The following is a 72089-nucleotide window of genomic DNA, read 5'->3' as shown; positions in this document are numbered from 1 at the left end:
TAGTCAGGAAAACACGTTATTACATCACAGCACTTGTCATAAGAATATCATAAAATGCCCATAGTAGGAACATTAGAAAACATATGGCAAGTTAGAAAAACATATTATCAAGCATGTCCATAAAAGGAACATTTGCATACACATATATAAAAACATCAAACGCAGGTAGGTAATATATGAATCAAACAAAAGTCTGTAGAAAGAACTTTGGATTGCAACTATATTGGTCCTTTAAACAGTACCTGGTTGGATGAAGGCACCTCCAGTGCCTAGAAGGTGAACAATGGGGCCCCCGGCGCTCCTATGTGCAAAACGGGGGCCTCCCTTATACTCTGGAGTCAGAGGAGGGCGACATGCACCTCCTCTCTTTTATAGACAGGCCCCTCCGGGCACCGTGATTACTGGGGGCCCCCCAGGGCCTCAACCGGCCCTCACGAGGGGGGCCAAAGCCACAAAAACAACTTAGGGCAGGAGGGGAGCACCACGCACCCCCTCCGGTTTAATGACAGGCCCCTCCCGGGACTCGCGATCTCTGGGAGCCCCCCCCCCTTGGTGGAAGGGCCAGTGGAGGCCCGTTTTACCTAACAGCAGAAAAGGAGCGTCCTGCTCCTGACGCAGAGGCCAGGGGGAAGGGGGCACTCCCGGCGCCTTCCCCTGGTCCTGCTGTGAAGCCACAAGAACATCAGACCCCTCCTGGGGCCCGAGCAGACACTCGCCTGCACCCGAAGCGGTGCGCGAGTGTTCTTCCAGCTTCCCGGGCCGCTGCGGTGATCTTATTTAAAGGGGCACAATGCAGCAAGGAGCCTACGAGCTCCCAAGGCTCCATAATTGCGCTGTAATCAGCGCTATGGCAGCCGCAACCACGGAGAAGCACCCCTCGTGAAGAAATGGATGCAGGCGTCAGGTGCCACAGCACCCTGCCCCTGGGGAGCCGAATCTTAAGACAAGGTCCTCAGGTGGAGGGCCCAGCTACAGGCCAGCACAAGGGAAAGGCAGCAAGTGGCAAGTCCTTCACAGTGACCAGGCAGGTCACAGGTCAGCACAGCAGCAGCAGTCCATGGCGGTTCCTGGTGAGTCCTTTCAGCCTTTGGTGTCCAGTTCCAAGATGATTCCAAGTCTCCAAATTGTGGGGAAAATTCCCCTGTACTTATAGTCAGTTCTTACAGTGTTTTACAATGGTAGGGAGAGGAGGTTCCAGCCAGTAACAACTGGTTCTGGGAATGCCCCCTCTCTCCTTTCAGCACAGGCTCCAAACATCAGTGGGGGGTTAACGACCCTATTGTGTGAGGCCAGGACACAGTCTTTAAAAATGCAGGTGTGCCCCGCCTCTCCCTTCTCTCAGCCCAGACTATTCAGTATGCAGATGCACCTCTGTGACACCTCCACCCTCCCTGTGTACAGGCTGTCTGAAAAGTATGCACAAAGCCCCAACTGTCACTCTGCCCAGACGTGGATTGGAGTCAAGCTGCAAAACACCAGAGTCATAAGCACAGATAAATGCGCACTTTCTAGAAGTGGCATTTCTGTGATAGTAATAACAAATACACCCACACCAGTGAGCAGCATTTATTATCACCATCACAACCATACCAAACACGCCTACGCTACCCCTCATAAATCAAACAATACCCCTTACACATAAGGCAGGGCATTTCTAATGCAATCCTATGAGACGGCAGCACTCACAGCAGTGAGACACCAGTTAGGCTGTTTGTCACTACCATGACAGACCACGCAACTTGGCACATGTCCTGCCTTTCTACATACATGGCACCCTGCCCATAGGGCTAGCTAGGGCGCACCTTATGGGTGACTTACATGTAGTAAAAGGGGAGTTCTGGGCCTGGCAAGTAAGTTTAGATGCAAGGTCCCTGTGGCAGAAAACTGCGCACATGATACAGGTTTGAAAGTCTACTTCAGTGGGTGGCGCAAGCAGAGCTGCAGGCCCACTAGTAGTATTTAATTTACAGGCCCTGGGTATAGAGATACCACTGTAAAAGGGACTTATAGGTAAATTAAATATGCCAATTAGGTATAAGCCAATCATACCAACTTTAGATGGGAGAGCACCTGCACTTTAGCACTGGTCAGCAGTGATAAAGTGCTCAGAGTCCTAGAGCCAACAGCGAGAGGTCAGAAAAACCAGGAGGAAGGAGGCAAAAAGACTGGGGATGACCCTGCGTAAGGCAAAAAGTCCAACACATATGTACACAAAAAGGGACACAGCCCAGTCTGCAATGTTCGTAGGCCAAATGGACACAGGCCAAAGTCCAAGGCCACACAGGTCATCTGCATCAACACGGAGAGAACACTACAGGGGCATCAGTTGGTAAATAGGCAGGCACCTCAGCCAGGAGATGGAACAAGACCACTGGTTCTGGAAGGGGCAACATCCCCTGTGCTTGGTCCTGGGGAGTGCAAGGCCACAGTCTCTTGAGTGGGTGACTTGCCCACTTGCTCTGGAGGGGGCAACATGCCCTGTGCTTGGTCCTGGGGAGTGCAAGGCCACAGTCTCTTGAGTGGGTGACTTGCCCACTTGCTCTGGAGGGGACAACATGCCCTGTGCTTGGTCCTGGGGAGTACAAGGCCACTGTCTCTTGAGTGGGTGACATGATCATTGATTTCTGATGGAGGCCAGGTGCCCTGTGCTCTTGATTATGGGGAGTCTTGGCTATGTGGGTATCTTACCCACTGGTTCTGGAGGGGGCCTCGTGCCCTGTGCTCTTGACCCTGGGGTGTCTTGTCTATGTGGGTGCCCTACCCACTGGTTCTGGAGGGGGCCTCATGTGCTGCGGTCTTGATCCTGGGGTGTCTTGGCTATGTGGGTGTCTTACCCACTGGTTCTGGAGGGGGCGTCATACCCTGTGCTCTTGATCCTGGGGTGTCTTGGCTATGTGGGTGTTTTACCCACTGGTTTTGGGGGGGCCTCGTGCCCTGTGCTCTTGATCCTGGGGAGTGCAAGGTCACAGACTCTCAGGTGGGTGTCATACCCACTGGATTTGCAGGGGGCAGGCCGCACAGCAGCCCATGGAGGCAGGATTACCTACCGTCCACAGGCGGTGATGGCTGCTCAGTGGTGGAGGTGGTGCTGCTAGTGGGGGGAGGCTCCTGCCCATCCCCTACAGCCTCAGGTGGCTGCCCAATGGTGGAGGTGTTGCTGCTAGTGGGGGGAGGATCCTGCCCATTCCCTGCAGCTTTGGACGGCTGCCAACTAGAGGTGGTGGTGCTGCTGTAACCTCAGACAGCTGCACAACCATCGTTGGAGGTGGGGGCTCTGTCACAGTTCCTGCCCCAGGGCCCTTGCTCTTCCTACCTGCTGGTACAGGCTTCTTGCTCTTCCTGGCAGATGGGGAAGGCTCCTTTACCTTCTTAGCAGCTGCTGGGGCAGGCTCCTTGCTCTTTCTGGCAGCTCGGACAGGCTCATTTACCTTCTTAGCAGCTGCTAGGGCAGGATTCTTGCTCTTTCTGGCAGCTGGGACAGGCTTCTTTACCTTCTCAGCAGCTGCTGGGGCCAGCTCGTTGCTCTTTCTGGCAGCTGGAGCAGGCTCCTTTCCCTTGAGGCTGTCTGGTGCAGGCTCCTTCACCTCCAAGACATGTGGCCTGGATCCTTTTCCACCATAAGTGGGTGTGGTGATGACTGGGCCGTGGACTTGGTGGCTGAGGTGCTTGACTGGGTTGTTCCCACCCTAGCCATACGTACAGGATGGGGAAGGGGGAGGTAAGAGGTCAGTGGTGGATAGGAACAGTTTTTTAGGGACATTGTGGTGGGAAGAGGGAGAAGGAATGAGAGTGGAGGAAGAGGGAGTAGCTGTTGGAGGTGTCTGTCTGCTGATTTTGGGTGTAGGTGCATGTGCTGGATGCTGTTGTGAGGTGGATAGCTGTTGGGTGTCTGAGTGATTGTGTTTGTGTATCTTAGGAGGGGGACAGACACAGTGGGAGAGGGCACAGAGGATGTGTGCATTGTTGTTGTGGAGGTGTCTGCTACTGAGGTGTATGTTCTGCTTGGTGTGGTGATGATGCTGGTAGTGGATGATGCTGTAGTGCATGCAGGTGTGAGTATAGACAGAACTGGGAGGGAGGTGGAGGAGGAGGAGGGGGAGACTGTGGAAATAGTGAATGTTGGTATGTCTGCATCTGGTTAGTGTTTGTGTGAGTGCCTATGGGATGAAGTGTGGTGCTTGTGTTTGCCTGTACCACTCTTGTGTGTTGTCTTGTGTGAATGCTCGTCTGCCTGTGTGCTTGGGATGGGTTGGGCCTGAGGCGCCTGGGGCAAAGGAGATGCCCACCCTCCTGGGTGAGCGGGCACAGGCAACTCGCTGAGGGGCTGCTGGGAAGGCGGTGCTGGTACAGGGGATGGCGACTGTACCTGTAGCTGGGGTGGTCACTGAAGTGTCCGCCACCACCAGGGTGCTTCCATCAGAGGAGGTATCTGTGTCAGAACTGTACCCTCCAGTCTCCGCCATGGTGCTCCTATTGCCCTCTGTCCCACTGGTGCCCTCAGCGTTGGTGGACTCTGCCTCCTGGGTCCTGTGGGATGCAGCTCCCTGCATCACTGGTGCCTCTGCTCCTTGGGCAGATGATGCTAATACAGATAAGGACAGGGTGACAAAACAAAAATGGGGGGGAAGAGACAAAGGACACACTTGGACAATGGCTGCACCAACACCACCGTTGGCGTACACAGCAACCTCACACAGAGGGAACAGGCATTCGCAAAATGCCATAGCACTAACAGAGAAATAGTTATCAGCCAAGCCATGGGGAGGGGCACACACCACCAAATGCAGCACACCTGGGACCCACCAAGCCCTGACCAGTAGTGGATGCCTACGAGCTAGGTAGCAAGATTTTCTCTTCTGAACCCTAGCAACCAGGGGACCTATGCTGCAATGTCAGCCCTGGCATAGGAGCAACCACTGACACACATGCCCCACCCAGATACCACCCTACCATGCGTAAGTTGTAATGATGGGCACTGTACTCACCCACTTGTGGCTGCTGTGATGCCCTCAAGCGCCCATCCAGCTCAGGATAGGCCACCGCCAGTATGCAGGCCATCAGGTGGGTCAGGGTTCGACTGCACCCCTTCCTCGTTAGGAGGCCATCCCCAGCTGGGCCTCCGTCGTCTTCTGCGTCCAGCGTCTCAGGTCCTCCCACCATTTCCAACAGTGGGTGCTCTGCCTGCCATAGACCCTTAGGGTCCGCACACCCTTGCCGATGACACGCCATATACCCTTCTTTTGATGGGCACTGCCCTGCAGAGAAAATACACACAGGAAAATAGAATTAGTCAAACAGTCCTGCCTGTTGAACTTATGGCCCACCATACCCCTTCACATCACAATTTATACACGCATTTTATACCCCCTTACACAAGGCCTTCACACACATCACTCCATGCATTCATGCCACATGCATCGTGCCCACAGTGTACTCACCAGTTGGTCTGGAGGCCCATACAGCAGTCCGTACTGGGGTAGGACCCATCCACCAGTCTCTCCAACTCCACCAAAGGGAAGACTGGGGCCCTTTCCCCAGTCACACGGGCCAAGTTAGGTTTCAGACACAGGTCACAGCAGCACATGCTGTGTAGGTCCTCTCCTGTTGAAGATCAGGTAGCAAGTGAGGGATGAGACAGAAAATGGCGGTCACGTCCGCGTCGGTGCATATCATCACCGCCGGCGTAGATCACCATTGGCCACTGTAACCCATAGGGCCCAATGTTAACCAATGAGGAGTTCCACAGCGGTTCCCGACCGCCTCCTACAACGGCGCACAACACGAGCGGGATTACCTCACTTCCACCTGTCCCTCCACACAGGACAGGCAGACGCCATTTCGGGGAGGGGGAAGGCCCGAGATAATAGCTGCGTCACTGGTGAAATTAGGGCATACTGTACAAATCACACTTAACCATTACAAGATAACAGCATGTAAAGTTCTATTGTAGCCCCATTGTTAAGTTTGTGACCAGCTCCTCACTCTTTTGCCCCATAGATTACTACTACTGTGGATGAATAGGAGATGGAGACATACACCCGTGTGCAGACCCCTGGTGGACTTGGCAACAATGGAAGACAGGCACATTATCCTCACCTATAGACATGACAGGGCCACAATCACAGAGCTGTGTGGCCAATTGGAACCTGACATGATATCTGCTATGCGTCACCCCACTGGGATCCCCTCTCTTGTGCAAGTGCTATCAGCACACCATTTTAGAAATAGCTCCATGCACGTTAGTTTAACACACTAGGCCGCTACGCACTTTAACCTAGATATATTTTATTCGGCTTTGCATTGTTATTTTTACAATAACCAGTTTTACGGTTTTGCTTTATTTTCATCTATCTAACTGTTTTTGCTTAGTTCAGCACTGTTCTCAAACAAGACATTCTTGATCACTCTGTGCTTCATTCAAGGCCACAGTTTGGTACATTGCCGGTGAACGTGGTAGAAGTTTAGTCTCCAACATTCATAGAAAATACACATCCTTACACAGGGACATTTTCTTAGAACATCAGCTGTGTTATTATAAAAACACTTCCTAGTCCCATTACACGTTAAGAGGGAGATTCCAGCCAAGGAACCACGACTGTATGCTGATTGCTGAATGCTTCGCTACAGATGCTAACACAGACCACAGGCCTTTGCTCAGGTATGAGGATTGATGTCCTCCTGGGGGAACGTGAAAGGCAGAATTAGAGCTTAACACGCTGTGCTCAGATTAAGACTTAGAAAGGAAATAGTCCATTGGTTATAGTGACAATATGATAGTGTTATTCTTATGCTTCACTCTTCTTGTCACCATTTTAATACTGTCATGTTGTATCGTCCTGGTTATTGCAGCTCACGCTTTGCTATCTAAGATGCAGTCATTTTATTAAACCAATCATTGAAACATATACTGCTCCTGTCTGTCATTTATATATGAGACTGAATTGTGAATGAGAGAACCGGATGTGACCTGAGTCATCACGACTTCCCTGAGAAGCCTAATATGTCATGCGCTCGGCTGCCCAATCATCCCTATCCTCTGGTAGAGATGAGGCACTGCTAGTTAGCCAGAGAAAAACCCGGATTTAGAGCAACAGGGGTCACCCACAGTGGGTCAGACTCAGTATTCCACACCGTGGATGATCTTGCTGCTCAAAATCCAGTAGTCTCATTAGAATAATGAGATCCTACACGACATGGCGCCACCAACATTTGGTCAGGCTCTAATTTTCGGGTCCTCCCGAGCATCTCTGTCTCATTATATATAATGACACCTCAATGCCGTATGCGGAGACGTCCGTGGTGCTGAGGATTTCCACCACAGCTGTGCAGGTGATACCACTACAGCTGGAGGTTGTTCAAGCTTGAACTTTAAAAGGAAAACCCCATTTTGGTGTGCCTTCTCTGAACTCATAGTGTTACTATCATGCCAACAGGTACAAATAGCGGTTAATATGAGACAACCTCTAACAGCACATTTACTAGTGAATTGCCTAACGGCCCAGGGGGGTCCAGTCACATTCGTGGTGGACGCCCATGCTGCTTATAGAACAGAACTTTTTTACTCCTGGGTCACATTTCCAGCAGTTGATGGGAACACAAATACATTTCACCAATATACACCCACGAATGCGCCTGGACAATACAGAGCATACACATATTTAGAGATACCTCTATCTTATCAAGAACATAATAATTGGCTTAATGGCACCCTACCCCACACAATATTACCAGTAACGTTAGGTCCACTAAGTAATGATGGTCCTACCTAGCCTTTACTGGCCACCTATACACCACATCCTGCGGTTGCAAATTTAGCAGTAGCTGAGGTTCCTCGCTTATATATTGAATTAATAGTGATATATAGGCGATTAGTACAATTTGTGATGCAAACACTAAATACAAACCCAGCATGTGCTTCTCCAGCACATCCACATGCAGCAATGCCAGGTATTAATCCTGCAACTGTACATTCGATTATGGGTAAGGTACCTGGCAAAAGAGAAGAAACTCCGAAAATTAATACACTGGAGGCAGTATTTCCCCATACGGGACCTCAGGATAAACATAGAATATTAACAATGTGCTTGCCTTTTGGGATGGTCCCCACAGTAGAAAACTGTAATAATTGGGGCACGGTATTTGTTGCGCTCTATACAACCGCACACACTACACGACACTTGCCAACTTACCGGAAGTGTTGAAACAAATTCAAGATGAATACAGGGCTGCCCCGGCCCTACATTTGGGGATGCAATTGATGGGCAATTTTGCCACAGTATCCTCAATCATTTTAAGTAACCTTAAAGGGGAAGCGGTCGCACTTGCAGTGCACATGCAGCTTCGTGAGGTTCCACAACAGGATCAGGAATGTGAGCTGCCTAAAATAATAGTAGAGACGTATTCAAGAATTGGTCGAGATAGCTTAGGGGCCAGACCACAAAAACCAAAATTTCAGGGTAAATCGAGTAAAGATTCCCCAAAGCAGGCACCTGAGGGTGATAAGAAACGCTGGGATAAAAAGCAACAAACTCCTAAAAAAGAGAGGGGAGAATCTCCGCGTATGAAGACCCCACAAAATAAGTATAATCTCAGAAATAGAGATAATATAAAAACGTCTGATAGATATCAATATACTGATACACGTCAATCTCGTTCCTTTCAGGACTCATCGGAATAAAGAAATGAGAGAGGTGGGCGATCAGTGCGAAGAACAGAGTACGTGAAACCGAGACAGGAATCACAACGCTCTTCGGAGGTTTCTGTTAAAAAGGAAGAGAAACCCGCCCAACAAAAACAACAATTTAAAAAGAAAAAGGTGGCAGCAGTTGCAGTCCGACATGCCACACAGGAAGAGGGTCCTCTTGATGAACAAGAATTGGGCTCTAGCCTTGCTAGACAGTGCTGCAGAGGTCACAATAGTTCACCAGAATCTTCTAGAGCATCTGGAGGTGAAAGCAACTTATGACTTTATACAAGACGAAACTGCGGACATGCGTGTCTCCACACCTGATAGGGTGTACAAAGTAACATTACAGTTAGAAGGAGACATTGAACGCACAATAGATGCAATCTTTTGGGATCACATAGTAAAAGTATAAGATTGGCCACCTGACTTTGTCCGTACCTGCCCATATGGAGAAGTCATTAAGCCTTCTTTCTCGCCCCTTGTTCCAGAGGAACTCGCAGAATCCTATTCCATTGAATGGGCTTTGGCACAAGCACCTGCATTATACAGAAATCACATGGGATGGGATAAAGAATCCCCCTACCATGTAATTCCAATTAAAAGTGAACCTCAGCCACAACCTCAGTATCCTATAAAACATGAAGCAAAAGCACCAGTGAGAGAAATACTCACGCAATTAGAGTACCAGGGTGTGATTGAACCCTGTGTCTCGCCAATGAACAACCCATTATTCCCCTTAGCTAAACCAGACCATTCATACTGAATAGTCTTAGACTACAGACATTTAAACAGTCATACACGTACCTATGCTATCCAAAACTTGCATAGCATAGCACTAATGAGCAACATAGTGCGTAAAAAATACAAAACAACACTAGACATTTCCAATGGGTTTTTGTGCCAGAATATAGCGCCTGAAAGTAGAGACTTAACAAGTTTCAGCGCACTAGGCTCCCAGAAAAAATTCTGTTGTTTACCTCCGGGGTATAAGAACAGCCCAGGACTGTTCGCGGCTTGTGTCACTGCTATTTTGCACGAGATTGACCCTGAAGCATTGTCCTATGTAGATAATATCTATCTCACGGATGATGAATTACTACAACATTTAAGACGGGTAGCCCGCATTGTTGTAGGGTTTGCTGAATTTGGATACAAATTTATCTTCAAATAAACAAAAATAGCCTTCCTCAGCGTCCTGTTCCTAGGATATGAGATGTCAAGTGAAGGGAAGAGCCGAGCACCACAATTTTTAGAGAAATGCGCAGTTACAACCACCAAATACAATTAAAAAACTCCAATCACTATTGAGTTTCCAAAATTTTGGCAGAACCTACATTCCAGATTATGCTACACGCAAAAAACCTTTATATGACTTAATACGTACTGATTTTTCAAGTAAATTCTGGACAATTGAACATACACGTATACTTTGAGAGTTGCAGACAGATATGCTTGCAGCACAACACCTACATACGAGGGACAACAAAACACATTTGATCATCAGAGTAATAGCTAGGGCCATCAGTTTCACCTATGTGACGTTTAATGAAGGTGAGACAGTCCCGATTGCATTCAAATCGCACTTGTACTCAGCAGCAGAACAACGCTTCGCTCCCACAGAGCAAATTCTCACTGCTGTACAGATGGCTGTCATTAAAGAAAGACCTCTTGCCCAAGGAAAACACATTATTGTTGTTTCTCCAATCCCAGCCCTAGAGGCTGTTACAAAAGCTAGCGTTCCAAATGTAAAAACATTACATCCACGTTGGATACAATGGGCTACGTCTCTGACAGCCACTGATGTAGATTACATTTTTGACCCAAAGTTACAAACTCAGGAATTTTTACAATATGAAATAGAATATCCAGTTCCAGCAAATACTTTCCCTATTGAGCAATATCATAGAGTTATGTACACCGATGGCTCTGCACAACCTGCAATTGGAACTAAACATCAATATTCTGCTGCTTGCGCAGTCGTGAGTGGCTATATGGAGGGCGATAAATTTTGTCCTCTACATACCTTTACACAAACCCTAGGGGATTTTACAGCACGATTGGCTGAGCTAAAAGCTCTCCTGATGGCACTGGAACACACGGATCCTGCACAGCCTACGCCGATTGTTTATGATTCATATTATTGTGTCCAATCCTTTAATGAATACCTGCATTATTGGCGCCAGAATGGGTTCAGAGATTCCAAAGGCAACACCATTAAACACAGACTACTGTGGGGGGAAAGTAGCTGACCTGAAAGAGACGCTACCGAATGTCCTTGTTGCCCACACACTTGGACACCAGCACGTTGGAATACATGTTGCTGGAAAATACACTGGTTGATGAAGCCACAAAGTCAGCAGTGGCAGTAGCCACTGTAGCTGCAGTGACTCGCTCGAGTTCCAAACCGGACGCAGACATTTGGGCTGCCGTGACAGCTACGGCTGATGGTATGCCCTATCCTATAGGATTTCTAAACAAATATCACTATCGTATGGGAAGTATGCTGAAGTTCAGATACCAGGTGTAGGTATACGAGATATCCCCAACAAAGACAGAAGGTCACAATTGATTAAAGCAGCTTATGAAGGGGTGCCATCTGCCTATGCTGGTGTAGCGGCTACAATTTCGATCTTGCAGGCCCATTATTGGTGGCCAGGTCTCTATAAGGAGACTAAGCAGTATGTCCTTTGTTGTGACATCTGTTAACAAATCAAAGTTTCCACTGCCAAGCGCCCGCCGCAGACACCCCTCTTAATTTCAAACAAACCATTACAATGTGTGTACTTGGACCACTGTGGTCCCTTAACACCTGATAGTGCATACAAATATATTTTAGTCGCTGTTGATTCATGCTCCATATTTGTATGGGTGTGGCCACAATGCTCGGCTGACGCTTGGACTCTTATTAAAGATTTGCGAGTCGTTATTGGTACATTTGCAGTTGCCGCTTTCCATTTGGACCAGTGCTCTGCTTTCGCCTCAAGGGCATTCAGGGACTCCATGGCTTCGTTGGGGGTCCAACTCCAGTACTCGTCTCCATTTCATCCCGAGGGAAATAGTGTTGTGGAGCGATTAAACTGCTATTTAAAGCAATCCATAACAGCCAAAGTCTTAGGTACGGGTCACGGAACGCTGAAGTTCAGATACCAGACGTAAGTGTACGAGACATCCCCCCAAAAAACAGAAGATCACAATTAATTAAAGCAGCGCATGAAGGGGTGGCATCTGCCCATGCTGGTGTGGCGGCTACAATTTCGACTTGCAGGCCCTTTATTGGAGGCCAGGTCTCTATAAGGAGACTAAGCAGTATGTCCTTTGTTGTGACATCTGTTAATAAATCAAAGTTTCGGGTCGTAGTTGGCTTAACCACCTGTATGGAGTCCAGAGAGCACTAAATAATCTGCCTAGATGGTCCCTGTGCGGTCGTACTTCATATGAGTGCCTGTTCGGAACTCGAATGTATGTTCCGGATCTTGATGGTCCTTGGTGTGGAGGCAGCAGAAACACCTTTTGACATAAATGAACGTGTCACTGTCTTACAGGAATTGCAACGGTTCTGTGATGATAATTCTTCCAAAAGTGCCGCCTCCACAGGAATTAAGGATGTTACTGTAACATATATATAATAATACGAGGCATTGTTTCTGGTGATTGGGATGTGAAAACAGTTGAATCTATGATGACTGAATTGCAATTTTATATTGTCTTTGAAAACAAAGATGTTTACCAATTTAAAGAAAATTATGGTGATATGTTTTGTTATAATTATTATGGGCACCATTTCATACATAGAGCGAGCAGTCCCAAAACTGTTTTTAATTAAACGCAATGGGAACATTGCCCGATTCCGCCTCAAGGAAGTTCCAAAACATATTCTAAAACGTTTGCATATTTTTCTGGGCATAATCAAAAGAATGCTGAGTCATATTATTTTAAAGAACCACCTACTAAGGATATAAATATGTTTCTGACCAATACGAAATGTATGTATTCGGAATCCTTTGTTTCCCAGTTATTGGAAGACGGCTATGAATATTGGTTCAAATCAATTGATCTGAAAAGTGTGTGGGGAACAAAAAATTGGCAAATTAAGGGAAAGGAAACATTGTTTAGAGCAAGCTTTATTCTTGTACAAATGATCTTTTTAAACGAAACGGTACAGCAGACGAGTTATTTAGGCTTAGCTCAAATTAGGGAATTAAATATGCCCAGTATACCTGACCCCGCAAAGTTTTATAAATGGCAAAAATATACAAATGCAACATAAAATGAGCTTGATGAGTGGGTCCAGAATGGTACATTTAATGCTTCAGTGACACATCCTGGCGGGTGTTTATTGTGGCCAATAGATACCAATGAGTGTCACCAACGTTTTATTAACTCCTCAGGGGATTTTAGGACGAGTAGGCCAGACCCTCGCTATATATCACCAGAGCACCCGTTCCCACCAGCCTCTTCCTGGCGGTGTAAACCGCCAAGAACAGGCTGGCGGGAAGGGGGTCGGAATCCCCATGGCGGCGCTGCTTGCAGTGCCGCCATGGAGGATTCCCTGGGGCAGGGGAAAACCGGCGGGAAACCGCCGGTTCCCCTTTTCTGACCGCGGCTTTACCGCCGCGGTCAGAATTGCCCCGGAAGCACCGCCAGCCTGTTGGCGGTGCTTCCTCTGCCCTCTGCCCTGGCGGTTTCAAACCGCCAGGGTCAGAATGATGGCCATAGTGTGGTAAAATGATGCTAATAGTGGCTAAAATCATCCTCACTAGATGCAGTTAGAGAACACCTCAGTCTACTGTCTAACTCCACTGACTTACAAGATTACTTGTCAGGCCCCAGAACACCACGTAGGAAGTGTTTCTTATATGCAGTATACAATGAAATTTGGAAACTTTCCCAACAAGATGCTGCTGCCCAGTTAAGGCAAATAGATCAGGAAAATCTAAAAAAGGCATTCGCTGTTGTGGATAATGGGATTAACACTTTGTCCGACCGGATATACATCATAAATAATATTGTCTCTTCTGCTATAGACATTATACAATCAGATATGTCTTCTATACACCATGGACAGAGTCAGATCAGGTCCATTATGCAGCTGGGTTGGACATTTCAAATATTGAAGGCGGGTCACGTCCCATGGCAGTACTTCTGTGCAAGGGAGATATTTTCTTCTTTTAATTTAACGCGACAACAACAACTAATGGCTAAAAAGGAATGGAGTTATGTCATGCTTAACATCGAGAAGTTAGAAAAGTTGCCTTTTACCGTGGCCGAAATACCATCGGCTGAGTGGTTAACACATGGGGTTATTCATCTGCCTATTTCCACACTACAATTCACCTCCTGTTTAAAACACATTCCGGTAGGCAGATATGAAAAACTGGGAGATAGCTACATCCATGAGGTGTGGGAGCTTCCCTTCTCGAACAAATGCTTCAATGACATGAAAGCTGTCTTTCTTAGCGGTAATGAATGCGAGACTTCAGTCAGCCATTCGATGATTTGTAAACAGCTGTCCTTTCATGGGGCGTGTAACGCCTCAGCTGCAAACTTGGCTTGTTACCTGAAGGGAGTCCCAGCCCCCTTTATTAGACCTACGTTCCAGGTGCTTTCAAATGGCAGCTACGTCCTTCTCAACAGTGAAGGCTGTTGTGGCATGCAGGCCGGAATAGTTTACGTTGTTTCGGTCTCTAAGGCTGTTACAGGCTGCGCGAATGTACTGTTTCCCCCCACTAAATTTAGTGAGGTAGCTGATATTTGGCCTTACATTGCTACTTTAAACGTGAATTTTGACAAGTTAAGCAGACTCAAGGCTTTATTGTTTCAAAAGCATGTGGCCTTTACATCTGTGTGTGAGACCTGCGCACTTCAAGTGGCAAGGTCATCAGCAGAAATACAGTCCCTGTTAAATACGAACTTTCCGAGACACACTGGAGAACTCGTGGGACGAATATTTAATGCATCCAGTACAACTGGAATTGCATATTTTTTCAAAGCTGTTGGTTCTGGTTTCGTTCACACCTTCTCCTCCATATTTGGTTTGATACCTTCAGCGATCCACTCAATTTTCAGTAGTATTTTGGGGGGATTTCCGATAACTTTGGCTTTATTAGCTGGCATCCTGCTGTTGTTGTTTATGCACAATGGCTGTCCCACCACAAAGAGGAGAAATGACGGTGCTCCAATCAGTGCAACTGTGTGGTGAGCGAATGATGCAGTACTTTGGAGCAACACTGCTGGAGCAATTGGAGTGTGACTGGTCTTTGTGATTCAGACTGGTTTTGTATTGTGTGCAGCCCGTGGTCCGGTGCCTCTGGTGCTCTTTCGAACATGCACTGGAAGTCTGTCTTTCACAGCAGCACTTGCCTGCAGTAGATGCTGATCTGTTGATGTTCTTGCTGAGGGTTCATTACCAGGCATGCGCATTGAGGTTGCATTTTCTGCGTGAAGCTAATTATGAGTTGCCCTTCCTGAAGGAAGTTGTCGATAACTCATCAATGGGCACTCCACGGGATGCCGTCTTGGTTGACACTGGGGCTATGGAACACACTTGCTCCTTGATCCTTTTTTAGCGAGGACTTTCCGGCTTTGACATCTGCTGAAGTGGAGGATCTCCTGTTCTCCATGACTCGGACCTAGTTTGAAACTTTTCTGAATTGACATGTCTTTTGAATTAGGTTATAAATCACATGCTCATGTTTTAAATTGCCACGTAGAATGCTTGTGTGTCCTTTTAACTTGTCCAAATTGACCTGGTTCTTATATATATCTTAGGTTGAGCTTTTAGCAATGAGATTTTAGTTTTGGCTTTGAACCACTTTCAACCGACAAGGGGAGGGTGTTGTGTAACAATTTTAGAAATAGTTCCATGCACGTTAGTTTAACACACTAGGCCACTGTACACTTTAACCTAGGTATATTTTATTTGGCTTCGCCTTGTTATTTTTACAATAATCAGTTTTACAGTCTTGCTTTATTTTCATCTATCTAACTGTTTTTGCTTAGTTTAGCACTGTGTTCTCAAACAAGACATTCTTGATCATTCTGTGCTTCATTCAAGGCTACAGTTTGGTACATTGCCGGTGAACGTGGTAGAAGTTTAGTCTCCAACATTCGTAGAAAATACACATCCTTACGCAGGGAATTTCTTTTAGAACATCAGCTGTGTTATTATGAAAACACTTCCTAGTCTTATTACATGTTAAAAGGGAGATTCCAGCCAAGGAACCACGACTGTATGCTGATTGCTGAATGCTTCGCTACAGATGCTAACGCAGACCACAGGCATTTGCTCATGTATGAGGGTTGATGTCCTCCCGGGGGAACCTGAAAGGCAGAATTAGAGTTTAACACGCTGTACTCAGATTATGACTGAGAAAGGAAATAGTCCATCGGTTATAGTGACAATATGATAGCGTTATTCTTATGCTTCACTCTTCTCGTCACCATTTTAATACTGTCATGTTGTGTCGTCCTGGTTATTGCAGCTCACGCTTTGCTATCTAAGATACAGTCGTTTTATTAAACAAATCATTGAAACATATACTGCTTCTGTCTGTCATTTATAAATGAAACTGAATTGTGAATGAGAGAAACGGATGCGACCTGAGAGACCACGACTTCACTGAGAAGCCTAATATGTCATGTGCTCAGCTGCCCAATCATCCCTATCCTCTGGTAGAGATGAGGCACTGCTAGTTAGCCGGAGCAAAACCCCAATTTAGAGCAACAGGTGTCACCCACAGTGGGTCAGACTCAGTCTCCCACACCGTGGACGATCTTGCTGCTCAAAATCCAGTAGTCTCATAAGAATAATGAGAGCCTATGTGAGACTCCATTTCCTGGCAACTGTTTTTTTCCAAGTGACAGTGGGCTTGGCAGCAGGAATGTCACAGCCAATGTTCCCAATAGTGCTAACAAGAGTGTTGTCTGCCCTGATTAAACACATGTGCAGCTGCTTTGTATTTCAACAGGTTGAAGACTTGGCCACAGTGAAGGCAGAGTTCTATGCAATGGGACATATCCCCAACATAATTGGGGCGATTGATGGAACACATATTGCATTTGTCCCCCCGTCAGAATGAACAAGTATTCAGAAATCATAAGAGTTTCCACTCTATGAATGTACAGATGGTGTGCTTGGCGGACCAGTAAATTTCCCACATCAGTGCTAAGTATCCTGGGTTGGTGCATGAAGCCTTGGTCCTGAGGAATAGCAGCATCCCAAATGTGATGGGCCAACTACAGAGGCACAGGGTGTGGCTAATAGGTGAGCCCTGGTTCCCACCCAGTAGATTTTGGTGTATGGTTATGGTGTGGGCCATATGTGATAGTGTGTGGCTAAATGTTGTTCCTCAAAATTTGCAGGTGACTCTGGTTACCCAAACCTATCATGGCTGCTGACCCCTGTGAGAAATGCCAGGACAAGGACAGAAGAACGTTATAATGAGGCACATGGATGAACCAGAAGGATAACAGAAAGGACCTTTGGCCTCCTGAAGGCCAGGTTCCGGTGCCTCCATCTAACAGGTGGAACCCTGTGCTACACACCCAAGAAGGTCTGCCAGATAGTAGTGGCATGCTGAATGTTGCACAACCTTGCCCTGAGACGCCATGTACCTTTTCAGGTGGAGGCTGGAGATGACCGTGTGGCAGCAGTGGACCCTGTCGACAGTGAGGATGAGGAGGCAGAGGATGAGGATGAGGACAACAGAACATCAGCGATCAGACAGTACATCCAATGACACACAGGTAACACAGTGTTACTTCACATTTCTATTGAATTTGTTTGAATTTCTGTGGCACTGGCATGCTGTTATTTCACACTTCTACGCCCACTTACTGTACCCTTTGGCAATTCATTTTGCAGATGTCGGTGACCTCACATATGCTCTTGGTGTCATCACTGCAGCCAGATACAGGTCATTAATCTATGCTCATTTTCTGTACAGTTGAATTGCAATGTTTGTACCTGTTTCAATGAATACATACTTCAGAAATTTGACATACTCCAAACTTATTTTTTTTGCAAGGGTGTTTATTGAAGTGCTAAAATATAGAAGGGCAAGTGCAATGGGATGGGGTGATGATAGAGGAAAGTCCAGAGTATTGTTTCAGTCTGTTTGTAGCACAGGTGCATTGTCCAAGGGGACATAGGAAGGGGAGCAATGGCAGTTCAAGGTGGACAGGGTGACTGAGTGGGACACAAGGGTGACAATCAGGAGGGTCTCATTTACTGGTGGGGATCTTGGCAAGTGTCTCTGGCTTCTGTCTGGATCACAGGGAACGTTTGTGAGCTGGTTCTCCTCCTGCAGGTGGAGGGGTGCTGGTGGCCTGTGAGTCCTACGGTGTGGCAGCGGAGGTGGAAGGCTCTTCAGATGTCTGGCTAGTGGCAGGGGCCCGCTGTTGTGTGACTGCCTCCCTCATAATATTGGCCATGTCTGCCAGCACCCCTGCTATGGATATCAGGGTGTTGTTGATAGCCTGCAAGTCCTCCCTGATCCCCTTGTACTGTCCCTCCTGCAGCCACCTGTTCTCCTGCACATTGTCCAGGATCTGGCCCATCATATCCTGGGAATGTTGATATGCTCCCAGGATCTCTACAAGTGCCTCCTGGAGAGTCGGTTCCCTGGGCCTGTCCTCCCACTGCTGCACAGCAGTCCTCCCAGTTTCCCTGTTGGCCTGTACCTCTGCCCCCCTGAACCTTGTGCCCAATGCCACTGACCCCAGGTCCCAGATTGTCATGGGTTTGAGGTGTGCCCTGGGGTCCCTGTAAAGGTGGACACACTGCTGAATGACGTGTCCTGGGGAGAGAGGTATAGGTACGCTGGGTGGGTGCTGTGGTGGTGTTTCCTGATGGGGAGGTTCTGTTGTGGTGTGTGACTGGGCCTGGGTAACCGGCTGTCCAGAGGTCCCTGATGGGCCAGGTAGGTCATCTAGATCCTGAAGACCACAGTTGCTGTCATCACTGTGGGCCAATTCTGTTGGGGGAATGGATATTGCTGGCACCTCCTCTCTGCTGACATTGGCTTGGGTACCTGTTGGGATGTAATTGATGTGTTATTGTTTCTGTGGATGACATATTGTGCATCCGTGACTTGCCCACTTTGGTTGTATTTGCCCTGGCAGCTTTCACTTGTGTACATTGGTGTATGGTGGGATACCTAATTCTCTATAGAGTGAATTCTTTAGTGATGAGTGTTCATGCAGGTCTGTGAGGGATGTCCATGCATTGGTAAAGCATGCAGGGCTTGGCATTGGGATGAGGGAGATGTGATGGTGGGGTGAGAGGGTAGTGGTGGAGTGATGGGAGTGAGGGTGGGGTTTGTGGCAGCATGCAGGTAGGGGGTGATAGTAGTAAAGAGTTGACTTACCAGAGTCCAGTCCTTCTACTACGGCCATGCCCTCAGGATGCAGGATTGTCAAGACTTGCTCCTCCCATGTTGTAAGTTGTGGGGGAGGAGGTGGGATTCCACCGCCAGTCCTCTGTACAGAGAGTTTGTGTCTTTCTGCAATGGGATGTACCTTCCCCTGTAGGTCGTTCCACCTCTCCCTGAAGTCATCCCTAGTTCTTTGGTGCTGTCCCACGGCATGGACCCTGTCCACGATTCTCCGCCATAGCTCCATCTTCCTAGCTATCGATATCTGCTCCACCTGTGCTCCAAATAGCTGTGGCTCTACCCTGATGATTTTCTCCACCATGACCCTTAGCTCTTCCTCTGTGAAGCAGGGGTGTCTTTTTGGTGCCATGGGTGTTGTGTGTAGGTGAGGGTCTGTTGGGTAATGTGTTGGGGTGCGTGATGTGTAGTGCGTGAGTGGTGTATAGGTGTGAGTAGTGTGTGGCTCTCGTTGTGTCTGTGGGCTTGTTGTCTCTCTGGTAGCAATTGTTTGTAATGGTAAAGAGTTGTGGGTAATGTGGGTGTGTGTTTTATAGTGGTGTGAGTGGTTGTTGTGTGTGCATGGGTGTCAGGTGTGTGTTGTTTGAATTGTCCAATGTGGTGTTTTTTTGTTTGTGGGTGTCTATTTTGAGCACAGCGGTATGTACCACCAATGGTTTACCGCCATTGAATGTCCACCGTGCTGATTCGTGGGTCATATTGTGATGGGCTTTGTTCTGTTGGCGTAACGGTGTGGGTTTTGATACCGCCAGTTTATCACTGACCTTTGGGCTGGCGGATTTGTGTATGTGGCTGAATACCTACGGATTGGTGTATGTGTGTCATGATGTGGCAAACGGATGTCCCCCGCCGCCGCGGTAAGTTGGCGGCAGTCAGCGTGGCGGTAAGTGGATTTACCACCAATGTAATAATGAGGGCCTCACTTATTTGAAAATTCATATCTTGACTTGTTTATGTTGGATTTTTTTCATTTTGGTCTTGTTTGATTTAGATATATATCATCTATTTGTCTAAACTGGTGTGGTATCCATTTTGTAGTGTTTTCATTATGTTACTGTGTGTTGGTACAAATACTTTACACACTGCCTTTGAGATAAGTCTGACTGCTTGTGCCAAGCTACCACGGGGTGAACAGGGGTTATCTTGAGTGTGTATCTCCATTGCCCTGACTAGAGTGAGGGTCCCTGCTTGGATCGAGTGCAAACTGACTGCAAACCAGAGACCCCATTTCTAACAATGAGGCTGTTCTGTTGGGAGTGATTAATCTTGAGGCACTTTGCAGATGAGTTTGCTGGCTTCTGAGGAGGAAGGTGCCAGGCTGACAGCTTGTGTTCTCTCTGTTAATGGTGAGAAAATCCAGGGAGAGCATGTCCTTGGATGTCAATCTCGTACAGGCATCTGATCAGAATGGGGTGCAAGACCATGTCAAGTGTTGTAGAAAGGTCAAGGAGAATGAGGACTGCTCTGTCTCCTGTCAAGACCATGCAGTTGTAGTCTGTAGTAGCAATGAGTTCTGTTTCAGTTGGGCCTAAATCTGGACTCCGTTGCATTGAGGAGCTGGTAGTTGATGAGGTGGTTTGTGAAATGTTGACGATTAGATTCTCAAAGATCTTTGAGTATGAGAGTAAGGAGATGTAGTTGGAAATCATGGCTGGGACAATGAATGGTTTCTAGAGTGAAAGCATGGCAGTGGTATGTTTCCAGGTGTCTTGGAATATGGATGATAGATGGAGGCACTGAGGATTGCTGTTACACAGCAGGAGATGCTATATGAGGTGCCAAAAACAAGCAAGGTCCAAACAATAAAAATAACTTGAAAAGCAGAGGGGCTCTAGACATAAACAATCTATTTGAAGAATCAACCCCACACTGGAGGGGCCAAAATAAAAACAGTACTCCAAACATAAATAGAGGTCTAAACTGCTGCAGGGACCGTATATGGTAGAAGGCCAAACAACAGGACTTACATGAGGGCAGACGACAGTGAGGAAGAGCTCAATAGATACTGGAGCCTGAAAAGCATAATATGCCTAATTGGCAGGAATACTTGATAAGCAGATGGACCAGCCAAGAAGGGTTTAAAGTTTAAAAGCGATTTAATGTAGGAGTGCCCCCAAAAAGTGAGCATAATGGATCCTGCTAGAATTTATTAACATATGTGTTTGTCTCAGAGGTTTGATTAATACTTTTCATCCCAGATTGGTAAATATTGACTAAAACACCTGCTCTGTCCATGGGGTGAACTACAGGAGCACCCAAGCATACACAGTGAATCATGCAAATACTTGTTTTATGTTCGATTTAGGTACTGTAAGACAGAGTAAACCATTGCATTGGTGTCTTCCTATTGACCTGTTACCATCATTCAGTTTGCACATATTTCTCTTTAAAATGTATAAGCGCTGAAATAAATCATGGTAACGGTGGCTATGTGTGCCTATAACATGTATTGCCACTAAGCCTAAAAAATGCTTCATCTCAGCAATGCAGCATGTTTAGATTCCTGAGCTTTGTTTAGAACATTCATGCATTTAGGCTCCACTGTGCCTTTGACAGTTAAAATGATTCAATTAGATTAATCAGACTAATGAACTGAATAAGACATGCAGTGTAACTGTCAGTGTAGAGTGGAACTTCGCTGTTTCAGATTGGCTGCTTGTGTACCAATGCTTTGGCCAAGGCAGTATCTTTGTCTCGCAATAGTTTACTGATAAGTGTCTGTGACTCACTGAAAATATTCTGTACTTATTAGTAATTTACAGTGGAACCTAATGGTGAAAAATTAGCAGCTACAATATATAACAATATGTTGAAGAAAACAGGAGCTGACTGGCAAGAGAGGAAGGAGAGGCCAGCTACCAAGCCTCCATTTGGAGGTCAGAATTTGTCTTTAAGAATGGAACAGGAGCCTCGGAATCATCTTCTTTATGAGGTCAGATGTCCCATCTTTAAATACAGAACCAAACAAGTTCCTAAATATTTCTACATCAAAACACACTCTAAATACAATGGCAATTTTATTGTGTGATTCCTTAAAAATTAATTACACAATGTGTGCAAATCTGAAATGTCATGTTATAAAGTGCATTATTGCTTTAAATCATTATAGTAAACATAAATCATAAAGTATTGACAACAATTAAAATCAATGACAATAGCGTTTATTAAAATATGGCACAGGGTGATGCTGGGCTTAGGTGCTCCCAGGTTACAGTGAGAGACAATTTTGGGTTACGTTCTCCAACTTGTAGCCAGTTAAACTCGAAGGGGATACATTTTATAAAGTGCAGACGGCAATTAAAATCTTTAGTACAGAAGTACAGGGCACTTTGTTAAAATGCACTCATTTTCGTGAAGTGTTGGGCAGTGGGCTACGGGGGCTGTTGGCTATTCTTACCCTTTAACGGATAGCAGAAGTCGGATATAAATGTCCTGAACCTGGCCATATCAGTCACTGATTTCAAAGTGTTTAAAAGCGAAATAGCCTCTTTGGTCAAGCGGTTGCCCTGTTGAAGGAAGATAGGCCTCAGTAAGGTTTGGGGGGGGTGTTATGAAGCAGGGCAGCAAATTAGTATGTGTGCCAGCGATTCACTTCTGTAATTGACAGTCTGCAGTGTGTGATGATTTGGAGGGATCGCCAGGTTGGATTCAATTCTCTAACAGGGAGTTGCACTCGTCTTGCTTATAGACTTTGGTTTAGAGCACATTTTCCCACTGTCTGGTGGCGATGAAGTTTGGCTGATTTTTGCAATTAAGGCATAGTTAGGAAGACGTGCAGGTTCTTAGCTCGGAGGGCTTCCATGTCCAATTCTCATGAACATTGGTATAATTGTTTTCTTGTTACTGACCAAATGCTTGTGTAATTGATAGTGTTTATTTCCCAGTTCTCTATGGCAAGTTGCAGGCTTTTCTTAGCAGCTGTGAGATTTGTGGACCAGTGGTTGTTGTCCCTTGTGATGATTGTTTTTATAATGGCCTTGACTGTGTTGATGGGAGCGACTGTTGTCTGAAAGAAGTGTTTTGTCAGAGCAGCCATGTTTTCAAGTTTTTGCTGAGAGGAGAGGTTAAACAGTTTCTTGTAGGTTGTGCATTGGATCTTTTCTATTTCAGTCGCCAACATATCTGAGAATGCCTGCTGTGCATAATTAACAACAAGCAGCCTTTGAGCCCGAGCCACTTCCATATAGCAGTGGTTGTTGGGCTGTCAAGGGTGGTGTTTAGTTTGGAAAGAGAGTATGTGACCATCCTCGTCTTAATCTTCATTTTTGTATGAGCAATGATGGTTTACCAGTTTCACACAACCAGGCTCCCAGATAGTTATAATGTTGTCAGCATTCTATCCTCTGTGTCCACAACCACCATCTTGTGGACCTTTTTTGGATATTGACCAAAGATCACTATTTTTGTTGTGCTAGCTTTGGCCACAAGCTCGTTCCTAAGGTTGTAAATGTTCAGGGTGTTGAGGGATTTTTGCAGGCCGACTTTGATGCGGTCTAGCAGTACTAAGTCATCCGCATATTGCATGAGTTGGATGCTCTTATCACTGATTCTTGGAGTGAGTAAGGTTGCACCTGATAGGGCGTGACCCAAGTCAGCTGTGTGGAGGTTGAATAAAAGCAGAGCCAACACACATCCCTGTTTTAATCATCGATCTGTGTCGATTTAGGCAGTGGCTGTCCCCCTGTGAGTTTCCCAGGTTCTGGTGTAAAGGGACAAGATGGCTTGTAGTAGTTTAGGGCAGATGTTCCACCTCTCTAGCTTCTGCCAAAGGATGGTCTGGATGACTCAGTCAAAGACTGAGTCATTGGAATAGTCAATGTAACAAGTGAACACAGGCAGGATGTATGAGTTACCACTTATTGGGGAAGGTTCTAAAGGGTGACAATGTTGTTCACTGTTATCCCTTCTGCACAAAACCCTTTTCGGTAAAAGGGTAACAGGCTCTCTGAGGAGGCCCATCGTGCTTGCAGCTGTAGTAGTATGCTGATGTAGCATTTACCCTCAATGTCCAACAGTGCTATTAGCCGATAGTTTCTTGGGTCGCTGCTTGAATTCTTCTTGAAGATAGGTTGAAGAAAAGATTCCCTCCGTGAATTTGGGACAACTTCAAGAAGCCTACTTCCAGCATAAAACACCACCAATATTGAGGCCCAAATCAGTGTATCATCTCTAAATAGTGGCCGAGGGAGTCCTTTGGAGCCAGGGGTGCTATCCTTTCTGATCTCATTTGGGACATTGTGGATCAAAGAAGTGTTCCCTTGATGGCAGATTCATCTCTGCATTGGTTTCTTCTACTTTCTTCCTGAGAACTAATTTACTTCGGGACAGTTTGTCCTGGTGCTTGAAGTAAAGGGATTTGACATGTGCAATCTATTCCCCTGTTTGGACAGAATTCCCTCTACTGCAGTCCCCATGGCCTAGGGTGTTAAGATATTGTCAGAATTGTTGTTGTTTCTTAGCGGCAAATAGGTTGAAGATTTTGATCCACTTGGCCTCCTGTACTTTCCTTCTGTTCTCCCACATCAGATGTTTGTGTTTCATGGCTGCTGCCCTTAGCTGCCCTTTTTAGTGGTTAATATTTGTTTTCCTGTGTGGCTCTTTATTTTGCCCTTAAGCACTGTGTACAATTTTTTTATCTGTGTTACTGGGCTTAGCGTGTGGGTTCCATTTTATTTTGCTGCAGTCAGAGGTTTCCCTCATAGTAGTGCTCACAGGTCAGATGTCAGCCCACTCCAGCCCATAATATTTTCTGGCTTTTGGAGAGCAGGTGGCCATCCTGCCCAGTTTGCTTTCCATCTTTCAAACTTCGCAATGGAGATAGCTGACCATTTAATCCTTCGCAGGAGTTTATAATGCTTTTTGCTGGTAGGGCTTCCTAGCGTGGTCTGTGGCTATTTCTGGCTGATGTGTCCCGGCCGACCAACAAGGCATTGTGGTCGCTCTCATTTTGTTGGATCACCTTGTGGCTGATGAAGAGTGACAGGTCAGTTAGCCCAGTTTTTTTAGAGTGACAGAACTGTAGGCATTGAAGAGATGCTGATTATTAGTATGGGCAGGTGGCCAACTGGGCCTGAGAGGGCTTTTAAGATGCCTACCCTGAGCATTCCCAAGGTGCAATTTAGATCCAAGTATGTCAAGTTTATTGAATGTTTGATGTAGTTGGAGATCTCTCTTGAGGGCCTCCCAAACAACTGTGTTTTTTTCACAGGCTTTTAGAATTCAACTTAGCTGGATAGCAGCATTAGTGCTAATGTCGATGTCTGCTTTGTCAAGAAGTGTGGAGTGCAGTCTCACACCGAAGGATCTTGGTGATTCTGGCAGGTTCAATGACACACTGTTAATGGTGTTGATTTAACTTGCCATGCCCTGATCAGTTGTGGTCACTGTGCTAGGAGTATCTCATGTTCTTTTGGGCCAGGCTTGCAGCAATCCAATCCCATTAATCTGAGTTCAGTGTATGAAGGAGTATGCTGCACTGGGAAGTGGTTACTTACCGAGCCACTTCCTGGCGATCTAGCCTGCACTGAATGTTGAGATTCTCATAACCACCTGTGGTCTTATGCCTTTTTGTCCCCTTTAGAATACTCTTCTTAGGGCTGATTTTGGGCTAGGTCTGTAGGATGTGCCAGTATTTTTCTTTATTCATTGTCCACACTTGGGTCCCCTGTTCTGCAAACTGGTCTTTTCAATAAGCACCTTTATGAATGTGTTGGGATTGCGCCATATTAAAATGGTTGAATCTCTCCTTATATCTGGGGTGATAACGTCAAACGGTATTGGGTTATGTCCTTGCTGGGGATTGGTGTCAGTGATGGAATGTGCTCAAGGAGTTTTAGAATGTTTGTTCTATTGAGGATGTCCATATTGCCTCTAGATGTGTACTTTTTAAGAAAGGCTACTACTTGCGACACTTAGACTCGGCATTGGGGAAGCATCCCATTGGGCCCCTGTTTGAGGTGATCAGAATGAAGAGACACTTGGAAGTTCCCCAACATGACTTCTTGGAGGCCCAGAGGTTTGAGGTTGTAAGAATGTTTCTGATCTTCTTTGAGCTGTGTCCCTTACATGGGGTTGGTGCCAATTCCATCTTCTTGTTGCAATTCATCCCTGCACAGGGACGCTCAGGTGTTCACCTGGCCTCCATGTGATGGCTTTTATTGTGATGATTCATATTTGTTCTGAGTCCTGATTTTGGGTGGACCTTACCTGGCATATGTCTTGGATGGCATGACTGGGTGTCCTGCCCTTGTGTGGCATGAAGCCTAAATGGCCTGAGGGGTGCAGATGTTCCCCCAGGGGATCCCAAGACAGGGTGGCTGCTAACGTGACCCTGGACAACCTGTGACTAGGTCAGCTGAGTTGATGTCATCGGAGCTAAAGTTATGTCTTCTTCCCCTGGATCAGAGTGCCAGCTGTTCTGATCCTGAACAGCCGATGAGTAGGTCGGCTGGTTTGTTGGAGTAAAGGCCATAATTGCTTCCTTTGGTGGAGCCAGGTGTCACGGTGGGCAGGAGCAGGTCCCTTTTGTTTCCCACGACTGGCTGGCTTCCACGGCATGCCTTAGAGCTGACTGTGTGTACTGTAGGGGGTAGGACCCCCCACAAGGTTTGTACCCTTGCACGCCCTACTCATTCTGGCCTGTGCCAGTGCTTGGTTAACGGGGCTACTTCCTGGGCACTTTTGTGTCCTTGCCTTTGCCTTTATCACTGCCTTCTGTGTCCTCTTTCTGGGCATTACTGCAGGGCCCTTATGCGTGACGCTCTAGAAGGATAGTTCCCACAAGGTGGGGTAGAATGCCCTGGTAGCCCTGGTTTCCTTGGCTTTTCTTTGGGGGGGGGGGTGTTTCACTCTCCTCCCTGTTATTCTCCTCTCACTCTGCACCACCACCAAGACTCAGCACAACCCACTTGCAATAAATCACCGAACCCTTAACCACTGAAGTGCAGCCTCCTCAATGTCTCCTCCCTCCATAAAAACGGCACCGAAATCTGGGACCTCCTCAACAGCATCACCCCGGATGTCGCATTCCTCACCGAGACCTGGACCAAGAACACCTCAGGCCCAGACATCACCATTGCCATCCCCCAGGGGTACAAGAGTGCCCGGAAAGATCGCTCCAGCGCCCTTGGGGGGAATCAACATCATCCACAGGTCCAACCTCCGCTTGAACACACACTCTGAAGACTCCAAAGAAGCATCTAACCTGATGGAACACCTCCACTTCAAGCTACACACCAGTCCGACATCCACCCTCAGGGGAACCTTCATCTACTACCCTCCCGGACCCCGCACACCCTTCGCTGACTCCATCACGGACTTTATCTCCGCACAAGCCATTGCATCCACCAACTACACCTAGTTGGGAGACCTCAACTTCCACCCCAAGAAAACACAAGACCCCAACACCGCTTCCCTCCTAGGCAACCTCCACAACATAGGTCTTTAACAGATCGTGACAGAGCCAACACACTCGGCAGGACACACCCTTGAACCCCATCTTCACTACAGGAACCGCAGCTACATTCAGCCACACCCCAGAACTCCCATGGACAGATCACCAATGCATCTACGTCACCTTCAACTCATCCACTATCACCAAACTCCAACTCCAGCCATCACATAGAAACTGGACAAGAATAATCAACAATCAGGTCACCGCCGCCCTCTCCATCGCTGCACCCACCATCGCACGCAATGAGGATCCAAACACCGAAGCACGCTCCTTCCACAAGTGGATCACTGACTGCGCCAACACCATAGCCCCCCTCAAAAAGAACAACACCACCCACACAAAGAGAGCCAGATGGTTCACCCTCAAACTCTGGGAATCAAGACGCACCTGTCACTGCCTGGAGAAAATCTGGAGAAACACTAAATCGTCAGAAGCCCACTGCAACTTCAAAGCCGCCACCACTGCACACCGCCAACTCATCAGAAACACCAGAAAGAAGGCTATCTAACACAGTAGCTCCTCACAGCCTCACAGCAGCAAGAAACTCTTCAACATCATCAAGGAGTTTGCCCAACCCAACAGTGAGACAATGGACATCCCACCCTCACAGGACCTATACGAGATACTCAACACCTACTTCCACCTCAAAATCAACACCATCTACAACAGTTTCAATAAGGACAACCCACATGCCGAACCACCCCATCCAACAACCGGCACCAACAAACCCACAATCTACACCTGGACCCCCCTCTCCCCCGAAGATACATTGAAAATCATGAAGTCCATCCACTTTGGGGCCCCCACGGACCCATGCCCCCATCACGTCTTCAACAGAGCTGCAGACACCATCGCCCTCAAGCTCTGCCTCACCATCAACTGCACACTAGCTGTCGCCACCTTCCCCGATGACTGGAAACACACCAAGATCAACCCCCTCTCTAAAAAACCATCGGCTGACCCCACCGACCTCAAAAACTTCAGGTCCACCTCCCTAATTCCATTTCCTGTGAAAGTCATAGAAAAAGCAGTCAACAGCCAACTCACCACGTTTTTAGAAAGCCACTACATCCTCGACATCTCTCAATCTGGATTCAGCTCAAACTACAGTAGTGAACATCCCACCTGTCTGCAACAGATGACATATGCTCTCTACTGGACAAGGGAGAGATGGCAGCACTCATCCTACTTGACCTCTCAGGAGCGTTCAACACAGTCTCCCATCACACCCTGATAAGAAGACTCCACGAAGCTGGTGTTAGAAACAAGTGCTCAACTGGATCCAATTCTTCCTCTCTGGCAGAACGCAATGAGTGAGACTCACCTCCTTCCTTCGCAGAACCCACACCCACAACCTGCGGAGTGCCCCAAGGATCCTTCCTCAGCCCCACACTGTTCAACATTTACATGGCCCCACTAGCCACCATTGTCAGAAGCTACGGATCAAACATTATCTCATATGACGACTCTGAGGCTTTGCATTGCGTCACAGGATTGCAATATGGGATTACAGCAACAGAATCCAAATGTGGTTGTTGTTTCCACTCTAAATACTACAGCCTGACAAACACAAGAGCTCCAGCAGGACTTGAGGTCATGTAACTCCCTTATGCAAATCTCAAGGGTTTTCAAACCACAAAACATCCAGAAAATTAAAGCTCCAAAGACATTGGAACAGGATCTCCGTAGTCCTATAACTTCTGGCAATCTACTTTCAGTAAAGCCAAACTTTCTTTGCTGAGCATGATAACTAACCACACCGAAGGCCACACATCGTAAAGGTTCCTGACACTCAGTGTTCATATTTTTTGAGGTTTTCAAACATCTTGGTATCAGGAATTCCTTACTATTTCACAGCAAAATACCATAAATAAGACCACCTATTTTCATTTTAAGTATTGGCACACCACAGGACAACAAGCAACCATACACTGGATATGAGCTGATAAAACACACTGCTAAGACCATTGCTTGCCTTGATGAAGCAACATTAAAATAGTTTAAGTCACAAAGCGTGTGGCTTTACCTTATTGCTTTAGTATTTCTAAATACTGAACAGCTCAAAGTAAGCACAAAACAAATTTAAAAGATCTTTATGTACAACAAGCTTTTGGTCCAAGAATCTACTTTACTTGACAAAAAAAATGAATTCAATCGACTGAGACTGCCACTCGTATTTCATAAAGACTATGGCCCTCATTATATCATTGGCGGTAAATCCCACTTACCGTCATGCTGACGGCTGCCAACTTACCGCCGGCACGGCGGCTATCTGTTCACCATATTATGACACACACACACCAATCAGTCAGTGTTCAGCCACATACACAAATCCGCAACACCAAATGTCAGTGTAAAAGTGGCGGTATCAAAACCCACACCGTTATGCCAACAGAACAACGCCCGCCACAATATGACCCACAAATCACCACGGCGGACATTCAATGGTGGTAAACCATTGGCGGTACATACCGCTGCGCTCACAATGGACACCCACATACAAAACAACACCACATTGGACATTTCAAACAACACACACCTGACACCCATACACACACCACACCCAAACCACTATAAAACACACACCCACATTACCCACAACCCTGTACGATTACAAACCATTGCCAGCAGAGAGACACCAAGACCACTGACACAACTAGAGCCACACACTATTCACACCTATACACCACTCACGCACTCCACATCACACACTCCAACACATTACCCAGCACAACCTCACCAACACACCTCGCACAACACCCATGGCACCACAGAGACACCCCCGTTTCACAGGGCCCTGCCACTAGCCAGACATCTAAATAGCCTTCCACCTCTGTTGCCACTAGTGGCCAGGAGGCCCCGCCACAGGACTCACAGGCCGCCAGCACCCCTCCCCCTGCAGAAGGTGAACCATCCTGCAAACGTTCCCTGAAATCCAGACAGAAGCCAGAGACAATTGCCAAGACCCCCACCAGGAAATGAGACACTCCTCGTTGTCACCCTTGTGCCCCACTCAGTCACCCTGTCCGCCTTGAACTGCCATTGCTCCCCTTCCTTTGTCCCCTTGGACATTGCACCTGTGCTGCAAACAGACTGGAACAATAACCTGGACTTTCCTCCATCATCACCCCATCCCAATGCACTTGCCCCTCTATATATTTGCACTTCAATAAACATCCTTTGAAAAAAATCCATTTGGAGTATGTCATGTATATCAAATATGTATTCATTGATACAGGTACATACATTGCAAGTCAACTGTACAGAGAATGAGCATTGACTAATGACCTGTAGCTGGCTGTAGTGATCACACCAGGGGTATTTGTCAAATCACCAACATCTGCAAAATGAATTGCCAGAGGGAATAGTATGTGTGCATAGAAGTGGAAAATATCAGCATGCCATTGCAAGACAAATTACAACCAAAGTAATTGAAATGTGAAGTAACACTGTCCTACGTGTGTGTCATTGGAAGTATTGTCGGATCACGTATGTTCCGTTGACCTCATCCTCATCCCCTGCCTCCTCATCCTCACTGTCCACAGGGTCTACTGCTGCCACACGGGCATCTCCAGCCTCCTCCTCCTGCAGGAATAGGACATGGCGTCTGAGGGCCAGGTTGTGCAACATGCAGAATGCCACCACTATCTAGCAGACCTTCTTTGGTGAGTAGCACAGCGAACCACCTGTTACATGGAGGTACTGGAACCTGTCCTTCAGGTTCACCCATGTGCCTCATTACAACATTCTTATGCCCTTGTCCTGGCATTCCTCATAGGGGTCAGCAGCCATGATAGGTTTGGGTAACCAGAGTCACATGCAAATATTGAGGGACAACATTTAGCCACACACTATCCTATATGGCCCACACATACCCATACACCACGATATACTGGGTGGGAACCATGGCTCACCTATTAGCCACACCCTGTGCCTCTGTAGTTGGCCCATCACATTCGGATGCTGCTGTTCCTCAAATTATGTTGGGGATATGTCCCATTGCATAAAATTCGGCCTTCACAGTGGCCAAATCCTCAACCTGGGGGAAAACAATGTAGCTTCTCATGTGATTATCAGGGCAGACAAGACTCTTGTCAGAACGTTTGAGAACATCGGCTGTGACATTCCTGCTGCCAAGCCCACTGTCACTTGAAAAGAACCAGTTAGCAGGAAATGGAGGAGTAAAGATAGCACTTGCACAAGAGGGGGGATCCCGCGTGAGGTGACGGGTAACAGATATCAGGTCATGTTCCAAATGGGCACACAGCTCTGTCATTGTGGCCCTGTAAGTCTATAGGTGAGGATAATGTGCCTATCGTCCAGTGTTGCCAAGTCCACCAGGGGTCTGTACATTGGGGTATTTCTCCATTTCCTATTCATCCGCAGCAGTAGCAATCTAAGGGACAAAAGAGTGAGGAGCTGGTCACAAACTGAACAATGGAGCTACAACAGTAGTTTGCATCCGGTAAATATATAATGGGTCAATGTGATTTGTCCAGTATGTGCTAATTTCTCTTGTGATGCAGCATTATTCCAGGGTCTGCCCCTCCTGAAACGGCATCTGCCTGTCCTGTGTGGAGAGACAGGTGGAAGTGAGGTAATTCGGCTGACGCTGAGCACCGTTGCGGAGGTGATTGGGAACCGCTGTGCAACTCCTCATTGGTTAACATTGGGCCCTATGGGGTACAGTGGTCAATGGTGATCTACGCCGGCGGTGATGGTATGCAGCACAGCGGACGTAACCGCCATTTTCTATCATATTCCTCACTTGATACCTGACCTTTCATAAGAGAGGACCTACACTGCATGTGCTGCTGTGACCTGTGTCTGGAACCTACCATGGCCCTTGTGACTGGGGAACGGGCCCCAGCCTTCACTTCTGAGTCCTACCCCAGTACAGACTGCTGTATGGGCCTCCAGACCAACATGTGAGTACACTGTGGGCACGATGCACGTGACATGAATGCATGGAGTTGTGTGTATGAAGGCCTTGTGTAAGAGGGGTGGGTGGATGTCCTCTTGGCGGCATACAGGTTGTGTGTTAGGCCATGTGTGTGGAAAAGGTGATGGAAACCGGTATGGTGGGCCATATGTGTAACAGGCAGGACTGTTTGTCTAATGGTATTTTCCTCTGTGTATTGGATTTGCAGGTCAGCACCCATCAAAGAAAGGGTGTATAGTGTGCCATCGTCAAGGACGTGCAGACCCTGGGGGTCTATGGCAGGTGGAGCACCCACTGTTGCAAACGGTGGGAGGTTCTGAGACACTGGGCACGGAAGATGGCAGATGCTTAACAGGGGATGGCTTCCCAACGAGGAAGGAATGCCCGTCGAACCCTGACCCCCCTGATGGCCCACATGCTGGCGGTGGCATATCCAGGGCTGGATAAGCGCTTAAGGGCATCACAGCAGCCACAAGGGGGTGAGTACACTGGTCATCATTGAAGGAAACGGCTGAAGGGGTGGTATCTGGGTGGTGGCTGTGTGTCAGTGGGTGCCCCTAGGCCAGGGCTGACATTGCAGCGTAGGTCCCCTGGTGGCTATGGTTCTGAAGGGATAATCCTGCTACCTAGCTTGTAGGCATCCAGTACTGGTAAGGGCTGCGAGGGTCCCAGGTGTGCTGCATTTGGCAGTGTGTGCCCCTCCACATGCTTTGGTGGCTAGCAATATGACTGGTAGTGCAATGCACATTGCAGAGGGCTGTTCCCTGTGGGTGAGTGTGCTGTGTACGCATACGGTGATGTTGGTGCAGCCATTGTCCCAGTGTATCCTTTGTCTCTCCCCCCCCTTTTTTGTTTTGTCATCCTGTCCTTATGTGCACTCGCATCATCTAGCGGAAGAGCAGAGGTACCGGCGATGGAGGGAGCTGCATCCCACAGGACCCAGGAGGCAGAGCCCGCGCGGGAAGCACCACAGCAGAGACTGGAGGGGGCAGTTCAGACTCAGATACCTCCTCCGATGGAAAATCCCTGGTGGTGGTGGACACTTCTGTGACAATCCCAGCTACAGGTACAGCCGCCACCCCGTATCAGCACCGCCCTCCCAGCAGCCCCTCATCAAGTTGCCCGTGCCCACTCAACAAGGAGGGTGGGCATCTCCTTCGCCCCAGGCACCTCAGGCCCTGCCCCAGTGAGCCCTGCTGCCCTGCGTGAGGAGGCTATTGACCTCCTGAGATCCATCTCTGTAGGGCAGTCAACCATTGTGAATGCCATCCAGGGGCTGGCAGCCCAGATGCAACAATCTAATGCATTCCTGGAGGGCATTCACACTGGAGTGGCGGCCCAACAGAGATCCATTCAGGCTCTAGCCTCCTCTCTGATGGCAGCCATTGTCCCTGTTTCTACCGCACCCCCCTCCAACTTCCCCTGCCCATCCCCTTTCTCCTCAACTCCAACCTATCCCAGGCACCCATACAGATGAGCATGCACACAAGAGAACACCCAAGAGTGTCACAGGCAAACACAAGCACCACACTTCATCCCACACGCACTCACACAAACACCATCCAGTTGCAGACACAACATCCACTCCACCACCTCCCTACAGCCACGTCCACACTAACACCTGCATGCACTACATTATCATCCACTACCACCATCATCATCACACCAAGCAGAACACACACCTCACTGGCAGACACCTCCACACATCAATGCACTCCTCTCCCACTGTGTCTGTCCCCCCAAAGTACACAAACGCAAGCACTCAAACACCGAGCAGCCAATCACCTCACAGCAGCATACAGCCCATGTACTTGCACCCAAATCCAGCAGACAGACACCTCCAACAATCACTCCCTCATCCTCCACTCCTATTACTTCTCCCTCTTCCTGCCCCAATGTCCCTAAAAAGCTTTTCCTATCCACCACTGACCTGTTCCCTACACCCCGTCCTGCACATATGACCCGGGTATCACTAACCCAGCCAAGCACCTCATCCACACAGTCCACAGGCCCAGTCCTAACCACACCCACTCGTGGTGGAAATGGATCCAGGCCACATGTACTGAAGAGGAAGGAGCCTGCACCAGCCAGCCTAAAGGAGAAGGAGCTTGCACCAGCAAGCAAGAAGGGCAAGAAGCCTGCACTTGCCACCCGAAAGGCCAAGGAGCCTCCACCTGCCACCCGAAAGGCCTAGGAAGGGCAAGGAGCCTGCACCAGCAGGCAAGAAGGGCAAGGAGCCTGGACCAGCAGCTGTGACGGAGCCCCCACCACCAACCATGGTTGTGCATCCATCAGAGGGTGCCAGGGATGTACAGGAGCCTCCTCCCACCAGCAGCATCACCACTGTTCATCCGTGTGATGGTGCAGGGGATGTGCAGGAGCCTCCCCCCACCAGCAGCACCACCACTGTTCATCCTTCCGAAGGTGCAGGGGATGTGTAGGAGCCTCCCCCCACCAGCAGCACCACCACTGTGCAGCCGTACCGCCAGTGGACGCTAAGTAATTCTGCCTCCATGGGCCGATGTGCGGCCTGCCCCCTCCAGAACCAGTGGGCAAGACACCCACTCGAGAGAGTGTGGCCTTGCACTCCCCAGGACTAAGCACAGGGCATGTTGCCCCTTCCAGAACCAGTGAGGAAGACACCAACTCGAGAGAGTGTGGCCCATCACTCCCCAGACAAAACACAGGGCATGTTGACCCCTCCAGAACCAGTGGCCAAGACACCCACTCCAGAGACTGTGGCCCATCACTTCCCAGGACAAAGCATTGGGCATGTTGCTTCCTTCAGAACCAGTGGGCAAGACACCCATTCCAGAGACTGTGGCCTTGCACTCCCCAAGACAAGCACAGGGCATGTTGCCCCCTCCAGAACCAGTGGGGAAGAAACCCACTTGAGAGACTGTGGCCTTGCACTCCCAAGGACAAAGCACAGGGCATGTTGCCCCCTCCAGAACCAGTGGGGAAGACACCCACTCGAGATACTGTGGCCCTGCACTCACAAGGACAAAACACGGGGCATGTGCCCCCTCCAGAACCAGTGGGCAAGACACCCACTCGAGAGACTATGGCCTTGCACTCCCCAGGACCAAGCACAGGGCATGATGCCCCCTCCAGAATCAGTGGTCTTGTTTCATCTCCCGGCTGAGGTCCCCCCATTCCCCTGAGGTGCCTGCCTATTTACCAGCTGATGCGTCTGCAGTGTTCTCTCCGTGCTGAAGCAGGAGACAAGTGGGGCCTTGGACTTTGGCCTGGGGCCATGTGGCCCAAGCAAATTGAGGACTGGGCTGTGTTCCTTTCGCTGTAAATTTGTATATATCTGTTATATTGTCTAACTTATTATTTCTACTGTGGTGTTCTCATTACACATACTTTGGGTAAATAATTTTGTCCTTGCATTATTCAGCCGATTTATGGGGATAAATTGTTTTTCTTGTGCATATGGTTGTGTATGTCGGGTGTATGTGGTGCATATGTGTGTCACTGTCGTTTTCTTCTCCCCTCTCCCTTGAGTGCTAGGTGGCTGTACTCACCATTGTCATCTTCGCCGGCGTTGGTGTTTTGTGGTGGAGCAGTACATAGAATATCATCAGAAAGACATGCAGTTCGGGCTCCAAGACGGCGTGGTTGTTCCCTGTGTCTCCAAAGATGAGTCCTTTCACTTCAGAGCTCTGTTTCCACCAGGCTTTTGATGTCATTGGTACCTCCCCGGAAAAGGTGGCAGTTTGCATGGTCATAATATGGAGGGCGGAACATTGACTTCCGCCAGGCTGTAGGCGGCTACCGCCGTAGTGCCTGTGGTTTCTGTCCTGGCGGTCGGTGTGGTACACTGGCTGTCTTTCAGAGAACTTTTCTCTATGGTCATAATTTGGCAGTAGTTACCGCCAGTCTGTTGGCGGTATCACCGCCACTTTATCACCGACCGCCAGGGTCATAGTGATGGCCTATATCAACACAGGGGCAGAGCAGTCACATGACATATATATTCTCTTTGCCTTCTGGGGTTGCAGGGCATCTTACATCCAGAAGCCAGCAGAAATACATTTTTATTTCTGTTATAGTCTTCAAATTGCAGGCCGAGTCAGAAATCCTGAATCACATGAATCATTCAACCAATATTTTCTTCTAACTTTCACAAAATTAGTAGACACACCTACAACACTAGAAGTACTATACCCTGTGAGCCATCAAAGGTTCTGCACAGTAAAAGAAAACAGTGCGGTTCAATGCGCATTCAAATATAAGTCACAGCATGGCATTGTAAGCATCTGCACTGTGAGAGCATTTTCACTAGTTAAGATTAATAATAATCCACCTAACACAATATGTTTTTTGTAGGCCTAAATCAATTACTGCATATATTTGTGGCTTTGCATTTTAGCTTGCAAAGGGGTAAGCAACTAGTTTCAACTGCTGACAAGCACATACTTTTTTCTCTTTCTTCTTCCTTTCCTTTCAGTTGGTTGTGACCTGTGTCCTGGTCATAAGCGTATATCTTTTCATGATGCAAATGTCTTATTGCAATAGTAGAATGCATAGAGAGTGTTAGGGCTTAGTTATTCAACCATTTGACCCATGTAAAAAGTGCTGCAATGTAAGATTATCCCTAAAAGCTGCCTCTTTATGAATAGGCTGTATCACAGAAAGCATATGGGAACAGGAGTGATTTCATTGTGGAATGTATGGTACTTACTTTGGCTTGTTTTTGTCTTATCGGAGAGAAAAATAGTATAATATCAATAATTTTGCAGAGAATATACAAATGTATCTTGTGCTTATAACATTTTTTGTTAAACTTGCAAAATTGACAGAAGTTTTCTGTTCTCATGAAGAAATTGTCATTCCATTGGCTGAAACCAGAAGTTCTCTTCTCAAGACTCACACTTTGTTTCTTTTAGCATTGTATAAATGTGATTATCCAGGTTAGGCGATAGACTCTCTAGGGGACTCTCTTAGACACTCCTAGACTTTCTAAGATTCATTGATCCTCAGACTCACTTGAGAACACTTTACTCAGATACTTTTTGACGTGACTCTTTGCCATTATATCTCGGATTCACTCTGAGGGCTACTTAATTCTGTTCTGATTTTTTGCTTTTGAGACTTTACTAAGGCCCTCATTAGAACCCTGGCGGTCAGTGATAAAGCAGTGGTAGTACCGCCAACAGGCCGGCAGTAAAATAATAGAATTTTGACCACAGTGGAAACCGCTAACACAGACAGCCACTGTAACACTCCGACCGCCACGGCAGTAGCAACAAGCACCGCAGCGGTAGCTGCCAACAGGCAGGTGAAAGACAATGTACCACCCACTGTATTGTGAGAGGTCTACCTCCTCCTACACCAGGAACACGAATGGCAGCGAAGACGACCACGGTGAGTACCGCACCTAGCGCACAAGGGAGGGGGGAAGGAAAAAGAGAGTGACACACACACGCAACACCCCCACCCCCAACACCATACACACAAACAAGTGCAACAACATTACATATCCACCCCGTAACCCTCAGGAATAATGCAAGGACAAAAGCAATTGATTAAAGTGAGTGTAATATTAAAAATGTAGATAAATACGTCCTTAAAGCACAGAACAGTATGTACAATATATAGAAATGGAGGGACTATGCCCACTCCAATATGTCCGTGGCCCACAGGGCCATAAGACTTAGGCCAAGGCCACACTTGACTCCTGCCTCAATACAGAGAGAACACTACTGGGGCATCAGGTCGAAGATACACAGGCACCTCAAGGAGACGAGGAACGGGGGCACCTCAGCCGGAAGATGGTACAACGCCACTGCCCCTGAAGGGGGCTACATGCCTTCTGCTTGGTCCTGGGGAGTGCAAAGCCACAGTCTCTCTAGTGGATGGTTTGCCCACTGTTTGGTCCTGGGGAGTGCAAAGCCACAGTCTCTCTAGTGGGTGGTTTGCCCACTGCTTGGTCCTGGGGAGTGCAAATCCATAGTCTATCTAGTGGGTGGTCTGCCTACTGCTTGGTCCTGGGGAGTGCAAAGCCACAGTCTCTCAAGTGGGTGCCTTCTTCCACAGGTTCTGGCAGGGGCCTTGTGCCCAGTGTGCTTCAACCTGGAAAGAAGGGGGGTGAGTGGATGCCTTCTTCCACTGGTTCTGGAGGGGGCCTTGTGCCCAGTGTGCTTCATTCTGGCAAGGAGGGGGTGAATGGATGCCTTCTTCCACTGGTTCTGGAGGGGGCCTTGTGTCCAGTGTGCTTTAGCCAGGCAAGGAGGGGGTGAGTGGATGCTTTCTTTTACTGGTTCTGGAGGGGGCCTTGTGCCCTGTAATGCAGATCCTGTATGGTGCAAGGTCACAGTCTCTCACCTGGGTGTCACACCTACAGTTGTTGCAGGGGCCAGGACGCACTACAGCCCATGTAGGCATGACTACACACTGCTCGCCGGATGTGATGGCTGCTCCTTACTGGCAGGGGGCGGTGCCGGCAGTGGTCCTGTCAGTGGTGGGAGGAGGCTCCAGCCCTTCCCCTGCAGCCTCAGACGGCTGCCCAGTGGGGCTGCTGCTGGCAGTGGGGCTGCTGGCAGTGGTGCAGGTGGCGCTGCAGGTGACGGTACAGGTGGTGGTGCTGTCAGTGGTTGGGGGGGGCTCCAGCCCTTCCCCTGCAGCCTCGGACAGCAGTCCACTGGCGCTGCTGCTGCTGGCAGTGGTGCAGGTGACGGTGCAGGTAGCGGTGTGGCGGCGGTGCTGTCAGTGGTGGGGGGAGGCTCCAGCCCTTCCCCTGCAGCCTCGGACGGCTGCCCACTGAGGCTGCTGCTGCTGGCAGTGGTGCTGCTGGCAGTAGTGCAGGTGGTGGTGCAGGTGGCAGTGCAGGTGGCGGTGCTGTCAGTGGTGGGGGGAGCTCCAGCCTTTCCCCTGCAGCCTCGGGCGGCTGCCCACTGGGGCTGCTGCTGCTGGCAGTGGTGCTGCTGGCAGTGGTGCAGGTGGCGGTGCAGGTGGCTGTGCAGGTGGCGGTGCAGGTGGCGGTGCTGTCAGTGGTGTGGGGAGGCTCCAGCACTTCCCCTGCAGCCTCGGAGAGCTAAAGTGCCATGGCTGGTTGTGTTTGCCAAGATGCTGCTCCAGCCCCATACACCAGATCCATCCTGCCTCCAGTGTCTGTTCCTTTTACATTGGCCTTGGCATGCGTTGTTCCCTTCCTGCCCTTGGCAGCTGGTGGTTGCCTTCTTGCTTCTGCCAGCTGGTGTTCCCTTCCTGCCCTTGCTAGCTGGTGGTGCCTCCTTGCCCTTGCTAGATGGTGGTGCCTCCTTGCCCTTGCTGGCTGGTGGTGCATCATTGCCATTGCTGGCTGATTGTGCTTCCTTCCCTTTGCTGGCTGGTGTTCCCTTCCTGCCCTTGCTACCTGGCGGCCCCTTCTAGCCCTTGGCAGGTGGTGCAGGCACACTGGCTGTGCTGACAGGTGCCTCCTTGGAGCCTCTCACACATGCAGTAGCTGCAAAAACTACAGTGCCCGTGGACTGGGTGGCTGAGGTGCTGGCCTGGGTTCTGCCCACGCTGGCTCGAAGTGAAGGACGGGGGGGGAGAGGCAGGGAATAGGTCAAGGGTGGAGAGGAAAAGCATTTTAGGGACACTAGGGCTGGAAGAAGGTGAAGGTTTGGGAGTGGAGGAAGAGGGAGTGGTTGTAGGAGGTGTCTGTCTGCTGTGTTTGGGTGCAGGTGCATGGGCTGGATGCTGTTGTGAGGTGGATGGCTGATGGGTGTCTGAGTGCTTGCGTTTGTGTACTTTGGGAGGAGGGGCCACAGACACAATGGGAGAGGACACAGGGGACGTGTGCATGGATGTGGGGCTGGTGACTGCCAGTGAGGGCGTGTAGTGATAGGCGTGCTGGTGATGAAGGTAGTGGATGAGGATGTAGTGCATGTAGGTGTGAGTGGAGACGCAACTGGGAGGGAGGTGGACGAGGAGGAGGAGGGGGACATGGTGGAGGCAGTGGATGTTGGTGTGTCTGGATCTGGATGGTGCTTTTGTGAGTGTCTGTGGGATGAAGTGTGGTGCTTGCGTTTGCCTGAGCCACTTGTCTGTGTTGATTTGGGTGCATGCAGGTCTGAAGGTTTGCTTGGGATAGGCTGGGGTTCAGGGGAATGGGACTGGGACTGGGTAGAGGGAGTTGGAGGTGGGAGGCGAGAGACAGGGACGATGGCTGCCATCAGTGAAGTGGCCAGAGCCTGGAATGATCTCTGTTGGGCCTCCACGCCAGAGTGAATGCCCTCCAGGCATGCATTTGTTTGTTGCAAATGCCCTGCTAGATCCTAAATGGCATTCAGGATGGTTGACTGCCCAACAGAGAGGGATCTCAGGAGGTCAATAGCCTCCTCACTGAGGGCAGCAGGGTTGACTGGGGAAGGGCCTGAGGTGCCTGGGGCAAAGGAGACGCCCAGCCTCCTGGGTGGGCGGGCACGGGTAACTCGCTGAGGGGCTGCTGGGAGGGCGGTGCTGGTACATGGGTGGCGGCTGTACCTGTAGTTGGGGTGGGCACAGAGGTGTCCACCACTGCCAGGGAGCTTCCATCAGAGGAGGTGTCACTGTCAGAACTGTCCCCTCCTGTCTCCGTCGTGGTGCTGACCTCGCCCTCTCTCCCACTGGTGCCCTCACCATCGGTGGATTCAGCCTCCAGGTACATGTGGGATGCAGCTCCCTCCATCACCGGTACCTTTGCTCCTCTGCCAGATGATGCTAATGCACACAAGGACAGGATGACAAAACAAAAAGAGGGGGAAGAGACAGAGGATACATGTGGTCAATGCCAGAAACAACACTACAGTTGGCGTACACAACTCACAGGTAACAGCCCTATCCAATACCAGTTACAATGCCAGTCACCAGGTCATGGGGTACAATGCCTAACTCCATTAGCTGCACACCTGAAACCCACAGGACCCTGCCCAGTAGTAGATACCCACTAGCATTATTGGAGTTGGAGTGCATCTGAGCTTGCCTATCATGGAACCTACCCTGCCATGTTCGCCCTGGCCTAGGGGCACCCACAGACCCCCATCCCCCACCCAGGTAACACCTTAACGTGTGCAACTTCATGATTCAGAAACTGTACTCACCGCAGAGTTGCTGCTGTGATGCCTTCAAGTGCCCATCCAAAGCCGGATAGGCCACCACCAGGATGCAGAACATCAGGGGGGGGCAGGGTACAACGGGCACCCCTTCCTCATTGGGAGGTCATCACTAGCTGGGCCTCCTCCGTTTTCCTTGCCCAGCAGTGCAGGTCCATCCACCTTTTTCGACAGTGGGTGCTCCGCCTGTCAAAGACCCCAGGGTTCGCACCTCCTTGGAGATGGCACGCCAAATACCCTTTTTCTGATGGGCACTGAAGTGCAGAAAAAGATACATAGGAAAAGGTATTAGTCAAACCGCCCGCCATATCCCTCCCATCCCCTTACGCACAGACATTGCCCACCAAACATGCAGCACTCTGCCCTGGACCCCTCAGCCCACCCCCCCACATAAGGCTTACACACACAGCACTCCCTACATTCATGCGCCAGACATCGTGCTCACAGTGTACTCACCTGTTTGTCTGGAGGACCATAAATTAATGGGTACTGGGGTAGGACCCCCATCAACTAGTCTGTCCAACTCCTCAGAAGTGAAGGCAGGGGTCCTTCCCCCAGACACTCGAGCCATGGTCGGTTCTAGACAGAGGTCACAGCAGCACTTGCAGTGTAGGTCCTCTCCTGTTGAAGGTCAGGTAGCAAGTGAGTGAACATATAGAAAATCACGGTCACGTCTGCGGCGGTGCCTACCGTCACTGCCGGCTTACATCACCATCGGCTCCTGGAACCCGTAGGCCCCAATGATAACCAATGATGTGCTGCACGGCGGTCATCGACCGCCTCCGCAACGGAGCACAATGTCAGCAGAATTACCTCATTTCGACTTGTCCCTCCTCACAGGTCAGGCAGGCGCCATTTCAGGGGGGAACAAGCCATGGCACCTAACTGCGTCACGGCAGGCATAGGCACATCAACAGACCTACTTGTTCATATACTGTTTCTGTAAAAAAATGCAAGGCATATTAATCTGAGCATATGTTTGAATGTGACCATCTGCTCACCGTTTTTCACCCTAGAGTTCAACCGGTGAGAATGAATAGGAGATGGAGACATTCCCCGTGTACAGACCACTGGTGGACCTGGTGACAATGGAGGACAGGCACATTATCCTAACCTACAGACTTGATAGGTCCACAATCCATGAACTGTGTGCACAATTGAAGCCTGGCCTGATCTCAGCTATCCGCCATCCCACTGGTATGCCCGCACTTGTGCAGGTCCTGTCAGTGCATTTCTTGGCAAGTGGGTCTTTCCAAGTGACACTGGCCATGGCAGCAGGAATGTCACAGCCTATGTTCTCAAACGTGCTGACCAGAGTGTTGTCTGCCCTGATGAAACACATGCACAGCTACATCGTATTCCCCCAGGTGGAGGATTTGGCCACAGTGAAGGCTGACTTCTATGCTCTGGAAAATATCCCCAGCATCATTGGTGCTATTGATGGTACACATATTGCCTTTGTCCCCCCCCCCCTGGAGAAATGAACAGGTGTTCAGAAATCGAAAGAGCTTTCACTCTCTGAATGTGCAGATAGTGTGCCAGGCAGACCAGTACATCTCCCATGTCAATGCAAAGTATCCTAGGTCTGTGCATGATGCCGTTATCTTGAGGAATAGCAGCATCCCATATGTGATGTCTCAACTCCAGAGGCACAGGGTGTGGCTTCTGGTGTGTATACTGCTGCCCACTACAGGTCATACTTGTGTGTATATAACTGTACATTTGAATTGCAATGTTTACAGCTTGTTAAACTAATACATATTTCAATCATTTGATAGACTCCATACTTGTATTAGTTCTAAGGGTGTTTATTTATGTGATAATAAGTGTAGGTGGTATCGCAATGGGCTGAGTTGATGATGGAGGAATGTCCAGGATAGAGTCCTGTCTATTGGTATCACAGATGCATTGTCCAAGGGGGCATAGGGAGTGGGGCAATGGCAGTTCAAGGTGGACAGGGTGACATAGTGGGACACAAGGGTGACATTCAGGGGAGTCCTATTTCCTGGCGGGGGTCTTGGAAATGTTCTCTGGCTTCTGCCTAGATCGCAGGGACCTTTTGTGCGGTGGTTCTCCTTCTGCAGGGGAAGGGGTGCTGGTGGCCTGTTGTTCCTGTGGCAGAGCCTCCTGTCCACTAGCGTCAGTGGCGGTGGAGGGCTGTTCATCGGTGTGGCTAGTGTCAGGGGCCGTTCATGTGGCACTGCCTCCCTCTTGGTGTTGGCCATGTCGGCCAGCACCCCTGCATTGGTGACCAGGGAGGTGTGGATATTCCTCAGGTCCTCCCTGATCCACAGGTACTGTCCCTCCTGCATCTGCTGGGTCTCCTGCAACTTGGCCAGTATCTGGCCCATTGTCTCCTGGGAATGATGGTATGCTTCTAGGATGTTGGTGAGTGCCTTGTGGAGAGTCGGTTCCCTTGGCCTGTCCTCCCCCTGTCACACAGCAGTCCTCTCAGCTTCCCTGTTGTCCTGTGCCTCTGTCCCCTGAACCGTGTGCCCACTGCCACTGACCCCAGGTCCCTGATCGTCCTGTGTTTGTGGGGTTGCCTGGGGTCCCTGTAGTTGTGGACACACTAATGACTGACGTGCCCTGGGGACACAGGTATGGGCCCGCTGGGTGGGTGCTGTGGTGGTGTTTCCTGAGGGGGGAGGCTCTGTGGTGGTATGGGACTGTGCATGGGTCACCGACTGTCCAGAGGTCCCTGATGGGTGAGGTTGGTCATCCTGATCCAGGCGTGCAGAGCTGCTGTCATCACTGTTGGCCTCTTCTGGGGGGGACTGGATGTTGCTGGCACCTCCTCTCCGGTGACGTTGTGTGGGGGTCCTGAGGGGATGTAAATCCAGTGTTATTGTTTCTGCGTGTGACATGGGTATGTTCCCCTCTATGGTTGTTATTACCAAGGCAGATTTGGCTTGTGTTATTTGTGATTTGGTTGGCTAAGTGATTGTCACTAGTGTGCATGCTGTGGTGATGGGGGTCCATGCAGGTGTGTGATGGGGGTGCATGCATTGGTGTTGTATGCAGGGCTTGGTATTGGGATGAGTGGGTTGTGATGGTGGGGTATATGTGAGGTGGTGGGGTGAAGGGGCTGAGGGCAGGGGTGGGAGTATTTGATGGCATGCAGGTAGGGGGGTGATAGTAATAGAGAGTTGGCTTACCAGACTCCAGTCCTCCTGCTACTCCTGCCAGGCCCTCAGGATGCATGATCGCCAAGACTTTCTCCTCCCATGTTGTTAGTTGTGGGGAAGGAGGTCCACCGCCAGTCCTCTGTACAGCTATCTGGTGTCTTGCAACCACGGAATGCACCTTCCCCCGTAGGTCGTTCTACCTCTTCCTGATGTCATCCCTTGTTCTGAGGTGCTGTTCCACAGCATTCACCATGTCAACGACTCTCCACCATAGCTCCATCTTCCTAGCAATAGACGTCTGCTGCACCTGTGATCCGAATAGCTGTGGCTCTACCCTGATGATTTCCTCCACCATGAGCCTTAGCTCCTTCTCTGAGAACCTGTGGTGCCATGGGTGTAGTGTTAGTGGTGTGTGTGAGGGTGTGTGAGGTGATGTGTTGGGGTGTGTGCTGTGAGGTGCGTGGATGATGTATGGGTGATGGTGTCCTGTGGCTCTGATTCTGTGGGTGCTCCTGGCATGTCTCTCCCTCAGTTGTCAATTTTCTTGAGTTGTGAGGGGTTGTGGGTAATGTGGGTGTGTGTTTTATACTAGTGTGGTGTGTGTATGTGTGTCAGGTGTGTGTAGTTTGAATTGTCCAATGTAGTGTTGTTTTGTTAGGTTTTGTGTATTTTGAGCGCAGCGGTATGTACCGCGAATGGTTTACCGCAGTTGAATGCCCGCCGCAGTGATTCATGGGTCATAATGCTGTGGGCGTACTTCTGTTGGTGTAACAGTGTGGGATTTGGTACCGCCAGTTTATCACTGACCTTTGGGCCGGCGGACTTGAGTGTGTGGCTGTATATTGGTGGATTTCTATGTGTAGGTCATAATACGCATAGGGATATACCACCCCAGTCGCCATATGTTGGCGCCAGTCAGCATGGTGGTAAGCGGCACTCACCGCCAATGTCATAATGAGGGCCTAAGTTTCTTGAACTTCTCTACATGGGAAGTTCTAGCTCTTTATGGGTTCTGTTGATATTTCCTTTTACTTTAAATTAGGTTAAAATAGGGATTAGATTTATGGAACAAACGTCATACATTGTTCTATAACTGCACTGAATTGCTAATAAAATAATTAAATCACTAGAATATTTATATTTATTAAAGATTTTGAAACATAATCCAACTCTTATAAGTGACTTCTATCCGAATGTAAATTATTTAAAACATAGACATATTAGTGATCTCGAGTTCCAGACTTATCTGTTAACAACCTCAAAAGTTCAACCTTTTGGGCCCAGTGGGGTGCGGAACTTGTTTCCGAATAAAGCGATCAATTACAGTTGAAATTCCCAATAGTCCCAGCCACGCACTGGCAGTACTAGAACACTAAACTGATGCAAATTTCATCTCTGTAACATAGCCTAAAGCAATTCAAGCACTAAACACAAGAAATGAAATGACCTTTTTGTCATTCATCCACAAGTCATTCTGCCTTTGCATTTTCTGGTAATTCAGCAAATTTGCTTCCCTTGTGCTCTCCACTTGCTACTCCCCGTCCTAGGCTTCCAACTTCCACCTGATATACAGATTTCTTTAGCTAGTAAACCCTTAATTTGGCAAACCATATATCATATTACTATCTCATCCCTGAAAGAATCCAACATTAAAGCCCTGATAATACCTTAATTCCAATGTCTCAGAGCCCATGCATTCAGCAGACGATATGTCATGTTCTGTTATGTAGCTAGTATCAGGAATTTGCACTTCACAGGCACCTGAAATACAAACCATCAAACTGCTTTTCTCACCACAGGAACATTTGTCACACCCAATTCTGCATCCAAGAGCCTGCAAAACCCTGAGTGAGGACAACACAGACTACATGACTACCTCATTCATCAATCAATAGAACAATATTTTCCCTTGTGAACCCAACCTCCCTTCGAGACCGTTTCAGCAAGGCCATGAGAATTGTTTTTGTCTGTCTATAGACACTAAAACCCTACACCAACACATTACTGAACAAGACTACACCAACTGCAATAACTTTAATTTCAACATGAGTTATACAGGGCAAAAACACCTGCCCGCCACAGCCAGTCTAAGGCCATCAAATAATAATACCTCTACCACAAAGACTTCACCTAAACATTTACTAACAAGACATCACCATCTTGGAAACCAAATCTGACTCACCAATCAGCACTGACCATCTATGCAATGCATTCAACTAATCAATTTCTGAAACACTCACAACCATCTAAAAGTTATTCACCATGACTCTCAAGTCATACACACTCTGACTCAGCTGAGATCCTTCATAGAGTAACTTTGTTACCTTAGCCAAAGTTGGTTAGTACCTTAAAACCAGCTCTGAAGCATCAAACTGAAAAACCCTAATAAAAGTCAGAAACAAACTGCAGTATGCCAAACCCAGAGCCCCAATGACTAAAAGATCATCAATCAGTTCTTCACCATCATAAAGAACAAAACTAGATATGCCAATGAAACATCATACACAAAAATGACTCACTGTCCTTTGCACCATGCAACAAACCTAAATTGATCCCGTCTTAAACTATTAACACTCACTGACTTCAATGATCTCAATCCCACCACTCGGGAAGATTCTCCTATCTACATTTATAAACTCCTTCTCCGTAGATATTCCTAACATTCCTCTTCAACATAGTCCCAGCCTCACTTGTGGAAAGCAAGATCCCAGCATTGTTAAAAAATGAACATATCATCTTACTACTGCAAAAAGCAAAAGTGAAGTATTTGTTTGCTATCACTGAAAAGAAAGTATTTCCCATCCAACTGCAAGAACATGCTAATACTTGCAAATTACAAAGTTAGTATAAACCCCACAATACAGAACAAAGACTGCAACCATCATAGATAACATGGTACCAAATTGCAAAATGGGTTTGGACGGGCATAACAAATTTTTACATAGAAGGGTGGAATGCTTAGAGTGCCCCTTCCAAATAGCTATATGTTATGTTATATATTTAATGTTTTGCTACCATAATCTAGTCTCAAAGCTTTGAAAAAATCACTGACTGCTGTATAATGTAAATAACATTTTGTTAGGGAGGAGGTAGTGGTCCAGGGAACCACTTCCAACTCTCAAACAAACTTAAAAAAGTAACTTTTCTTTGTAAATGCAGCCCTGTTTCCTTGAAAGAAAACAGGTCAAATTTAAATAAAATGTTTATTATGTTAAAATACAAACACAGACATGGTGGTTTGCTGATCCCTGCAATTCAATCAGTGAATCACAATTTGCAGCCTATCTCATGAATATTGCTTGAGTAGGTTGGATTGTGATGTACTATGGTTTGAAATTCTGTGAACACCATATTAGTACATTGGTCAGCTTACTCTTTTCCATCTGCAAAAAGATGCTGTGCAATTTACAACCACTTTTTACAAATGGAAATTTCATACATCTGACTTTTGCCTCTCCATAATCTCCTATCAGTATTTACCACCTTTGTCACCATCACCCATCAATTCCTGATAATATTGTGTTGAGATTCATTGCATTTTACCTTACTAGACTAGTTTGTTTCCTACTTCTAAAGCTTGCATACAGATGAATACTTAACCAAACAAATAACATAGGGTGAATCCAATTGAGCCATCCCCTCCCCTATCTTCATCATATATTTGGGGCCACATGGTGTACTTGAAATGGCTATATAATCTTACTGTCTACATTCAAGAAATACTTTTGATTTGATAAACACAACCAATCAGTAGGTTGTTTTAGAAATTATGCTTGGTTGCCTTTCAACCAATTATATTTGTCTTTATTTTAAACCATCCTGACTATTATAAAAAACTGAAGCAGTCTGCATCTTCCTTGACCATTTATAGACCAGGAAGTCAGAGTTTGTTCAATAAAGGGTCAGTACGTCAGGTGGGTGTGGGATTTTCAATGCCCTCCTGTCAATGTATTTCTGTCTGCAGCAGTGGACTCTGAGCACATTAGATGGTACCCTAGTTCTAAATTTCTCATACAGTAACATTTGAATTTCACCAGATCAATAGGCAGCACCCTTTTCTTTTGAACCCAAATTTATAAGACAACTCAGACAGTCTGATTCCATCAATCCATCCTCCCAAGCTTAAAAACGTACCGTCCAAAGGCACAACTGTTAAAAATGCCTGGGTGGTCTTCAGATTGGATTGTGGCAATGCCATGATCACTGGCATTGCTAATTCCACCATTGTTCACCCTCATTCCCCTTTAGAGCATCGGCATATTAAAACCAAATAATTAAAGATTTAGGCCGTCATTACGAGTCTGGCAGACCTTGGACTGCCAGACTCGCAGTGGCGGTCTTACCGCTACCAGGGCTGCGATAAAGACAACCATATTACGACTTCAGAAGCCAAACTGCCGAAACACCGCCCGTACCACCAGGGAGCTTGGACCGCTGGGCTGGAGGTGAGTACCTGTGGCCCGACGGTAGCCGTTATACCACCATCGATATTACGACTTGGCCATGAAAAGGCTGGTGTTCATGCACCAGGTGACATGAATCTCCATTTTTGTCACCGGCAGACACCCCCCCACACGACCACACACCTACATTCACGCACCCCCACTCACCCGCACCTTAGCTTACATACACCCCCAACCACTTGCAACCAAACACGTACTCAGATACACCCATTCACTAGCACACATGACATGCACACTAACACACCCATTCATGCGCACACACGCACTCAAACAGACACATACACTTGCATGCATGCACTCAAACTGATACCCCCTCCTCATTCACACAAACATACACACACACACACAGCACCCCCACTGGCATACACGCACTCACAAATGCACACACATACACCCCCTCCCTCCCACACATTCTTACACACACGCAGACATCACACACATTGACACAACACCCCCCACCCTCTCACCCCCCCCTTTCGGGCGATCAACTTACCTGCTTCAGTGAGGTGACCGTCTGGGAGAGGATGGGTCCTGGCACTATCCACCACCTGCACCACACCTCCGTGCAGGAAACTGCTGCTGTGCCATATTACAGATCGTTATAAAGCAGGCAGTGTCCTGTTGGCATGTCGGTGCCTGCAGTAGAACCCGCCTCTATTATGACGTTGGCCAGGCCAACGGTGTCGAATTTCTCCCTAAAATCAGGCAGAAATCGGCACAACGTCGTAATATGGTGGTCTTTGGATGAAAAGACCACCAAAGTAATGTAGTATTAACTCCACCTTGACAGAAAAGCACTGGATTACCCTACAGGTCTTCATCATCTTCAAGTCATACCATGGCCCATATTTATACTTTTTTTGTGGCACATTTGTGTAATTTCTTTACCAAAAGCAGCACAAACTTATAAAATACAATTATCTTTTGTAAGTTTGTGCTGCTTTTGCATCAAAAAATGACGCAAATACGGCACAAAAAAGTATAAATATGGGCATTTGTTTTTTAAGACAGAAGCAACCAATGGATCACCCTATGTGTCAGTCAAAGAAACCAACACACTACAAAAAGACACTCTATTGTCAGACTTAAATTTAACTGGTGCAAAAAGGAAAGGAAAATAGAAAATCAGCTGCAACACTAAATACCATAGTAACTAGAGTAACATTATATTGAAGGTCAAACTTTTGACTTATCCCCTGCACAAAGGAGATGGCAATGCTCACTAAGCATTTCTGGCAAAATTCTAATTTGTTATTTTTAACACATCTCACATCTCCTCTGATCCCCTTGGCTAAATTGAGGAGGCCACTCTCTCACCCTGTAATATGTGCTGAGGCTGGCATTACATTGGAATCCTTACTTCGTAAAGTGCTTTTTTGACTGCATTACATATTTTATAATTACAGACATGCCTAATAGGGAAAGGAGCACAAACAAAAAGGCTTCATGTAAAGGGATATGACTTCAGTCAAAAGCTATCCCAAAGTCCCTCCCACTACAGAAATTCAAAATCTTATGGTCTGATTTATATTCAGCTGCTTGTGACCATAAAAAATATTTAGTACATCTCTGCTCAGACCTTTCACTCACTACACCCATCACAAAGCAAGCCAAAAGCACTTGTCATAATTGAAAATTTGTACAATGAAAATATTTTTTAGAAAATTCAAATGAATTTACCAAAGTGTAGGTTGTGGAAACGTTTGGGTGGCTGGGTAAGCAATTACTCCAGAGTTCAAAATACAGATTTTCAGAGCAGAAACCTGAGCAGAATACTACATAAATATGGCTTTCCTGAAATAGTGGAGGATACCTCAGACTCCTTTTATTAACATTTCCCCCACTGTTTTAAATTTCTTCCATGCCATCTGTCCCTTGTCAGGGTATGGGCTTCTGTTGTGCCGCTGTTGGTGAAATACCCTAACTTATCGACAATTTAGAAGCAGTCACTGTGAAACAATGTGAGACCTGGCTTTAAAGCCGTCAGCAGCAGAGGTGAAAAGGGTATACACGCAGGTATGAAGCAAAGTTGGGTGTGCTCTAGCGACTAAGCTGCATGTTATGTCTAGAGCACAGTAGCAGTCCCTCAAAGAAGCTAGGGGGTATTAATGAAGGAAGGAGCAGTTAAAACATAATAAAAAAATGCATGCAGACTGAAGCGAACAAGTGGCCACTAGCAGTTATGTTGCAAACATTCAAGGGACGTGTGGCAGAGAGCAGGAATTTTTCAGGTTCCTTCTTAGACCTGCTTTATCCTTTTGACACTGTTTTATAATTTTCATCATTCTTTCCCCCATTTTTGTATTTATCTCTTGACCTCAGACAAAGTATGATGATAAAAAAGTACGTCTTGTGTCCCAAAAATGATCCACAAATCAGCACAGCGGTCCTTCCATGGTGGAAAACCATGGGTGTGTGAACCGCTGCAGACAGAACACACATCTGTCAGAGCAAACCGTCACAATGGACAGTTCGAAGACCCCACACCTGACACACACATACACACACCAGACACAAGCACTCACAGCACTATATAATGTGCATGTCACATCACACCTCTTGCATGTATGACTATTGCACTAGCTACAACGACTGGATGCTCTGACTGAAGACCACTACATGGCAATGACAGCAATGCAATGGCACTACACAATGCCAAACTAGTCGAAACACAGCAATGAAGGTCCTGGTGAAATTGGAAGAGGGAACCTGTGGGCCAGAGGATGGACCGGCCTAGCGAGGCCTCTGATCAGGAAGCCATCTCTCAGGATGGGCCAGATCATTAACATGTTGGGGGAAAACCAGAGGCTGCAGAGGCAATACCACCAGAAGGTCATGCAGCAGTGGCAGGCCCACAATGCCACCATGGCATCCTTTGCAAGGGTGCTCATAGACCTCACCACCATCATGAGTGCTTCTTCCATCCAACAGCAGGCCCCTTCCAAGAGCCCCATCACACCTGAGCCATCTACATCTGCAGCTGCTCTTGGAATGGAGGCCCTGCCAGGGGAACCACAGGCCTCAGGCACCCCTCCCTTTGTAGCTGAGGAAACCCCCCTTGAAAACATAGACATCCATCAAGACATCCGGCTGCAGCAGATGCCAAGACAAAACCCACTGACCGGAAGTGACCCTCTTCTGATCACTGTCCCTTGTGTGCCACTGAGACATCCTGTTGACTGCTCAATTATATTACTCCATTTTCCAATGGCCCATGGACACTGGACCTGTGCTACCTACAGCTGTGCACCCACGCTGAGGATTCCATCTACCATGACTCCACTCTACACCTGTTTGTCACTCTATTCACAATAAACACAATAGATCACAGCTAGTGCTTTTGTGTCTTTATTTGTGCACATACAAATGTTTTGTTCTGCAAAATGTTGTGTGGGTGTGGCGCCATAATCTAACAGGCAGTGTAATGGACTGCAGAGGGAGGCATCATCTGCAGGAGACATAGTACAACATATATGTCCCAGGGTAGATGTAAGGGAGTCACTAGTACAGCCACACACCAGAGTACATCCAAATATACAACCTGCAAAAAGAACATGACAGAGACTACTATCGGGATTGTAGGCATGGCACCACGCAGAGCACATATGCAGTCCATAGTTGTCATGTCCAGTGTAGATAGCCATCTAAACAGGCCACAACAGATGTGATGTGATGTGTTAGGATAGCCAGAGTCACCTGTGTGCACAGAGGTAGGACCTATTACAATACAGATACAGACACAGGGAACAATGTGATGACAGGTGCCATTAAAGAGACACATATCCAATAGCATACATACCAATGAGCCAAGCCTTCGCTCTGTAGTTGTGTCATCATGTGGGAGACATTGCTGTTCCTCAGAATGTAGAAGTCATGCACTGATCCAGGAAACTCGGTTGTCACTTGAGAAATGAATTGGTCTGCCTCACACATCACCTGCACATGATGGAGTGATAGTTTTTCTGGTTCCTATACACTTGTTCATTGGCACTGGGAGGGACCAAAGCTATATGGGTGCCAAGTATGGCTCCTATCACATTAGCGATGTGTCCCACATCATAGAAGTCTGCTTTCAAATAGGCCAAATCCTCTCGTTGGGGGAACATGATGTAGCTGTCCAGGTGTTTCACCAAAACACACAGTACATCCTTCAACACAAGACTGAACATGGGCTGCGATATCCGTGCTGCCAAGTCCACTGTAATCGGAAAGGATCCTGTGGCAAGGAAGAGTAGCACTGACAGGACTTGAACTGTGGGAGGGATGGCATAGAGATTACGAATGGCAGGCAATAGATCTGGCTCTAACTGGGTACATAGATCCATGATGGTCTGACGACGCAGACAACAGGTCTAAATTATATGCCTCTCCTACAAGGTTGCAAGATTCACTAGCGGACGATACAGTGGTGCATGTCTCAATATCCTGTTGACAGGGTATCCAGGATAGATATGAAAGAATGTACAATGTGCTATGGACACCACACATGTTAGTAGAACATATCAAAATAGCACACACCTAACATTCTAGACATGCCACACACTGCTGACACATACTATATTGGGAATGCTGAAGTGGCATGGACTCCACCCTTGATGCCCATTGCTGCCCCTGATCAATAGTTTCTGACATACATCACACGTGTCATGTTCCATATGTAGTATACTGACCTGTCCTGCACTGAGCATGTATGTAATCATGCCAGTTACCAACACGCTGACATGGTCAATCAGCTGACTTGTAAATGGACATGCTGGTCATTGGACAGGCAGCCACATAAGGTCACTGTGTCATGCATGTCATATGTATGTGTCAAACCATGATGGCACAACTGAGGCCTGCTCCGCATATCATCAAAAGAGGTGTATGGTGCACTTATTTTGCTGCATCAAGGCATGATATGTGACTAACAGATCATCCGCCTGTCCAGCTGCACAGGACAGGTGAATGTTACCTATGTCCACTGGTGTATGTCGGCATGGCGGTAGGCGGTGGCAAACGCAATACAACTCCTCATTGGCTAACATTGCTGCGTATGGGGGACTGGTGTCAATGGTGATCACAGCCGGTGGTGACGGTGCTGTATGCAGCGGCCATGACCACCATTTTCTGCCGCCTGGCTCACTTGACTCCTAATACTCTAGCAAGTAATACTTCTTCTACGTGAGCTGCTGTGTACTGTCTCTGGAAGACATTATGCCATGTTCTGCAGGTGATAGGGCCCCTGCCTTCACCCAAGAAGAGCTGGAGAAGATGTTAGAAGGGGTCCTACCCCTGCATGGACAGCTGTACGGGGCACTAGAGGAGCAGGTGGGCCCAATGCCATAGTCATGTGTGATGGGGTGTGTGTGAGAGTGAAAGGCATACATGTACCAGTCAGGGAGTACATGCATCCAGGAGGCATGGGGTTTAGGCATGTGATCCATGAGGTGGGTATGTGTGGGCATGTGATGGGTCAGCTGTTAAGAGTGCACTGCTGTTGGTATGGTGCCAGTGTACATGACTTTCTCCTTCTGTCTGAGTCACACATGCAGGTCAACCCCCATCAGAAGAAGGGGATTTGGCGTGCCATCGCCGAGCAAGTGCAGACACTGAGGGTGCATGCCCGGCGGAGCACCCATTGTAGCAAGCGGTGGAAGGACCTGAGATGCAGGGCCCAGAAGACCACAGAGGCCCAGCTGGAGATGTCCTCCCAACAAGGGAGGGAATGCGGTCAGACACTGACCCCCACCCCCCAAAGGCCTGCATTTTGGCAGTGGCCTACCCTGAGGTGGATGGGCATTGAGGCCAGCACAGCAGCCACAAAGGATGAGTACTGACTGGATCATGGTGCTTGCCTGGGCTTAATTGGGATTGGGTGCCTCAATGCTGGAAAAGTGCCATTGCAGTTCATGTTACATGTGCAACAACATTTGGAAACTGGCAATAGGCAGCCTAGCATGGTGTATTTTGTAGATGTATTCCGATGCTTATTGTCAGTGGATTAACATCTCCCTGTTTCATACCTCTCCAAATTTGTAATGTGGAGAAACACAAATGACATAGACACATGGGTGACTCCATCATGCCCATACAAGGGTTGTGAGTGGCAGTAGTACGCAAGCATTGTGTATGAGCAGCTCCCTCCGTATGCATTAGTGGCTCTGAGGTGTCAGTCCACTGCCATCTGTGTAGGCTACCTGTGAATGCAAATGGGTGACTGTCCTTTCATCAATCTGAATCATGTACTGTTTGTGGAATGGACAGATTGTGGGGCTGGCTTTACCACAGGACAGGCCTTCATGGCACAGGAGTACTGGCCTGGGAACTGACTAGGCAAATATAGGTTATCTGCTGACTGTAGGGTATGTGTAGGTAGGCAACCTGGAATACTGAGACAATTAGATTTGATGTGGTCTGATTACACAGATGTTACATTCCTAGGAGCACTACTTGTGGGGAGGTGGCCTTCCTGACTATGGCTTGGTACCTGTGGTGGTAAGTGCCCCTGGAGTTCCCTGATGTGTCACCATGGTGTGCATAGCTTTTCCTCTGCTGCATTGCTGACTGACTGCCTATATCCTGTTGACATAGATAGTTGGGGGTACTTCAGATGGCCTGTGACTCTCACAGCTTGGATTGGCTATTAGATTGTGGTAGATTAGGAGTGGCTTGGTGTTGGAAAGTGGATTATTTTTAAGGGCAGGTAAGTACATACGTTTAGCAATAGGCCACTAGCCCCTACTACGTTCAGTTAGGTCTCAATAAATTGACACCAGTTTAACCCTTGGTAGCTTGGCAACGAGCAACAAGTCTTAACTTAGGAGACAAAGGCCCTCATTACAACATTGGCTGTAAATCCCGCTTACTGCCGTGCAGAAGACCGCCAACACACTGCTGCGGCGGCGGAAATCCGCTACAGCTATTACGACCCACAGCTCGGAATCTGCCAAAATCCAGACACCCACACAAGTCCGCCACACCAAAGGTCAGTGATAAACTGGCGATAGCAAAACCGACACAGGCACGCCAACAGGAATACGCCCACACTATCACGACCCACAAATCCACGCGGCGGTCTTTCAACCGCAGTATTCCATTGGTGGTACACACTGCCGCGCTCAAAATACACACACATTTACAAAACACAACCACATTCGATAATTTGAAATACACACACCTGATACACATACACACACCACTCCCACACACCCAATCCAATATAAAACACACACCCACATCACCCACAAACCCTTACGACAAGAATTGTGAAAGAAGGCCAGAGAGAGACACCACCAGAAACAACACTAGCATCCACAGACACACAACATCATCACTCTCACAACATCCACCTACCTCTGACAACACATACAAACACATCCCCTCACACATCACAACACACACCACCCCACGCATCACCCACACCACATCATGGCACCACAACGACACCCCAGGTTCTCAGAGGAGGAGCTCAGGGTCATGGTGGAGGAAATCGTCCGGGTAGAGCCACAGATATTCGGATCACAGGTGCAGCACACCTCCATTGCTAGGAAGATGGAGCTACGGCACAGAATCATGGACAGGGTCAACGCAGTGGGACAGTATCCAAGAACACAGGATGACATCAGGAAGAGGTGGAATGACCTACGAGGGAAGGTGCGTTCCGTGGTCTGAAGACACCAGATTGCAGTACAGAGGACTGGCGGTGGACCCACACCTCCTCCCCAACAACTAACAACATGGGAGGAGCAAGTCTTGGCAATACAGCATCCTGAGGGCCTTGCAGGAGTAGCAGGAGGAATGGACTCTGGTAGTCCAACTCTTAACTATTATATCACCCACCCTACCTGCATGCATCACATACCCCCACCCTCACCCCATCACTCCAACACCTCACAATGGTCCCACTATCACAAACCACCCATCCCAACACCAATCCCTGCATGCAACACCAAAGCATGGACACCCATCACCAAAGCATGTGCACTACAGATACCCACAAAGACCCCAAACCAAATATCACACAAGGACGTAGAAATGAATGCATGCACTGGAGTACAGGGTCACTCACCAATTGCACACGATGGCACACACAGATGCAATAATCATGCCTTTACAACCCTGCAGGACCCCTACCCAACGTCACCGGACAGGAGGTTCCAGACATGTCCACTCCCCCACAGAAGAGGCCCACAGTGATGACAGCAGCTCTGTACAACTGGATCGAGATGACCATCCCGGCCCATCTGGGACCTCAGGACATTCGGTTCCCCTGACACTGGCAGAAGCCGCCACAGAGCCTCCCCCCTCAGGAAACACCAGCACAGCACCCACCCAGCAGGCCCATCCCTCTGTCCCCAGGACATGTCAAGCAGCAGTGTGTCCACCACTACAGGGAACCCAGGCAAACCCACCACCCCAAGAAAATCAGGGACCTGGGGGCAGTGGCAGTGGGCACACGGTTCAGGGGACAGAGGCACAGGAAAACAGGGGAACTGGGAGGACTGCTGTGCGACAGGGGGAGGACAGGCCCAAGGAACCCACTCTCCACGAGGCCCTCTCCAACATCTTGGGAGCGTACCAAAATTCCCAGGAGACGATGGCAACGTACTGGCCAACTTTCAGGAGACCCAGCGACTGCAGGAGGAACACTATCTGGGGATCAGGGAGGAACTCAAGTTCATCAACACCACCCTGGTCACCATTGTAGAGGTGCTGCAGGACTTTGTCAACACCAGAAGGGACATTGTGCCACAACAAGGGGCCCCTGACACTAACCTGGATGATGAACAGCCCTCCATTTCTGCCGGCGCTAGTGGACAGGAGGCACCGCCACAGGACCACGACACCAGTACCCCACCCCCTGCAGATGGAGAGCCACTCCACAAACGGTCCCTGAGATCCAGGACCAGGACAGAAAACATTGGCAAGACACCCGGCAGGAAATGAGACCCCCCTGAATGTCATCCTTCTGTCCCACTTTGTCACCCTGTCTATCCTTAAACTGCCCTAGCTCCACTTCCTATGCCCCTTTGGACAATGCACCTGTGAAACAAAGAGACTGGACTCTGCCATGGACATTCCTCAACATCACCCCTTACCATTTTACAACCCCCTCCACTTATTTGCACAAAAATAAACACACATCAATCACAAAACAATCTGGAGTCAGGCTGTGCTTTCACAAATGTGTATTTACGATAACTATGGACTATAGCAATGTCAATTTTATTGTCAACATACCAATGTAACACAGCTGTAGTCCATGAGGAAATATAGCAGAGGTCACACAGTGGGACCCACATCTGTGAAATGGAAAGGCAAAGTGACAAGTCAGGGTCCATACACTGGGTGAAAGTGACAGACTTGTGATAGTTCAAACAATAGTATGAGATGTGTGAGGCAGTGATATCTTCTTACCTCTGTCTCACTGGAAGTATTGCTGGATAACGTTGTTTCTGTTGTCGATATCCTCTTCTTCTGCCTCCTCTTCTTCACTGTCCACAGGCTCCACAGCTGCCACAAGACCTCCAGCTGGACCATCCTCCTGCAGAAAAGGCACCTGTCGTCGCAAAGCCAGGTTGTGCAGCATACAGCAGGCCACAATGATCTGGCACACCTTCTTTGGTGAGTAGTAGAGAACCACCTGTCATATGGAGGCACCAGAACCTGGCCTTCAGGAGGCCGAAGGTTCTTTCTATAATCCTCCTAGTTCACCCATGTGCCTCATTGTAGCGTTCCTCTGCCCTTGTCCTGGGATTTCTCTATGGGGTCAGTAGCCATGACAGGTTGGGGTACCCAGAGTCACCTGCAAATGTCGAGGGACAACTGTTAGACACACACTAACCCGTAGGGACAACCCCAAACCCAGACAACTATTCACAAGTTATAGGTTCCTTGTCCTCACCTATTAACCACACACGGGGCCTCTGGAGTTGGCCCATCACATAAGGGATGCTGCTATTCCTCAGAATGTAAGCGTCATGCACTGAGCCAGGAAACTTGGCATTCACATGGGAGATGTACTGGTCAGCCAAACACACCATCTGCACATTCGTTGAATGGTAGCTGTTCCTGTTTCTGTACACCTGTTCACTCCTGCGGGGGGTACCAAGGCCACATGTGTCCCATCAATGGCACCTATGATGTTGGGGATATGTCCCAAGGCATAGAAGTCACCTTTCACTGTGGGCAAATCCTCCACCTACGGGAAAACAATGTAGCTGCGCATGTGTTTCAGCAGGGCAGACAACACTCTGGAAAACACGTTGGAGATCATTGGCTGGGACATCGCTGATGCAATGGCCACTGTTGTTTGGAAATGGAGTACTGACAGGACCTGCACTAGAGGGGGGATCCATGTGGGATGGCGGATAACTGACATCAGGTCTAGCTCCAACTGGGCACACAGTTCATGAATTGTTGCACGATCAAGTCTGTAGGTGACTATTACATGTCTCTCTTCCATTGTCGACAGGTCTACCAGCGGTCTGTACACCGGAGGATGGCGCCATCTCATCACCTGCCCCAGCGGACGTGCCCTATGGACGAGAACAGTGAGCAGAGAGTCAGCCAACACTGAGGCATCACAAATTGTCATTAGCACACGTTTATTGATCCGCAATGTGACTGTTACTCTGTGTATGCAAGGCCTACATAGGTGTGACGCAGTTATTATTCTTGCCTTGTGGCCCCCTGAAATGGCGGCTGCCTGACCTGTAAGGTGGGACGAGGGGATATGAGGTAACTGGGCTGGCGTTCTACACCGTCGCGTTAGGCGGTCGAAGACCGCGGCGCAATCCTGCATTGGTTAACATTGGACCTTATGGGTCTGAGGAGCCAATGACGATGTATGCCGGCAGTGACGGTACGCACCGCCGCGGACGTGACCACCATTTTCTCTCTGTTCACTCACTTGATACCTGACCTTCAACAGGAGAAGACCTACACTGCAAGTGCTGCTGTGACCTCAGTCTGGAAGCGACGATGGCTCATGCGTCTGGGGAAAGGGCCCCTGCCTTCACTTCGGAGGAGTTGGAGAAGGTAGTGGATGGGGTCCTCCCCCAGTACACGCTACTCTATGTTCCTCCAGACAAACAGGTGAGTACACTGTGAGCATGCTGTATGGGCAATGGCTGTTTGGAGTGGTGTGGATGGAAGACACATGGGGGGGCTCTGAGGCCTGCATGTGAGGACGGTGAGTGTATGTACGAAAGGGCAAGGGTGGGAACGTGGCCAATGACTATGACGGTCTGGCGGGGAAAGATTTACCTTTTCCCCTGTACTATTCCTCTAGGTCAGCGCCCACCAGAAGAAGGAAATTTGGCGGGCCATCGCCAAGAAAGTCCGGACCCTGGGGGTCCACCACAGACGGAGCACCCACTGCCGTAAAAGATGGGAGGACATTCGCCGCTGGAGCAAGAAGACAGGAGAGGCCCAGCTGGGGATGACCTCCCAACGTGGGAGGGGTGACAGTCGTACCATGACCCCCCTGATGTTCCGGATCCTGGCAGTGGTGTATCCGGAGTTGGATGGGCGCTTGAGGGCATCACAGCAGCCACAAGGGGGTGAGTACAGACACATTCATCTGACGAGGTGTCTGGGAGGGGGAGGTGGGCAGTGGGTTCCCGTAGGCAAGGGCGAAGTTTGTAGGCAAGGTCCCTTATGAGGCAGGCTATGTGACACCCCAACCCCACCAGTGGTAAGAGCCATCTACACCTAGTCAGGCTCCTGTGACTTCCATGTGTGCAGCAATCGGGCATAGGCCTTGTACCCTATGGCCTTGTGAACAATCTAGGAACTGTTAGTGCATGGTGTAGTGCTGAGGTCTGCTGTGTCTGTAGTGTCCGCCAACGGTAGTGGTATTGCATGCACTGAACATGTCTTTCTTCTGTCTCCCCCCCTTTTTGTGGTCTTCCTGTTCCTGTTTGCAATAGCGGGGACAGGAGGTGACAGCAGCGACAGTGACTCCTCCTCTGATGGGAGCTCCCTTGCGGTGGTGGGCCCCTCGGTGCCCCCCACATCCACAGGTACAGCCGCCACCCCCCATACCAGCACCGCACTCCCAGCAGCCCCTCAGCGTGTGTCCCGTGCCCACTCACCCAGGAGGGTGGGCATCTACTTCGCCCCAGGCACCTCAGGCCCTGCCCCAGTCAGCCCTGCTGCCCTCAGTGAGGAGGCTATTGGCCTCCTGAGATCCCTCACTGTTGGGCAGTCTAGCATTCTGAATGCCATTCAGGGTGTTGAGAGGCATTTGCAACAAACAAATGAATACCTGGAGGGCATTCATTCTGGCCAGGCAGCCCAACAGAGAGCATTTCAGGCTCTGGCTTCAGCACTGATGGCAGCCATTGTCCCTGTGTCCAGCCTCCCCCCTCCAACCTCCTCCACTCAGACCCAATCCCCTGTACCTCAGCCTATCTCAAGCACACCATCAGACCAGCATGTACACACCTCAACACACAAAAGTGGCTCAGGCAAACATAAGCACCACACATCCCACAGGCACTCAAACAAGCACCATACCCATGCAGACATACCAACATCCACTGCCTCCACTGTGTCCCCCTCCTCCACGTCTCCCTCCTCCCTCCCAGTCTCGTCTCCACTCACACCTGCATGCACTACATCTTCAGCCACTACCTCCATCACCAGCACGCCCATCACCACACACCGCTCATAGTGCACTCACCACCCCCACTGCCATTCACACATCCCCTGTGTCCTCTCCCAGTGTGTCTATGAGCCCTCCTCCCAAAGTACACAAACACAGGCACACACCCACCCAACAGCCATCCACCTCACAACAGCCTCCAGCCCATGGACCTTCACCCAAATTCAGCAGACGTACACCTCCTACAACCACTACCTCTTATTCCACTCCCCAACCCCTTCCATCTACCCGTCCCAGTGTGTCTAAAAAACTTTTCCTGTCTAATATTGACCTCTTTCCTACAACTCCCTCCCGCCTGTCCCCTAGGGCCAGGCTTTCCAGGTCCCAACCCAGCACCTCAGCCACGACATCACCAGGCACAGTGGTGCCAGCAACTGCAGGCCATTGGAATGCGCCAACCATCAGGGTTGCCAGTGTGCCTCGGAGCAAGGGCAAGGACATTCCGCCACCTGCAAAACTTAAAAGTTGCCCACATCCCGGCAGGAGAAGCCGAAAACACCTGCCACCAAGGGCTCAGGGAAACCGAAACGGGATAGTGGCAAGACAGCAGTGCCACCATCCAAGGTGGGGAAGGGCCAGAAAGTGAAGGGGAGGTCAGGAGAGGGCATGGTGGCACCAGTGTCACGCCTTCTGTCCACGTCGACGTCAACCTGTACGGCAGAGAAGACCCCACCTGCACCGCCATCTGCACAGCCAAAGAGCCCGCCACCAGCACCGCTGTCACTGAGCCCGCCACCAGCACCGCAGTCACTGAGCCCACCACCAGCACCGCTACAACAGAACCCGCCGCCAGCACTGCCGCAACAAAGCACGCCACCAGCACTACTGTCACTGAGCCCGCCACCACACCGCAGTCACTGAGCCCGCCGCCAGCACCGCTGCCACTGAGCCCGCTACAAGCACCGCTGCCACAGAGCCTGCCGCAAGCACCGCCACGACTGACACCGCCACAAGCACCGCCAGCGGCCCGCGACATCCTGAGCCAGTGGCACCACCGCAGACATGGCTGCCATCCCCAGTGGTCAGTTGTCCGAGGCTGGCGGTGAGTTCCAGGAGCCTGGGCAGCTTCAATGATGCATCACTTTCAGTGGAGAGATACAGCCACTACCTCTGTCTTTGGCAGGATGAAGCACACTGGGCACAAAGCCCCCTCCAGAACCAGTTGAGAAAGACATCCACTACCTCTGTCCTTGGCGGGATGAAGCACTCTGGGCACCATGACCCCCCCAGAACCAGTGGAGAAAGACATCCAGTACCTCTGTCCTTGGCAGCATGAAGCACTCTGGGCACCATGCCCCCTCCAGAACCAGTGGAGACTGTTATCCACTTGAAAGACTGTGGCTTTGCACTCCCCAGGATAAAGCAGTGGGCAACCCACCCACTGGAAAGACTTGAGAGACTGTGGCTTTGCACTCCCCAGGATGAAGCAGTGGGCAACCCACCCACTGGAGAGACTTGATAGACTGTGGCTTTGCACTCCACAGGATAAAGCAGTGGGCAACCCACCCACTGGAAAGACTTGTGAGACTGTGGCTTTGCACTCCCCAGGATAAAGCAGTGGGCAACCCACCCACTGGAAAGAATTGAGAGACTGTGGCTTTGCACTCCCGAGGATAAAGCAGTGGGCAAACCACCCACTGGAAAGAGTTGTGAGACTGTGGCTTTGCACTCCCCAGGATAAATCAGTGGGCAAACCACCCACTGGAAAGACGTGAGAGACTGTGGCTTTGCACTCCCCAGGATACACCAGTGGGCATGGAGCCCCCTCGTGGAGCAGTGGCGCTGTGCGTTCATCAGGCTGAGGTGCCCCCCTCCCACTCCCACTGAGGTGCCTGTTTCCATCTGATGCCCCTCCAATGTTCTTTCCATTTGGAGGCAGGTATCGAGTGTGGGCCTTGCCCATGCATTTTTGGCCCAGTGGTCCACGAACAATGACTGGTGCACTATCCGGACTTGTGTAGTTGGTGTATATAATTGTATATACTGTATTTAGAGTTTTGACTACTGGATTTGTCTTGATTACAATTGTTCAAATCAATTCCTTTTGTCCTTGCGTTATTGAAGGGGGGGTGAGGGGGTGTATATGTAATGTTGCAGCATGTATTTGTGTGTATGGTGTTGTGGGTGGGGGTGGGGGTGTTGCCTGTTGTGTGTGTGTGTCACTCTCTTTTCCCTCCCCCCCTTCCCTGTGTTGTAGGTGCAGTACTCACCGTGGTCATTGCCACCATCTCTGGAGCTCCTGATAGAGGAGCAGGAAGACCATCGCTGGCAGGATCTGAAGTTCTGGCTCCATGGCGTCTTGGTTCCTCGAGGGGTGTGGAGAGGTGAGTGATTTCCCCTTCTGTGTACTGTTCCCGCTATGTTTTTGATCGCGTTGGTTCCGCCCCGGAAAAGGTGGCGGATTGGCATCCTGTGATAGTGTGGGCGGTACATTGTCTTCCGCCTGTCTGTTGGCGGTTACTGCCACGCTGTTTGTTTGCACCGCCGTGGCGGTCGGAGTGTTAAAGTGGCAGTCTATGTTGGCGGTTTCCGCCACAGTTGTAATCCCATTTTTTTTCCGCCGGCCTGTTGGCGGTATTACCGCCGCTTTAACACCGACTGCCAGGGTTGTAATGAGGGCCAAGTCCCTCATTATAACATTGGCAGTAAATCCCACTTGCTGACACGCTGATAGATGCCAACTTACCGCTGCGGCGGCAGATATCCGTTCACCATATTATGAAACACACACACCAATCCGTCAGTATTCAGCCACATACACAAATACGCCAGACTGAAGGTCTGTGATAAACTAGCAGTCCCAAAACCCTCACCGTTACGTCAACAGAACTACGCCCACCACATCTTGACCCACGAATCACCACGGCGGACATTCCATTGTGGTGAACCATTGGTGGTGCGAACCGCCACGCTCAAAATGGACACCAACATACAAAACAACACATTGGACATTTCAAACAACACACACCTGACAATCATACACACATCACACCTGCACACCCACACCACTATAAAACACACCCCCACATTACCCACAACCCTTTACAATTACAAACCATTGCCACCAGAGAGACACCAAGACCACTGACACAACTAGAGCCACACACTACTCACACCTATACAACACCCAAGCACTCCACATCACACACCCCAACACATTACCCACCACACCCTCACCAACACACATCACTCAATACCCATGGCACCACAGAGACACCTATGTTCCACAGAGGAGGAGCTAAAGGTCATGGTGGAGGAAACTGTCAGGGTAGAGCCACAGCTATTTGGAGCACAGGTGCAGCAGATATCAGTAGCTGGGAAGATGGAGCTATGGCAGAGAATCGCGGACATGGTCAACGCCGTGGGACAGCACCCAAGAACTAGGAATGACATCAGGAAGAGGTGAAACCACCTACGGGGGAAGGTACGTTCCATTGCAGCAAGACACCAACTCACGATCGATCCAGAGGACTGGCGGTGGACCCCACCTCCTCCCCCACAACTCACAGCATGGGAGGATCAAGACTTGGCAATACTGCATCCTGAGGGCCTGGCCTCAATCGGAGGAGGACTGGACTCTGGTAAGTCAACTCTCTACTACTATCACCCCTCTACCTGCATGCCATCACAAACCCTCACCATCACTCCGCTACTTCCCACACACCCCACCATCACATCTCACTCATCCCAATGCCAAGCCCTGCATGCTGGAGAAATGCATGGACACCACTCACAGCCATGCATGGGCACTCATCACTAAAGCATGCACACTATAGAGAATTAACTATCCACCATACACTAAAGTACACAAGTGAAAGCTGTCAGGGCAAATCCAACCAAAGTGGGGATGCCACAGATGTACAATATGGCAGACACAGAAACCATAACACATCATTTACAGCCCCACAGGTACCCCAGCCAATGTCAGCGGAGAGGAGGTGCCAGCACTATCCAGTCCCCCAACTGAAGAGGCTCACAGTGATGACAGCAACTCTGGTCTTCAGGATCTGGATGACCTACCTGGCCCATCAGGGACCTCTGGACAGCTGGTTACCCAGGCCCAGTCACACACAACCACAGAGCCTTCCCCATCAGGAAACACCACCACAGCACCCACCCAGCGTACCCATACATCTGTCCCCAGGACACGTCAATCAGCAGTGTGTCCACCTCTACAGGTACCCAAGGGCACACCTTGCCCCAAGACAATCAGGGACCTGAGGTCAGTGGCAGTGGGCACACGGTTCAGGGGACAGAGGGACAGGCCAACAGGGACACTGGGAGGACTGCTGTGCACCAGGGGGAGGACAGGCCCAGGGAACCGACTCTCCAGGAGGCACTCGCCGAGATCCTGGGAGCCTATCAACATTCCCAGGACACAATGGGACAGATCCTGGACAATGTGTAGGAGAACAGGCGGCTGCAGGAGGGACAGTACCAGGGGATCAGGGAGGACTTGCAGGCCATTACCAAACACCCTGGTATCCTTTGCAGGGGTGCTGGCAGACATGGGCAACATTATGAGGGAGGCAGTCTGACACCAGCGGGGCCCCTGCCACTAGCCAGACATCTGAACAGCCTTCCACCTCCGCTGCCGCTAGTGGCCAGGAGGCCCTACCACAGGACTCACAGGCCACCAGAACCCCTACCCCTGCAGAAGGTGAACCACCATGCAAATGTTCCTTGCGATCCAGACAGAAGCCAGAGACACTTTCCAAGACCTCGCCAGGAAATGAGACTCTGCTGATTGTCACCCTTGTGTCCCACTCAGTCACCCTGTCTACCTTGAACTGCCATTGCTCCCCTTCCTATGTCCCCTTGGACAATGCACCTGTGCTACAAACAGACTGGAACAATACCCTGGACTTCCCTCCATCATCCCCCATCCCATTGCACTTGCCCCTCCATATATTAGCACTTCAATAAACACCCTTTGAAAAAAAACATTTTGGAGTATGTCATGTATATCAAATATGTGTTCATTGTAACAGATACAAACATTGCAAATCAGCTGCACAGAAAATGAGCATAGATTAATGACCTGTAGCTGGCTGTAGTAATCACACCAGGAGTATATGTCAGGTCACCAACATCTGCAAAATGAATTGCCAGACGGAACAGTAAGAGGGCATAGAAGTAAAAAATATCAGCATGCCATTGCCTCACAAATTAAAGCAAAAGTCATTGAAATGTGAAGTAACACTGTCTTACCTGTGTGTCATTGGAAGTATTGTCGGATCACATATGTCCTGTTGTCCTCATCCTCATCCTCTGCCTCCTCATCCTCAATGTCTACAGGGTCTACTGCTACCACATGGGCATCTTCAGCCTCCTCCTCCTGCAGGATTGGGACATGGCGTCTGAGGGCCAGGTTGTGCAACATGCAGCATGACACCACTATCTGGCAGACCTTCTTTGGGGAGTAGCACAGGGATCCACCTGTTAGATGGAGGCACCGGAACCTGGCTCCTTTCAATTATCCTTCTGGTACGCCCATGTGCCTCATTGTAACCTTCTTCTACCCTTGTCCTGGCATTCCTCACAGGGGTCAGCAGCCATGTTAGGTTTGGATAACCAGAGTCACCTGCAAATATTGAGGGACAACATTTAGCCACACACTATCCTATATGGCACACACACCATACCCATACACCACCATATACTGGGTGGGAACCAGGGCTCACCTATTAGCCACACCCTGTGCCTCTGTAGTTGGCCTATCACATTTGGAATGCTGCTATTGCTCAGGACAAAGGCATCATGTACCGACTGTAATACCTGTGACACCTGTTCATATGCCAGGGGGGACAAATGCAATATGTGTTCCATCAATTGCCCCAATTATGTTGGGGATATGTCCCATTGCAGAAAATCAGGCCTTCACTGTGGCCAAATTTTTAACCTGGGGGAAAACAATGTAGCTGCACATGTGTTTTATCAGGGCAGACAACACTCTTGTCAGCACTATAGAGAACATTGGCTGTGACATTGCTGCTGCCAAGCACACTGTCACCTGGAAAGAACCAGTTGCCAGGAAATGGAGTACAGATAGCACTTGCACAAGAGGGGGGAATCCCAGTGGGGTGATGGATAGCAGATATCAGGTCAGACTCTAACTGGGCACACAGCTCTGTGATTGTGGCCCTGTCAAGTCTATAGGTGAGGATAATGTGCCTGTCCTCCAGTGTTTCCAAGTCCACCAGGGTCTGTACACGGGGGTAGGTCTCCATCTCCTATTCATCTGTAGCGGTAGGAATCTAAGGGACAAAAGAGTGAGGAGCCCGTCAGAAACTGAAGAAGGGAGCTACAACAGTACTTTGCATCCTGTAAACATGTAATGGCTCATTGTGATTTGTCTAGTATGTGCTAACATCTCCTGTGATGCAACATTATTCCAGGGCCTGCCCGCCCCTGAAATGTCATCCACCTGTCCTGTGTGGAGGGACAGGTGGAAGTGAGGTCATTCCGCTGACGTTGTGCGCATTTGCGGGAGGCGGTTGAGAACCACAGTGCAACTCCTCATTAGCTAACATTCGGCCCTATGGGTTACAGTGGCCAATGGTGATCTACGCCGGCCGTGACGGTATGCACCGCCGCAGACGTGACTGCCATTTTCCATCATAGTCTTCACTTGCTACCTGACCTTCCATAGGAGAGGACCTACACTGCATGTGCTGCTGTGACCTGTGTCAGGAACCCTTCCATGGCCTGTGTGACCGGGGAAAGTGTAGTGAATCCTAGTTTGTTTTAATAGGGATACAGGAGTTAGCTTAGCCATTGGCCTGCAGACTCGTGCCCCGTCACCCAGTGACTTTTACACTACTTAGCCTGCTCTGTTTTAGCACATTTATTTAATTAATTGTTTTAAGATGGCTGCCTTGTTTTGACTCAGGGCCATGTTTTGATTTTCCTTATCAGTGCCACCATGCTAAGGCGTCAAGATCAGGCGACAAATACAAACTGAAGGTGTTCCCGTTAGGTACTTTCCCTCTTCACACTTTCGAGGGAATTGTTTATATTAATTACCATCCCAAGCACGCCTTGTAAGCTATTGGTTGGGAACAAACCTACTTCAGGGGTCCAAGCAGATCTGTATATATACTCCTGACTTTATCAGATAGTCAGAGGGATTCCGACCAGATGCCATTGCTGCTATCAATGCGACACATCGCCTTGACACTGACCCAGTATTCATGTTGCTGCAGAGTCTGAGCTAGAGACCTCATTCCAAGGCAACGAGGGTTGGGGGCGCTTCTCATGGACATGGCATTGGCAGATTGAGGTTTAACATACCTAGCTCTCTTCTAGGTTAGAGATTAGGCCTACATGCTAGGTTATTGGGACATATCGCACACTTCATGATATCTAGTGATGTTGCAAGATGGTGGGGGTCTTTGAATAAATGACTTTTGTCTTTATCATTCTGTTCCTTCCACTGTTCATTATCCTAATCATTGCAGCCCATGCAACTTATCGCAATTTGCAGTTTCACAAAAAATAAATGTAGGAAGTTGGCTCTGTATGCACTATTTCAAAGTAAGGAATAGTATGCACAGAGTCCAAGGGTTCCCCTTAGAGGTAAGATAGTGGCAAAAAGAGATAATTCTAATGCTCTATTTTGTGGTTGTGTGGTCGAGCAGTAGGCTTATCAAAGGAGTAGTGTTAAGCATTTGTTGTACATACACACAGGCAATAAATGAGGAACACACACTCAGAGACAATTTCAGGCCAATAGGTTTTTGTTATAGAAAAATATATTTTCTTAGTTTATTTTAAGAACCACAGGTTCAAATTCTACATGCAATATCTCATTTGAAAGGTATTGCAGGTAAGTACTCTAGGAACTTTGAATAATCACAATAGCATATATACTTTTTACATAAAACACATTTAGCTGTTTTAAAAGTGGACACAGTGCAATTTTCACAGTTCCTGGGGGAGGTAAAGTAATGTTAGTTCTTGCAGGTAAGTAAACCACCTACGGGGTTCAAATTGGGGTCCAAGGTAGCCCACCGTTGGGGGTTCAGAGCAACCCCAAAGTTACCACACCAGCAGCTCAGGGCCGGTCAGGTGCAGAGTTCAAATTGGTGCCCAAAACGCATAGGCTTCAATGGAGAGAAGGGGTGCCCCGGTCCCAGTCTGCCAGCAGGTAAGTACCCGCGTCTTCGGAGGGCAGACCAGGGGGGTTTTGTAGGGCACCGGGGGGGACACAAGTCCACACAGAAAGTACACCCTCAGCAGCGCGGGGGCGGCCGGGTGCAGTGTGCAAACAAGCGTCGGGTTTCCAATGGATTTCAATGGAAGACCAAGGGGTCTCTTCAGCGGTGCAGGCAGGCAAGGGGGGTGCTCCTCAGGGTAGCCACCACCTGGGCACGGGAGAGGGCCTCCTGGGGGTCACTCCTGCACTGGAGTTCTGATCCTTCAGGTCCTGGGGGCTGCGGGTGCAGGGTCTTTTCCAGGCGTCGGGATTTCAGAGTCAGGCAGTCGCGGTCAGGGGGATCCTCGGGATTCCCTCTGCAGGCGTCGCTGTGGGGGCTCAGGGGGGACAACTTTGGTTACTCACGGTCTCGGAGTCGCCGGAGGGTCCTCCCTGAGGTGTTGGTTCTCCACCAGTCGAGTCAGGGTCGCCGGGTGCAGTGTTGCAAGTCTCACGCTTCTTGCGGGGATTGCAGGGGTCTTTAAATCTGCTCCTCTGGATACAAAGTTGCAGTCTTTGTTGAACAGGGCCGCTGTTCTCAAGAGTTTCTTGGTCTCTTGGAAGCAGGGCAGTCCTCTGAGGATTCAGGGGTCGCTGGTCCCAGGGAAAGCGTCGCTGGAGCAGGTTTCTTCTGAAGGAGGGAGACAGGCCGGTAGGGCTGGGGCCAAAGCAGTTGGTGTCTTCTTCTTCTCTGCAGGGTTTTTCAGCTCAGCAGTCCTCTTCTTCTGTAAGTTGCAGGAATCTAAATTCTTGGGTTCAGGGAAGCCCTTAAATACAAAATTTAAGGGCATGTTTAGGTCTGGGGGGTTAGTAGCCAATGGCTACTAGCCCTGAGGGTGGGTACACCCTCTTTGTGCCTCCTCCCAAGGGGAGGGGGTCACATTCCTATCCCTATTGGGGGAATCCTCCATCTGAAAGATGGAGGATTTCTAAAAGTTAGAGTCACTTCAGCTCAGGACACCTTAGGGGCTGTCCTGACTGGCCAGTGACTCCTCCTTATTTTTCTCATTAATTCCTCCGGCCTTGCCGCCAAAAGTGGGGCCGTGGCCGGAGGGGGCGGGCAACTCCACTAGCTGGAGTGCCCTGTGGTGCTGGAACAAAGGGGGTGAGCCTTTGAGGCTTACCGCCAGGTGTTACAGCTCCTGCCTGGGGGAGGTGATAGCATCTCCACCCAGTGCAGGCTTTGTTACTGGCCACAGAGTGACAAAGGCACTCTCCCCATGTGTCCAGCAACATGTCTCGAGAGTGGCAGGCTGCTAAAACCAGTCAGCCTACACGGGTAGTTGGTTAAGGTTTCAGGGGGCACCTCTAAGGTGCCCTCTGGGGTGTATTTCACAATAAAATGTACACTGGCATCAGTGTGCATTTATTGTGCTGAGAGGTTTGATACCAAACTTCCCAGTTTTCAGTGTAGCCATTATGGTGCTGTGGAGTTCGTGTTTGACAGACTCCCAGACCATATACTCTTATGGCTACCCTGCACTTACAAGGTCTAAGGTTTTGCTTAGACACTGTAGGGGCACAGTGCTCATGCACTGGTGCCCTCACCTATGGTATAGTGCACCCTGCGTTAGGGCTGTAAGGCCTGCTAGAGGGGTGACTTATCTATACTGCATAGGCAGTGTGAGGTTGGCATGGCACCCTGAGGGGAGTGCCATGTTGACTTACTCGTTTTGTCCTCGCCAGCACACACAAGCTGGCAAGCAGTGTGTCTGTGCTGAGTGAGGGGTCCCCAGGGTGGCATAAGATATGCTGCAGCCCTTAGAGACCTTCCCTGGCATCAGGGCCCTTGGTACCAGGGGTACCAGTTACAAGGGACTTACCTGGATGCCAGGGTGTGCCAATTGTGTAAAACAAAAGTACAGGTTAGGGAAAGAACACTGGTGCTGGGGCCTGGTTAGCAGGCCTCAGCACACTTTCAAATCAAAACATAGCATCAGCAAAGGCAAAAAGTCAGGGGGTAACCATGCCAAGGAGGCATTTCCTTACACAACCCCCCCCCTCCCAAACGAAAGAGGATGAGACTAACCTTTCCCAGGAGAGCCTTCATTTTCTAAGTGGAAGAACCTGGAAAGGCCATCTGCATTGGCAT

Source organism: Pleurodeles waltl, chromosome 6 (genome assembly GCF_031143425.1).
Source record: "Pleurodeles waltl isolate 20211129_DDA chromosome 6, aPleWal1.hap1.20221129, whole genome shotgun sequence".
Classification (NCBI taxonomy): domain Eukaryota; kingdom Metazoa; phylum Chordata; class Amphibia; order Caudata; family Salamandridae; genus Pleurodeles; species Pleurodeles waltl.
Note: the sequence above shows the minus strand (reverse complement) of the source record.